Source organism: Panthera pardus, unplaced genomic scaffold, assembly GCF_024362965.1.
Source record: "Panthera pardus isolate Hobbes unplaced genomic scaffold, ASM2436296v1 HiC_scaffold_17, whole genome shotgun sequence".
In the NCBI taxonomy this organism is placed as follows: Eukaryota; Metazoa; Chordata; class Mammalia; order Carnivora; family Felidae; genus Panthera; species Panthera pardus.
In genome coordinates, this window is record NW_026526732.1 from 127589531 (window position 1) to 127661619 (window position 72089).

At 43.0% G+C, this 72089-nt stretch overlaps 1 long non-coding RNA gene and 1 pseudogene across 1 annotated transcript; both read left to right on the forward strand.

Annotated features, from left to right (window-relative positions):
* Positions 1–6988: 6988 nt before the first annotated feature.
* Positions 6989–30230, forward strand: LOC109249431 (uncharacterized). Its single transcript, XR_002072557.2, has 2 exons — positions 6989–7151; positions 29851–30230. It is a non-coding gene; the product is annotated as an uncharacterized LOC109249431 (long non-coding RNA).
* A 32426-nt stretch (positions 30231–62656) lies between these two features.
* On the forward strand, positions 62657–62899 carry LOC109249408 (60S ribosomal protein L39-like; annotated as a pseudogene).
* The last annotated feature ends 9190 nt before the right edge of the window (positions 62900–72089 follow it).

The window sequence follows — 72089 nt, forward strand, 5'->3', positions numbered from 1 at the left end:
CGGCTTGAACCCACAGACTGTGAGATCATGACCCATACCGAAGTCAGATACCCAACTGACTGAGCCAGCCAGGCACCCCACCCCAAAAGCTCATTATAGAAAAAAAAAAATTTTTTTTAAAGAAAGAAGGAGAAAAAGCAAGGAAGCAAAAAAAAAATGTACAAAAAGGTGTAATTTAGCATAAAAAATAAACCTGTCATTCATCCCTTAGCAAAGGTGAGAGGCACGGTTGGATTTTTATAAGTGAAAAAAATACTCTATTTGGAATGTTTCTAATACAAATAATATTTAACGTTTTAAAATGTGTAATTGAAAAGGTGCATTTTCATATACTAGCTCATTTTACTGTAGTATAATCCTGTAAGGTTGATGAACAGTCACTCTTGCCCTTAGATACTTGTGCATTTGTTTGTGTAACCGGAGTGTATCAAGTACCTACCGGGTTCTAGACATGACACTAGGCTTTGATGATAGAAAGACAAATATGAGAAAATCCTGCTCTGTGGAAGTTTGCGTCTGGTAGGAGAGATGGATAAATACAATAAATCATTGTAATGCAGTATGACATTGAGGCTTAGAAAGGTTAATGACTTACCCAAGGGAACTCAAGTCAGGATTTGACTGGTCTGATGATTTCAAATTCCCTGCTCTCTTCTATAAGAGACCTGTTCCCATCTTGGCAGGTAACATCATGAAGATATAGTACTTGAAATTAATTAAACATAAAATCAAACATCTGGAACTTCGAGAGCCAGAAAGAAATGTAGAGATTGCACAGGCTAACCCCCTCATTTCACAGGCCTGGAAAGTGAGCCACAGAGAAGAGAATGGATTTGCTCAAGGTTATACAGTTATCTAATGACTGAATTAAGATTAGAATCAAAGTTTGTTGACTCTCAGCCCTTTGCACTGTTAGGTGCTGCCCTGTGGTAAGAGACAGTGAAGAAAAGCCTTAGTAGAGTCTGTTTCTACTGTTGTGCAGCGTGGGCCATCTCAGTAAAGGCCTAGGGCGATTGTTGAGTCTGTGATAAAATGCCCCATGACTAAGCACTTATTTAAAGAAATATTTCTAAGAGGAACTGCAAGGGGATTTCAGCTGAGTTCCTTAAAAAACAGCCACTATCCTTAAAAGTTGAAGGAAAAAAATAAATACAGGACATTTGGGGAAATTTGCACATATTAGAGACTATTAAGGAATTATTGTTTAAGTATAAGTGGGTTTGCGATTAATGCTGTTTTTGAAAAGTTCTCATGTCTTAGACATATATAGTGAAATATTTGCACTGAAATGATATGATGTCTGCTACTGAAATAATCCAGCTTTCTTTTTGGTGGGGGTTCAGGGGAAATGAAGATTGTAAATGAAATAAGATGCCAGACACCCAAACTAGGAGGTAAGTATGTGAGAGTGTGTTATACTGTTATCTCTATGTTTGTGTATCACCCAGGGGGGCGGGGGGGGGGGGAATCTCTTCATAATGTTGAAATACCTTCTTTTTGGCCATTTCAGAAAGTTATTTCTCCTACCAGATGAGTCAAGTTCAGGGAGAAGTGTAATCAGTAATCGCTGACATTTGCATAGGCTAGCACCTTTAAAATTTACAAACTGTATTCTCACCCACGCAGACCTTTCCTCACTCTCCTGGATTAGTTCAGGTCTGCGTTGAAGGCAAAGAATCGCAATTGTGTTGTCCACAGAACCAGGCCTGAAGCCCTGTCTGAAAATTAAATTTTCTTAGCACTTTTAGATGGTAGTAAAAATCCGAAGGATTTCCAGGAATACTGAAGACAGGCACATGCTGCTCTTCCTCCTGTCTTGCAAGAAGATTTCCCTCTTTCATTTTAGATACGCAGAGGGGATGTGCTTCGATTTACATCAGTTAGCTAACGTTCTTACTACAAAATATAATGCCAGTCCCAAAGCCACATTATCATGGAATCTATAATAGTATTAAGGGCCTCTTTGTGGCTAAGAAGAGTTGGTGTGTTACTGTTTTTATTATAAGATTTATAGAGCTGGTTTATAATACTGTATTCTTAATTGTATGGGTAATATACTTAAAACACATGTGGTAGCTACAGTTCTGGTTCTATTTTTATGTGACTTTGGGTATTTTTTTTCCCCTTCCTTCTATTCATATAAGGTATACCTGCTTCTGGAAACTATCAAAATATCACAAAGACAACACAGTACATGTGGTTAATTAAAGGGATAGACACCCTGGAGGTTATAAGCCAGGTCATTATCATTCAATAAATATTTTATTGGCAATACTTACTGTTTTCTAGGGAGCTGGAAACTATAGCATGGGTGGGATTTCCAAGCACATAGAAATGCAACTAGTTTCCAAATGAGAGTATCTTCACTCCATCAGATGTTTTGGGGAAAGTAGTTTTCTCTCACCTTGTTTAAATTGCAGAAAACACTAAGGATGTGTGGAGCATCCCTTCCCGCCTTCACATCATGTTTGTGCTTTAAGTCAGTGGCTCCCAGCTGGTGGCTGAAAACACCCTCAGGGACACCAAGTTGTTGCAAGGGGTCAGAGATGCTTTCTGTGCGTCAAACACTTTCTGTAGACTGAATGATGAAATGAGTGGCATAGAAATGTACTCCGCCCAAACGTGTGTGTTTGTCATTAACGGATAAACTACAAATGCATTAGAAAGCTTTTCTGAGTTTATACCGTCACTCTCTTCTTATGTATCTCTTAAATCAATGAGTATGAAAAATATAGGTACTATCTTACCTATGGAGGGGACCAAAAAAAAGGAGAACCAGGTCTCTAGGGGAGGTGAGAAGCTTCTTCATACGTTTGGTAAAGCAAATTCTCTCTCTCTTTATTCCAGGAGACACATAATAATTTCTTTGTTTCATTATATATTATCTGACACCAGAGATGAAATGGTGCCAGGGATAATTGGATGCCTTCATGGATTTGTTTTATCATTTGGCTTTTAGAACCGGAAGTTCTAGGCATACCTTACCTTCTCTGCCACTTTTTTTTATACTTAATATATTCACTTTTGTGCTCCAAGCCAAGAGGAGTTTTTCCAATCCATGCACACTGTGAGACCTGAAATACCCAGGGTAGAGATCTCTGCGGGAACTTTTTACAGCAATGGAAACTTACTATTGGGTGCGTCTTGTCAGAAATGCAAATGTTTTGCAGAATGTCTCCGAAGGCTCTTAATACAGAGTAAATTTTCATTCCCTAAGTTTCTCTACTTGCTTTCTATACACTCTGTTTTCAGCAGGGTATTTTTTTTTTTTTAAGGGCCTTTAGCCTTGGATTATTACAGCCAGCAAGCTAGCAGATGGCATCATTGCTGAGTGGGGTTCCAGGGTGAAGGATGATACACTGAGCTCCCAGTTCATAATTGGAGGTGGGATTAGTTGGAAGAGTCGTGTTTATTAACAAATCTTCATTTTATTTATTCTCCAGTGATTGTTTGCCACTGATTAAGCCCTTACTCTGCACCTGACATGTTATGCTAATTTTCACAACCTTATGAGGTGAATACTATTATTCTTCCCTTTGACAGATGAGGAATTTGATGTTGTCAAGGAGGTTAAGTAATTTACCTAAGGTCATGCAGCCGGTAAGTGACAGAATGAGGATTTGAACCTAGGTCTGGCTTCAAACCCCCCACCAGCACAGACTACTCTTCAGAGAGGAGCTGGCCTCCTCACCGGCCCCAGGGTCTAATGACTTAAGCACCTGCTTATTCTTATCTTTAGAAAGCGAGAATTGCTGTAAACCGAACCAAAATAATGACAGCTGTTTCCTTAGACCATCCATCGTTAGTCACTTTTTCCTTTATCTCTCCCCAGCGAGCAGTAGGTTAGTAAGTGGCTTAACTGTTACCAAGATCATCCGCGCATTCAACCCACAGATGGCACTGGGCTAGTTATGACTTAACCTAATTATTCCGGCCTTTCTAACTTTTCACTTCTAGCAATAGTCATCAAAAAAGGGAAGATTCTGAAAGACTTATATTGATCTTACTACCTTAAAGAAAAGGGAAAATCTTATTTAGGTGAATGAGTCCTAGCTTTCCTATAGAAAGGGAGATTATTTATTACTTGTCTAAGTAGAAGTTAATTAAGAGGATATTGCACATGATAGCTATTAAGTCAGTAATGGCATATGGAGGCTGAAAGATCTCACTATTGGACACATATGGTGGCTAAAAATGGGGCATCTTCTTGGTTTGACTTCACCACTAGCCTTTCTTGAGTGCTTTGATCTGGATTCACTCTCACCTCTAAACTCTTTTTTGGACCTCAAGCCATTTTACCATCAGCTGAGGACTTATCTGGTCATCTTTCTCAGTGGCCTCTCTCATTTTGAGATGGAAGGAGATGAAGCGTTTCCAACCACCCGTACTTAAAATCTAAGAGGATCATCTGCCAGCAATAAACTCTTCCCCCTTTCTTATTAGGAGGACAAAAACCAAACGTAGGCAGTCAGATGGGCTCACATTGTATGGTATCTCCCATATGCCTGCATAAATCCTCACCACTCCCTTGGTACAGAAGTTAAAAGGAGCCACTTATATTTGGGAGTTGGGAGAAAGGAGGGTGTCCCAGCAAGGCCAGAAACAGTGGTTTCTGGGGCTGAAGCAGTGAGGTGGCATGCAGAGAGCATGTGCTAATGGTCAGGTAGCAACCCCCCCCCCTCAACTGGCCCCCTGGGGGCTGGGAGACAGGACAGTGAGAAGACTAGAATGCTGCCTCTTAAAGCAGCTAAGACCCCCCACAGAGAGAGAGAGAGGCTGCATTCTTTGTGGCAATAGCTGAAAATATAGTATGAGACTGGGCTCTGAGAACGGGTAGCCTGCCAGTGGCAAAGAGAGAAGCCAGCATCTCCCAAACATAAGACCAAGATGATGAACAGGGCCTTTGCACACCCAGGGCCTGTTACACCTGCCTGTCTGGGATGCTGGCTCTCAGCCCTGCCTTTGGGAAAGAGCTCAGCTTTATAATACTGGTTGCCCTCTTGCCCAAATAATGAAGAAATCCAAGTAAAAAGGTGTGTCTCTGTTTTTCCTTCCGAAGTTGGTTGATTTGGGTTACGGTTGTAGTTTATGCTGTGCCTCTAAATTTTATGTTGAAGAAAAAGCAGTGTTTCACATCACAAATTCAGCAGCTGAGATGTTGCTCTTGCTGTTGTTCTTGACCAGATGAGGTAGGTTAAACTCTTGTCAGCCGAACCTTGATTTGTTAACACTACCCATGTCCCAGGTAGCAAGCCCAGATGGCTTTCAAAATAGACCAGGCACGCATAGCTGACAAGATCCCAGTGGGCAGAAGGTAATGTTACACCACCTGTGATATAACTTCTAGAATGGTCGCTGCTGCCCCTTTGCTCCAGAATGTAGCTCCAGTGCACTGAAAAGTGGAAAGTCCTCAAACAATTTGTGGGAGTAGTGTGTGTGTACTTTCCCTAGAGCTGGTTAAACTTTCACTCAGCTTTGGAGGCTTCTAATAAGCAATTACAGCCTTTTCTATTCCTTTTTTGCTTCAGAGGGACAGCTCGCCAAACAAACTTCCTGGTGGCCGTTCAGAAGGACAAAATTCTTTGCCGAAGCATGTGCCAGAGTTTGACAATGCGCGGCAGCCATCGGAAACTTTTGGCACACACCGGGCCACAAGTGGGTTCCAGGGCTCTTAGGGACAGAGTGCTGCTAATTTGTGTGGCAACTGCTTCAGAATGGTGAGCGGGGATGACACCTGTTTAAGGAGCAGGAGGTCAGGACAGGGGATAGATTGATTCTCCAGGCTGAGAAACGCTGGTAAAGGAAGGGGAAAGCCCCATCTTGGAAGAAATTTCAATTATCTGCTAACCTGTGTGCCTGCTGGCAGGTATCTTGCTCCTCCCCAGAATGACCTGACTCTCCTTTGCCTTCTCTCCTGGAGAGCTGCCTCTTGAAGGGAATGTGCTCTACTATTTAGAGAGGAAACCAGGAAGTGAGGAGGCACAGCCCCGGCTTCCTGGTCAGGCTGCTGACTCACACAGCCCTCCTTCAGGCAATTTCCTTCATTTCTCTGTACCTCAGTTTCTCAGTTCAATGAAAGATGAAAATGGAATTCCCCTAGAGGCATTGGGAACAGCCTAATTAATGTTTATGTTTCTTTGAGATAACTGGGATTAAGAGGTCCTATTACTGTGGAGCATCATTACACGGAAGATTACATCTTAATTGTCAACTCTAGCCCTACACTGGATAACTAGCATTCGGAGTCGTTGGGCCATCTTCCCACTAGGCCTACACTGGATAACTAGCATTCCGAGTCGTTGAGCCATCTTTCCAATAGCCACTTCGTGATGTCCCTCTCCCTCCATGCTTTCCACGTTGATCTCGGGGTGTGCCATTTGCTTGTCTTCTGTTAGTAAAGGGAAGGAGACTTTCATTTCTCCTCCTCATTCCAGAGGCTAGTAGCCCCTAAGTGTTTGCCAATAAGAGCGACTGAGAGAGAGAGAGGGGAGAGAGAGAGAGAGAGAGAGAGAGAGAGAGAGAAAGATGCTGCTAAATGCAGCCTCTTCAAACACAATCCTCCATGTTCTTTTAAGGAATTTCGGCTGTCCCTTTGTACTTACTTGATTTTCTTTTCTCCTTTCAAAGTGTTGACTTCATTGTTTGGCCAGGGTGAATATATCACTTCCTCTTTGGGGGTCTGGGTTTTGTCTCCTGCTGGGTCTGAAATGTCATGTAATTTGTTGGGTTTTGCTAGATTATGTTGGGGGTTTGTTTGTTTTTTGGTGTTCCCAAATTGGCACTGCTTAGAACTCTTGACACTTCTACCCCCTGATTAATGAATGTGATAGAAATTTGCAGCCCCTTGGCATTTACCACAAGATATGCATTTGTCTGTAACTGCTCTCTGGGTTCTGTTGCCTACAAAGGGAGTTCCCCTGCAAGGGTAAAAAACCAACAAAACCCCGCTGTTATCTTTTCTTCCTGCTGTGCGGTCAGGTTGCTCTGTTGCTTTGCTCATTATCTGAACTTTGTTGAAGAGTGGATCGCTATGTGTTTCATCCACAATATGGTGCAAGCCCCAGATCTTTTCCTTTTCAGACTTACCAGCCTTTCCATGACTCCTCGTACATGACTTTTTCCATTCCTGGAAGCAGTGTTTCTCTACTCCAGTAAGTACGTTTTAGTAGATACACTTGGAATTTATTAACTCATTCCACAAGCATTATTTACTTACCGACATGTGCCAGGCACACGGGATGCAGGGCGTGTGCTAGGAATCGTGAGACTGAGTTCCTGTTCTTGGACAGCAGTGTGTGGGCAGGGCAGGGTGGTGGAGGTGCAGGTGGTGATGGGGAGGGTGATAATGACCCACAGGCTCCTAAGTTCCAGTGCACAAAGAAGGATTTCTGAGGGTGCACTAATAATATTTATCATATCCACAGTGTGAGTTTATTTATGATAACAAAAATATTTTCCTGAGCTCTTGCTATGTGCCAAGCACTGTGCTAAGAAACCTCATCCAATCCTCACTCAGCCCTTTGTGCTGAGGTGTATTGTCATCCTTATTTTCCGAACGAGGGAGGAGAGACTGGAGAGGCTAAGTGATGGTTGCAGGGTTGTTAGTAATTTCAAGTTTAGGCAGAGAGGCTGTGCTGTCCAGAGAAAGAAGAGCTTGCCAGGGCCGCTTTTGGACAGGGTCCTGCCTGTTCCTGTGACAGCACTAGACATTAAGTCCTCTCCCCACCTTTCTGTGAAAAAGGATTTGTTTCTTGTGTTCCAGGAGGACATTGGGTGGGCTTGCTGTGTGTTGAAGCACGTCAATGCCTTTACTAGCAGGTTCCTCTTAATATGGTCCTACCTCAGGGTTGTCTTGGCGAACTCTCCATTGGACTTAGCAGAAAAACTTGGGCCATTCTGCCAATACTGTGTGGGGTACATGCTTGGAAAGGATTTTGGGGGTGATAGTGGTGGCTAAGGAGCTCTCCTTTTATCTATTTGTAAAGAAAGAAGGATCTTTCTGTTTTTTAATTTTTTAATTAAAAAAATTTTTGTAATGTTTATTTTTGAGAGAGAGAGACAGAGTGTGCATGAGCATGTGAGCAGGGGAGGGGCAGAGAGAGAGGGAGACAGAGAATCTAAAGCAGGCTCAAGGCTGTGAGTGCAGAGCCTGACCTGGGTTTCGAACTCAGGAACTATGGGATCATGACCTGAGCTGAAGTCGGATGCTCAACCGACTGAGCCACCCAGATGCCCCAGAAGGATCTTTCTAATATATTTAAGGCTGTTAACATTACTTTATAGACTCCACATGAGCATCATGTAGGTTGATGTGCTTATCAAGGTCATCAGCAATGTCCTTGTCACTGTATTCAATGGGCACATCCAGTCCTTATATTTGACTTTGAGCATAATTTGTTCCTGACTGCCATCTTTTGAATGAATCTATTCTCTTGATTTCCTGGTTCTCTTCCTAGCTCTCAGGGCAGTGCTTTGTCTTTCCATGTTGATGATCTCCAAAGATATATACTCTTGCCCCAGGGCACTCTCATTTTCAGAGATGTCACTTCGTCATCAGGGCTTCAATGAGCGGCTTCACGTGAATGGCTCCCAAGCATCTCTCCTCCAGATGAGATGTCTTCTGCGGCTGGAACCCAGCTAGTTTGTGGGACTCACAGTAACCTTGAACCCAAAAGGTCTAACGCTGGATTGGTCCTGTTTAGCCCAAACCCTCTCCTTGCATCCTCTCTTTGTGAAGGCTGCCACGAGCCATGCATCCATTTTGCCCAAGCCGAGGGACTTGGCACCACCCTTGATTCTTCCTTGTCCCGCTCCCACTAAGAGCTCTTCCTTCAACCAGTTCTGTTGATCTCAGTCTACGATTACTTGAATCTTCTACGTTTTCCCATGCTGTCACTACCACCTTAGCGTCCACCATCTTCATTTACTGGCTGTCTGCAGTCACCTCCCTGCTCTTTCCTGCAGGAATTCTTGCTCCCGCCAATCCATTCTCAGCCAGGCAGCTAGAGTGACTTTTCCCAGCTGCAGATCTGATGATGTGACTCCCCTACATAAACCTCTTCAATGGTTGCTGCTGCTCTGAGGATAAAATTTAAATGTTTTAACATGGCTTGTAAGACCCTATATGATCTGGCCCCAGCTTTCGCCACAGTCCCTCACTTCGTGCTCATAATTCTCCAACTGAATGTGCTATGTCTTGCCTATACGGTTTGTAGGACATGCTAATCCATCTGCTTGGACTATTCTCCCTTGTCCTTATATGCTTGTACCTAGTGCTATGGGCTGAATCGTGTTCCCCAAACCCCCAATTTATATGCTGAATTCCTGACCCCCAGGACCTCAGGGTGTGAGCTTATTTGGAGATCAGGTCTTTGCAGAGGTAGTCAAGTTAAAGTGAAGTCATTGGGGTAGAGCCCTGATCCAATATGACCAGTGTCCTTATACAAAGGGGAAATTTGGACACAGAGATGCATAGAGAGAAGATGATGTGAAGACACACAGGGGGAGGGTGGCCATCTATGAGCCAAGGAGAAAGGCCTGGTACAGATCCCTACCTTGCAGCCTCACAACGTCATAGCCTCACAATTCTCCTGACACCCTGAACTCAGACTTATGGCCTTCAGAACTGAGAGATAATAAATTTCCCTTGTTTGAGATACCCAGTCCCTGGTACTTTGTTATGGCAGCCCTAGCAGACTCATATACCTGGATAATTCCTGCTTATCTTTTGATCTAAAGCTTAGGTATCACTTGGCTGTGACCTCCTAGACTGGGCTGAATGACCCTCTTCTGTGCTTCCCTGAATCTCCTGCTCATTGGGACCTCATTCTTTCTATGAAAGCATGTGTCAGTCTGTATGAATTGTTTTTTGTCTGTGCTGCCTAATAGGCTAAGCTCTACAAGGGCAGGGACAGACATACTTTACACATCATTGTAGCTCCAGAGCCTTGCACCTAGTGAGGGTAGAGTCTTGTATTAGGTATGTGTTGCTGCATAACAAATGACCCCACAATGTGATAGCTTCCAACAATAAACATTTATTATGTTATTGTGTTTTGTGGGTCAGGAATTATGAAATAGTTTAGCTGGCTGGTTCTCTTGTGAGGTTGCAGTCTGGATGTTACCCAGTCATCAGAAGGCTTGACTGGGTAGAGGTTCTTCTTCCAAGACGGCTCCCTCCCGTGGCTGTTGACAGGAGGCTTTCGCTACTCACCGCATGTAAACTTCTCCAGATTCCTGTTTGGGTGCCCTCATGACATGGCAGCTGATTTCCCTTAGAGGAGGTGATTCAAGAGAAAGAGCAAGTAAACTGCTATGGCTTGTACATCCTAATCTCAGATGGGCCATTATTTCAGCTATGTTTGCCACCTTGTATTCATTAGAAGTGATTAAATACAGTCACACTTAATGGGAAGGGAATTAGGCTCTATTCTCTGAAGGGAAGAGTATCAAGGAATTTACGGATATATTTTAAAACCACCAGAGGACTTGTTGAATAAATGAAAACATTTTGAATAAATGCACCAATATAAGCCTTTCTCGTTTATTGATCCAACCAGCTATTTACTGGCCTCCTACTGCTGCAGGACTTACCCCGGGTAGAAGTCTGAAAATTCTACTGGGAGAGTGGAAAACATAACAACAGAGGTCACACTGGTGCTTCATCTCTCAAGCATGCATGTGACAAAGACCAAAGGGCCACTCTACCCCATGAGCCCTGTCATTGTGGCTTCAGGACTATCCCAATTCCTGGCCTTGCTTTACCCGCCTCCACTGTTTCTCTCCCACTACTCCTGAGATTTTCATAGTAGCTCTTTTTCATTTTTATTTTCTAATGTGTATTTTGGAACCATTTTCATGGTTATTTATCCCATATCTCCATAGATCATCAGCTCTCGGAAGACAAAGCTGAGGTATATGATCTTTAGTACAGACCCTTGTTCACCTTGGTCACTGAATAAGCATTAGAGGACAGCGTAGGTGTAATCTGTTGCGTGAGTGTGTGCACCTAATAGCTTTGGTTTATACGGCACAGGAAGTTGCTGCTGCTGTCATTGCTTGCAGAGTTGAGGAACCACATGACCCTTCTCCCACCCTCACTTGCATTTCTCAGGCCCCGTGTGAAGTGTCAGAACCCTGACTTCATGTTCTGATAGGTTGCCAACCTCTGACACAGTCTTTTCTTCCTTTTTTTCCTATTAAAATTTGTTTTGATGCAGGGGCACCTGGGTGGCTCAGTCAGTTGGACATTCAACTCTTGATTTCGGCTCAGGTCATGATATCATGGTTTGTGGGATGGAGCCCTGCATCTGGCTCTGCACAGACAGCGTGGAGCCTGCTTGGGATTCTCTCTCTCCCTCTCTCTTGCGCTCTCTCTCTGTCCCTCCCCAGCTCATGCTCTCTCTCTCTCTCAACAATAAATAAATAGGGGCACCTGGATGGCTCAGTCAGTTAAGCAGCCGACTTCAGCTCAGGTCATGATCTCATAGTTTGTGAGTTCAAGCCCCATGTCGGGCTCTGTGCTGACAGCTCAGAGCTTGGAGCCTGCTTCAGATTCTGTGTCTCCCTCTCTCTCTGCTCCTCCCCCACTTGTGCTCCTTCTCTCCCAAAAATAAATAAATATTTTAAGAAAAAAAACATAAACTAAAAACAATTTTTTTTCATGTTACTATTTTTAATCATCCAGATAATTTTATTTTTCTCTGTTTCTGCATGTAATGGCAAACTACCAGTAAAAAATTTTTGGCCAGTTAAAATACTCATAAAGAGGAAGTTTTGAAAAGTCTGTTAGAAGATATATTAATAACAAAAAATGGGAAGAACATTGGTGTAGCTAATACCTAACATTTATTGAATGCTTATTATTTTGCAGTTGCTAATTTTTAAAATGTCAGTGTTTGATCTCACTTACTTCTCAGAATAGCTCTAATATTATCCTCACATAACAGATGAGAAAAATAATGCGTTGAGAGGTAAAGTAACTTGCCAACTCCTGTACAGTTATTAAGTATGCATATGACTGAGGCAGGCACTTTGACACAAAGTCTGTGCTTGACACTTTTTTTTTTTTTTTATAATTTTTTTTTTTTTCAACGTTTTTTATTTTTATTTTTGGGACAGAGAGAGACAGAGCATGAACGGGGGAGGGGCAGAGAGAGAGGGAGACACAGAATCGGAAACAGGCTCCAGGCTCCGAGCCATCAGCCCAGAGCCTGACGCGGGGCTCGAACTCACGGACCGCGAGATCGTGACCTGGCTGAAGTCGGACGCTTAACCGACTGCACCACCCAGGCGCCCCTGTGCTTGACACTTTTATGGTGCCTTTTCTCCCTGAGTCTTTGTTTATGCAAAAATTTTTAATTCAAGCACAGCTGATACACCATGTTACATTAGTTTCAGGTGTACTACATGGTGATTCAACACTTCTATACCATGCTATGCTTACCCCAAATGTAGCTCCCATTTTTTACCATACAACATCACTGCATGCTCACCATGCTGGACCTTTTATTCCCATGACTTATTCAGTCATAACTGGAGGCCTGTATCTCCATCCCACCTCACCTGTTTTGCCCATCCCTCCCACCACTTCTACTTTTTAACACTCCTTTGCAAAGATCACCTCCTTTCCTTCCCCAGCAATTCCAAAGGCTCAGGGAAGACCAATTTGAGGTTTCCGGAAAATCAGAATAGAAGGGCTAGAAAATATCAGTAGAATGCTGTGTGGCCAAACATTTTTAAAAATTTTAACGTTTATTTATGTTTGAGACAGAGAGAGACAGAGCATGAACGGGGGAGGGTCAGAGAGAGAGGGAGACACAGGATCCGAAACAGGCTCCAGGCTCTGAGCAGTCAGCACAGAGCCCGACGCGGGGCTCGAACTCACATACCGTGAGATCGTGACCTGAGCCGAAGTCGGACACTTAACCGACTGAGCCACCCAGGTGCCCCCAAACATTTTTAAATTCTCCTCCATTTTACCCAATGACTTAGAGCTAGCTAGTGGTAAGTAACAAGTAGGACTTAAGGCTAGGCTGGTCTCCTGAGTGCTACCCTGTGCTCTGTCCCTCGCAGTCAACAGGGAGGCATTAGAGCTTACGTCCTGTGGGAAGACGGGGTGCAGAGGGTGGTGCTGCCACCTACTAGATGTTGTAAGCTTCAGTTGATCATCTAGAAAATGTGGATAATAATGGTACTTACTCTCAAGATCGTCATGAGGCCTAAATGAAACAATCCACAGAGTTTGATATATAGGTGCTCAGTATATATATTTTTTAAATGTGTTGAGTGTGTGTTCGATTTTTTAACATTTTTAAATGTTTATTATTTTTGAGAGTGAGAGAGAGAGAGAGCACATGAGCAGGAGACGGACAGAGAGAGAGGGAGACACAGAATCTGAAGCAGGCTCCAGGCTCTGAGCTGTCAGCACAGAGCCTGATGTGGTGCTCGAACTCATGGACCATGAGATCATGACCTGAGCCAAAGCTGGATGGTTAACCAACTGAGCCACCCAGGCACCCCAGGTCCTCAGTAGATATTAACAATTATTATACTGTCCTAGCCCATATTTTATTGGATATAGGGGAGGCTAATAAAAGAGATTCCCTATTAGCATGTCAGTTGAGGATCTGCATTTCCTCATTTTTGTATCTTAAATCGGCAACCCCAAAAGTTCATTTGTTTTATCATACGATATAGTGTTTTGTTTCCTGGAAATAGAAAGCTTGCTAGGAGCAGTTCTGACAGTTAAAGATTAAGGTGTGTGTGAGTGGTGTGTACCATTTACTTGATATTTTGCAGAAAGTTCCTTACTGTCTGCTTTTGGTAATGAGACTGTGTTGGTGGAGGGATTCCATGAAGATTGGAGACTTCTGGCCTAAGACCACTGAAAGCCCAGGGCAGAGATGGAGACAAAGAGAGGTGGATTCTTTTAGATTTTGCCTGACACTGGCAAAAACTTGGGACAGAGACTGGATATTTGTTGCATGAGTCATGGAGAGTGAAAGGTGAAAGAATGGGGCATATTCTCCTTAACTATTTGGATAACTATTTGGATAAAGAAGGAAGGGAGAAGAGAATTTTTTAATGTTTATTTATTTATTTCGGGGGGCAGGGGGAGGGGCAGAGAGGGAGGGAGAGAGAGCATCCCAAGCAGGCTCTGCACTTACAGTGTGGGGGTCAATCTCAAGAACCGTGAGATCATGACCTAAGCCAAAATCAAGAGTTGGATGCTCAACCCACTGAGCCACCTTGTCACCCTGAGAAGGGAATGTTTTTAGGTGGGTTTCAGCATCTGAGGAGGGATCCACAAAATAAGCCAACAATTTCCAAATTTTTTGAAGTTTCTTTGTCACATTGCATTGTTGGATTAATGACTTTGTCTCCGCCAGTATCTTTTTAAAATTGAGGCCGATTAAGAATAATTTTACTTGAGGAGAGAACTAGATTACAATTCCCTAAGATGCTGATTGAAATGCTGAGATTTATAATTTTTTAAATATTTATTTATTTATGCATTAAAGTTTTTTTAAATGTTTTATTTATTCTTGAGAGAGAGAGAGAGCATGAGTGAGGAAGGGGCAGAAAAAGAGGGAGACACAGAATCCGAAGCAGGCTCCAGGCTCCAAGCTGTCAGCAGAGAGCCCAACGTGGGGCTTGAACTCATGAGCTGTGAGATCATGACCTGAGCTGATGTCGGACACTCAACCGACTGAGCCATCCAGGAGCCCCAATGCTCATTTATTGAATGACGCGCAGGGATCCCTGGGCAACTTTCTCTGTGGGTGTTGTTTCCTGTGGGGCTGAGGTGGGCACCTCACTGAGTGGTTTGTGACCTTGCTGTCCTGAGGCCCTTTCTTGCCCTTCATTATCTTCCAAAGCTTTGGTGGCTTTTGCCTCCTGTCCTTTCTAATTCTTCCAAAGGGACAATTTCCCTTGGAAAATAAATTAGTTCTTTTATTTTGCAGGAACGGAGTCCAATTTTCTACCTAAGCCTAGTAGCTAAACACGTAGCTAAAATTTCCTTTGATTCTCTTATCTGCATGCAGATCACTGAAGACAGAAACTTCAGATAAGGTCCCAGGCAACAAATGGATTATTTGTGGCACAGACCAAGTAGAAGGAGGAACTCGGTGGCTTTATTGAACTCCAATTCCACCTTTAGTTTACCGAGGAAACTTAGGGAGGGAGGAAGATGGGTGGGGACAGTGCTTTGTTTTTCTGCTTTTAAACTGCTGAAAGGCTCTTTCTCTCTCACCTTCCCCTTTATCACTTGGCAATGACCTTTCTTTTGCAATCAAGGGTAGCCTTGCCACTCACAACACCTCCCAATGTATGCGGCACATCTCTCTCATCCAATAAGGGCAGTAGAGGCAAGGCTGATGGTCCTCAAAACCCCAATGTGCTTATTAAAGAGGAGTTCTTATTTTGAAAGTTCCTTTGAATAACTTTAGCTGTGCTAGCCTAGCTTTTGCCTTCACTTTGTAATTCTGGGTCTAGATTCCAGAAGTCAGATCTATTTGAATGAAGGCACCGTGGAGCATAATGGATTTTAAGAGAGGAACAGCATGATCTGGTGCCTAGAACTGGGGCTGGAGGACCTTGCACCTGGTGCTCCCTCAGTGTTTGAAGTGACTTGGATATGACGACCTCCCCAAACTCCAACGCATGGGCTCATGACCTGGAGGGTCCAGGTCTCAGCAGTTTGTATGTCGTGTGCTCATTGCACACCCTTAAGATGTTCATTTCTTGACCTTTCTGCCCTGCACTTGTTCATTTTCCTTTTACTTCCTGCCCTACATCGCCGCCGTGGCTCTCCATTTTTCAGACATAGGCAGCCAAGGAAGAAGAGAATGCAGAGCTGAGAGGCAGCAGGGGAAACTGCTCAGAAAACACTAGCCTAAGGGGCTCAGAATTCAGGGTCAGGGTTCTATTTCTTGTCCTTCACAGATGGGTGATACCAAGCACAAGAGGGCTGTTTGCTGTGTGCAGGGCATAGGAAGGGGATCTTTTCCACATGAATAGGTGCAGAAATGTGGACTCCTCAGAAAGAAAACCTTTGTGGAAACTCATCAATATGGAGCACAAAGGACAGATAAAGAGCAATGACATCTTGACACAGGTACGCATGAGTCATGCACATTTTACCAAAGAATGGAGTATTTTTACAAAGGCATTTACAAATGCTCCAGAATCTTTAAGGAAACATTTTGTTAACTTTTCAGTAATTTCTTTTTTGTAAGCGTTGTGTTTGTGTGTTTGTTCCTCCCCCCTCCCCCGGAAGAACTGATGTTTTTCAGGGTGTGTTCATTCACTAGGTATGAACAAAATATTTTATAAGAAAATTTCCTTCAGGGGTGCCTGGGTGGCTCAGTTGGTTAAGTGTCCAACTTCGGCTCAGGTCATGATCTTGCAGTTTGTGAGTTCGAGCCCCTTGTCAGGTTCTATGCTAACAGCTCAGAGCCTGGAGCTTGCTTAGGATTCTGTGTCTCCCCCCCTCTCTCTCTGCCCCTCCCCTGCTCTCTCTCTCAAAAATAAATTAACATAAAAAAATTTTCCTTCAGTGTTGATGTTGAAAGGTTCTGCCTTAGAACCATATAGACCAGAATTAGTGCCATCATTTATACTATGTGATATTTGATAGATTTCTTTCTTTCTTTCTTTTATTTGAGAGAGAGAAGAGATGTAGGGGCAGAGGAACAGAGAGGGAGAGAGAATCCCAACAAGCAGGCTCCACACTCAATGCAGAGCTGGACGTGGGTCTCGATCCCATGACCATGGGATCATGACCTGAGCCAAAATCAAGAGTCGTATGCTCAACCTACTGAGCCATCCAGGTACCGCTCAACATGTTTCTTGACATCTGGGAGACTTGGGTCCCTATTTTAATGGAATGTCTTATCTTTTATATTTAAGTTGGTTTGTATGGCACGTTCCCCAATTTGTGAAATGGAGCGAACAACGTCTTCTTCAAGATTGTCCTTGTGAATCAGTGGGTGAATGAAAGTACGGCGAATGGCACCAACAGATTCTTAGCTGATCTCAGTTCCCTTTCTCTTTGTGTTTATTATACCCAACTGCAGGTGTGCCCCAGTGTACACAATAAAGGGCTATACACACACTGATTTTTATTTAAGGGCTTTAGAATAACTCTCTAAGGAACTACCAGTGAATTAATTACATAGCAGAAAAAAAAAATCAAGTTCAAAACACCAACTTGTTTTGTTCATATTCATTTCATCGACTACATGGCAAGACTTGCAGAGAAACAAATGAAACCAATAGAGCCTCTGCCATCCAAAGCCCTTGGTCTGTTAGATGAACCATATGAGATTGCCATTTCTGTAGGACAAACATCATGGACTGTCAGCCATTTCATATGGTTCAACCTGGTGGTAGGAGACAGGAAGGAGATGTTTCTAGCCGGGATCAAGAAGGCTTAATAGAAGGATGGCTGCCCAACATGGCACATGGCAGAAGGTCCTTAAGTAGCCCCGCTCTGAGTATCAGGTGCCATGTAACAGGGGAAGCCCAGCACTATCAATGTGTTCACAGGCTTCCTCTGGAGCTGCTTGCTGCCACTGATTTCTTGCTCTACACTTTTCTTGCTTCCAGCTCTCAGGATTGCAGCCTAGCCCTTGGGACAGGATACTCAGCTGTGTGGGCATTGACCTTGGTCTTCTGTCCAGCTGGCTCAGGCTCCTCCTCCTTCTGGGTGTCTTGGGAAAACAAGATTCCTGGTTGGACTGGGCCCCAGAACTCTTTCCTCAAGGTCACCCGTTTGGGTATGTGGAGTACCATTTTAGGAGCAGAGGACACTATTGTGTTTGCCGAGGTGGAGCTGGGGGATTGCGAAATGGCCAGTGTCCAGCTGGGTGGCCGCGCAGGGTCCTGTCCTGGGATAGGCCCTGTGGGGGTCCCTCTCTGATCTCTTACTCAGAACAGAGTCCACTCTTAGGGCCCCTCCTGCCTGGTAAGGTGCCCTGCCCTTTGCATTGGGCCTCCTCCATGCTGACTACACTTCCCATTGTCTGTTGTCACATCTTCTTCCTCCTGAAAGGGACTCCCTCCCTTCTAGCCACCACAGCGAGTCTGCCTTTCCCAGAGCCCTGCAGGAAGAGTGCCAGCCTGCTGCCTTGAGTCTCATCAGCCCAGGCCACCTCCAAACAGGGTACTCCTAGAAGTGGAGATAGGGGAGAGGCAGACTGTCATCCCTTCATTCACCCATTGTCAGGTTACTGAGCTCTTCTCTGGGTTGGGTGCTAGGCTGGTTGCCATGGTGAGGAGCTCGCAGTCTGGTAGGGAAGATTGGTCGGTGAGCAAACGTCCGGTACAGGATGCTGAGTGCTAGGAGACAGAAAAACAGATGAGGGGATGTCCATCAGAGAGAAAAGTGAAGCTTCCAGAAGGGGAATCTGGAGGACAGAGAAGGGAATTCATTTGTTGTTTCTTGAAGCACAGATTCGTTGGGCTGCTACGTTGTGCCAGGCAGTATACCAGGCACGACGGGGGGCGGAGGGGTGGTGGTGCAGTGATAAGCAAAACCAGATTATGTCCTGCCTTTGTGGAGTTTAGTGTCTATTGGGGGAGACACATATCGATGAAATAAGCACAATGATAAATGAATACTTACAAACTGTGTGAAGAATGAGAGAGCATGCAGAAAGCTGGTTAACAGGGCACCTGACTGATCTGGGGGCGGGGTGGAGGAGGAGTGGGGCAAGGAGAGTATCATTTGAATTGCGAGTTGAACAATGGGCCTGAGTTAGCCAGGTGAAATTGGCAACTAGGACATTTCGGACAGGAGAATTATGCTGGTGAGGGTTGAGAGATGGAGGGAGAGCCGTCCATCCAGGGAGCTGAGCCAGAGCACAGCTGCAGAGAGGCAGGACGGCCAGGATAAGGATTTGTTTAGGCTTTATCCTAAGAATGATGGGAATCCAAGGTTGGGTTTTAAGCCAGGGGGCAGGGTGGGTGCAGGGCTGGTGACAGGATCAGGTTTGAATTTTGAAAAGGCCTCTCTGGCAGCAGAATAGAGGATTACAGAGAACAAGTGCGAGGCAGGAAATCAGTAGTTATTTATTTATACATAATGGGATCCTATTGTATGTGTTGTTCTGTAACTTGCCTTTTTTTTTTTTTTAAACTTATGTCACACTGATCTATCTCATTCAACTTAACAATGCAGCCAGCCCAATATTTTGTAGTATAGGTGGATAGGCTATATAATGATTCAGAGTTTATTTCTAAATTATTTCTAAGTTTTCATGTTCACAAAATACTGGCAGGAACATCCTTGAACATGGGTGTGGCAGGTGGAATTCTGAGATGGTCCCAAGATTCCCACTCCTGTTGCACTACCCTGTGTAATCCCCTCCCCTACAGTGTGGGCAAGAACCATGGAAAGGATGGGCTATAACTCCTGTGACTGAGTTAATGGACTTGGAATAATCTGGGCGGGACTGTTTTAACCGAGGATCCCTTCCAAGGGGATCTCTGAAGGGAGAGATTTGAAATGTGAGGGGGCTGAAGGATGGCCACATGGCAAGGTTACATGAACCCCCAGGACCTGGGAATGACCTCTAGTGGTTGAGAATGGGTCACCTCTGACAGCTAGTGAGAAAACAGGACCTCCCTCATACAGGCAAGGAAGTGAGTTCTGCTAATACCCTGAGGGAGCCTGGAAGCAGATCTTTCCTGAGTTGAACTTCCAGATGAAAACACACGGGGCGACATCTTGACTTCAGTCAAGTGAGACCTTAGGCTGAGAACCCAACGAAAACGTACCTGACTCCTGCCCTTCAAACTGTGAGATAACAATTTTGTGTTGATTTAACTTGTTTAGTTTGTGTTAACTTGTTATGCTCAATACAAAATCAATACCATGGGGCGCCTGGGTGGCTCATTCTGTTAAGCGTCTGACTTCAGCTGAGGTTATGATCTCACAGTTTGTGGGTTTGAGCCCTGCATCTGGCTTAGCGCTTAGCATGGAGATGCTGGGGATTCTCTGTCTCCCTCTCTCTCTGCCATTCTCCCCTTCACGCTTGCTCTCTTTCTCAAAAACAAACAAACAAACAAACAAACAAAAAAAAACCAAACAAAAAAAAACTTAAAAAAAAAAGGAAACCAATATCATGACTATTTTAATGTATTTTTCAGTATTTCCATAGGACAGAGATAGAGAAACATATTGCCTGGAATTTGAAGGTGTGCCCATTTAAATTTTTAACAATTATTTTCAAGTTGTTTCCAAAAAGTTCACACCAATTTCACATTCCCCCAGTGGAGAATAAAAGTATCTATTTTCCTATGTTCTCACTGATTATTATGTTTGTTTGTTTTTTTTTATGTTTTGTCAACCTGATGGGTAAAAATGGTACCCATTTCTGTTAGAAGGTGCATCTTTTGGATATCTATCAATCTGTCCATCTATCTATCTATATTTGGCTACTCATATCTCTTGCTTTCTACTCTATTAAGTTTGTGTGTTTCTTCTGTGAAAAACAAAGTATGACAAGGTCCTGGTATGTGCAAAGTGCTTGATAAATGTTAAGTGATCACGAGTGATTTATAGGAATTAAACATATAACTATTCTATTAATCCTGTATTACAACTGTTGCATGTTTTTTTTAATGTTTATGTATTTATTTTGAGAGAGAGACAGAGTATGGGTGGGGGAGGGGCAGAGAAAGGGGGAGAGTGAATCCCAAGCCGACTTTGTGCTGTCAGAGAAGAGCCCAATGTGGGGCTTGATCCCATGATCCATGAGATCATGACCTGAACCAAAATTAAGAGTTGGGCACTCAACTGACTGAGCTGCCCAGGCACTCTTCTATTGCGTATGTTTTATTTCAATCTGATTTTTATGAAAAAATGTTCCAGGTTTTAAATGTTGGCAACCAATTAACCAATTCATAGGTAGAGCCAATAATGTGGGTCAAACAAAACCCCTAATGTGCAGCCTCTGTTCTCTCCCAACCCTCTTTCCATTTTGTTATCCTTACACATTTCTTACTCGCTGATACTTATCCCTGTTAAATGAGTGGGGAGTCTTGGGTATTTTCCTATGACTGGAAAGAGTTTATACATAAGAATTATCTTTCTTTAAAGGACTGGAAAAAGTCACTTATAAACCAATCTGAATTTGATGCTCTTTTTTGAGGGCAGAGGGGAAAAATATATTTTTGGCTATTGTTATCAATTTTTAAAAAAAATTTTTAATGTTTATTCATTTTTGAGAGAGAAAGAGAAAGAGACAGAGCATGAGTAGTGGAGGGGCAGAGAGAGAGGGAGACACAGAATCCGAAGCAGGTTCCAGGCTCCAAGCTATCAGTACAGAGCCTGATGCCGAGCTTGAACTCATGAACCATGAGATCATGACCTGAACCAAAGCTGGATGCTTAACTGACTAAGCCACCCAGGTGCCCCTATTGTAACAATTTCTTATCTGGCCATTACCCTGGCCTGGTTTTCTACCTTTTTTGGAGTCAATTTTGACATTTATAATTTCCTAAAAATTATCCTTTTCATCTAGATTTGCATATGTATTGGTATAAACATTTAAATGAGTTTTTTAAACACATTTTGAACTTTTACTGAACGAATAGTTATGACTCTTGTCATTCTTAACATAACTTTTCATAAAATCCTATTTTATGTATTTGTGAAAAGGTTATTATATATGTGACACAAAATTTAGTACACACAGAGGATATGTAGTAAAAAAAAAATACATGTACAGGAACACCCTTGTGCCCAGCTGTCAAGTTCCCTTCCCAGAAACAACTGTAATTTGTTTCTTGTGCAACCTCTACCACAATTGATTTTAGAATATTTTCATCATCTCCAAAAGAAGCCCTTGCATTCTTTTGCTATCACTCCCCATTTTCCCCCAGCCCCCTCCAGCTCTAGGCAACCACCAATCTCCTTTCTGTTTCCTGATTTGCCCATTCTGCACATTTCATATAAAAGGTATTGTAATTATGTGGTCTTTTGTGGCTGGCCTCTTTTACCTTAGCTTAATGTTTTCAAGGTTCATTCATCCATGTTCTAGCACATTTCAGTACTTCATTTTTTTTTTTTAATTGCCAAATAACATTCCACTGTGTTTACCCATTTGTCAATTGATGGATATTTGGTTCTTTCCACTTTTTGGCTATTATGAATCATGCTGCTGTGAACATTCTTGTACAGCTTTTTGTATGAATATGTTTTCATTTCCCTGGGAGTGGAATGGCTGGGTCATGTAGGAGCTCCATGCCTCACATTTTGAGGATCCACAAAACTGTTTTCCACAGTGGCTGAACCATTGTAAATTCCTAGCCCCTCATGTGCAAGGGGGCCCATTTCTTTACCTCTTCCCCAACACTTGTAATTTCCCATTTAAGAAAAAATTATGGCAGTCCTACTGGGAATGAAGTGGGATGTTATTGTGACTTTGATTTACATTTCCCTAATGAATATGATGTTTAGCATTGACCATTTGTCTATCTTCTTTGGAGAAATGTATGTTCAGATACTGGGCCCATTTTTCCATTGGGCTATTTTTCTTTTCATTGTGGCATTCCATTGTTTTCTTAGGAACTGTTTCTCTCCAATTTCTTACCAGTTAAGTTTCACCGTGACGCTATCCCCAATTAGGTAGAACAGCACTGTCCAATCGAAATACAATGCTATATAATGCATATGTGATTTAAAATTTTCTCTTAGCCACATTAAAAACATCAAGAAGAAACAAATGAAATTTATTTTAATAGTAGGTTTTATTTAACAATATATATTATTTAACCCCAAATATCCAGAATAGTACCATTTCTTATGTGTACTCTATACAAAAATTATTTATTCTTTTTTTATTTGTATGAAGACTTTTAAGGGTATATTTTACATTTACATCACATCTCAATTTAGAATAGTAATAAGCTGGGGCTCCTGGGTGGCTCAGTCAGTTAAACATCCAACTCTTGATTTTGGCTCAGGTCATGATTTTGAGGTTCATGAGTTCGAGCCCCGCATCAGTCTCTGCTCTGACAGTGTGGAGCCTGCTTGGGATTCTCCCTCCCTCTCTCTCTGTGCCTCCCCTACGTGTGCTTTCCCTCTCTCTCTCAATAAGTAAATAAATAAACAAACACACAAACAAACATTAAAAAATAGAATAGTAATAAGCGAAGTGCTCAATAGCTTCAGGTAGCTATTGTCCACCATGTTGGACAGTATGTACTCAGATTGTACCATAAGGTTTACAACAGTAAAAACCATTGTTTTGCTTGCTGCTGTTTCTTGTGTTCCGCAGTTGCATCTCTGCTGGTCGTATTTGGGGATGGGAAGTTGATGGAAATGCAAATCTAGTGGTCTCTTTTTACTCTGAGCAGCATAAAGCCAGTTTAGAGATGGTGCCTGGGACTTGAGGGAGCACATAAGATAATAAAGAACTATTGGAGGCAGGAAGGGAGAAACCTTGCACTGGCATAGGTGAATGATTGCTGTAATGAGGAAGGCAGTGATGGAAGAGGAAAGAAGGGGATATATTCCAAAGACACTGAGGAAATAACACAGAAGGGGCTTACTTGGTCAATAGAACTAGGGAGAGGGAAGAGCTGAGAATGACTGAGGACACTAGTTAGGGTGAACAGGGGCTGTGCCACCTAGGAGAATTTCAGAAGAAGACAGGGTTTGGGGAAGATGGTGACCAGTTGGATCCACTGAATCTGGCATGCCAGTGTGACATCAAATGGAGCAGCAGGCTGGACACGGGGCGGAGGGACAGAACCACCCAGGAGGGTTTGGGACTTCTTCACAGAGACGTGATAGGGGCTGCTAGGGAGGGGATGGCCAGTGCTTTGGGAAAATGCAGGGATGCGAGAAAGAAGAAACAGGACAACAATCTGAAAAGGAGCAGCCAAGGAAGAAGCAGGAAAATCAGGGTAGTCTAGAGTTTGAAGAAGAAAGTGGAGGGGTCTGTGTGAAATGCCACCATAGGAAGTAGATAGCAGCAATAATAACAATACTAATGGCATTGGTCACACATTGTTGCTCCTCTGTTGTACCCGTGAAATCTGGAGAATGAGAAAACTCTTGTTTCATGTGTAAGAATGTGATGATTACTAGTACATTTTAGTAACTTGGAAAGACAGTGTGCATTTTGGGTCTTTAAAAAAATTTTTTTTAATATTTATTTTTGAGAGAGAGAGAGCTTGAGCAGGGGAGGGGAAGAGGGAGAGAGGGACAAAGAATTGGATGCAGGCTCTGGGCTGTCAGCAGAGAGCCTGACGCGGGGCTCGAACTCACAAACCATGAGATCATGACCTGAGCTGAGGTCGGATGCTTAACCGACTGAGCCACCTACGTGCTCCCATTTTGGGTCTTAGAAGATAGAATTAATTCCACAGGCTGAGTCCTTGCTCTCTGGGGGAATCCAGGACTTGAACACCACTTACCAATCCAAAAGCCCGTGAGTGATCATAGTAAGTCTGGATTACGTCAGTCCTGCTGGACGGCCTCCAGGGGCATGTGAGAGCCATGGCAGTCCGGGCTGGCCTGCATCTCGAGCCTCACTTCCCTCCATGCTGCCTGGGGCTCTGAGCCTGGCCACACAGGAGGCCACCTCTCCAAGGCCCTTTGGCGTGTGCTGTTTCTTTCAAGGCTTCTCTCCTCTCTCGCCTGATCAAGAAGCCGGGATGCTTATATCATTTTCTGGCTTAAAACCTTTTAATGATTTCCCGTGACACATACAATAAAATGCAAACTCAGAACCATAATCTAGAAATCCATGTGTCATCTGGTCCTTGCTTATCTCTCCCACCTCAGTTCTTTCACGCCATACCTCACCCACTAAATTCTAGCCACACTGGTCTTGCTCCCTTACTCCAATAGCATACCAGGCCATTTCCTCTGCTTGAAAAGCCCTCCCCCCACATCTTATCGTTATGGTCTCAGCTTAAACATTGCTTCCTCAGGCTTCCCTGGTCACGTGGTCACTCTGTCACAGTCCTCTGCCCATTAGTGGTTCCTCCTCCTGGAATGTGAGTTTCTAGTGAGAGGACTTTGCACGTTGGTCCACTGCTCTAAGCCACTGGTCAGAGCAGTGGGGGCCCATGATAAGTGCTCAATATCAGTTGAATGGAGGGAAACACTACAGTCACCTCCTCCAGGCAGACTTCCCTGACTCCTGCTCTACCCAGCCTGGTTTAGGTTCCACTCTGATGTGCTCACATGGAGTCTTAGCTTCTCTTGGGTTCAGTACCTTCTATGTTGGGTTGTAACTGCCTTCCTGCCTGACCACCTTACCTCTCTTTTAAAAAAAAATTTATTTTTAACGTTTATTTATTTTTGAGACAGAGAGAAACAGAGCATGAACGGGGGAGGTTCAGAGAGAGAGGGAGACACAGAATCTGAAACAGGCTCCAGGCTCTGAGCAGTCAGCACAGAGCCCGACACGGGGCTCGAACTCACGGACCGCGAGATCATGACCTGAGCTGAAGTCGGACGCTTAACCGACGGAGCCACCCAGGTGCCCCTGACCACCTTACCTCTCATCGTGGCATTCCCAGTTTGCGGAAGAGCTCCTTGCCCAGAACAGACCTGCAACCAGTGTTTGTTGGATGTTGAGTGAAGGAGGCAGGGGGGAGTGAGAGTGACTCTGAGAGGAGTCCCTTCTCCCTGTGACTCTGGGGAAAACATGCAGTTCTCGCTGAAGCAGGAGGCAGCCATACTTCCAAAGTGAAGGCCCCGCCTGCCCCCTGCCCCCCTGGGGAATGTCATTTCCAAGTGTATCCATTCCAGACAAATACCAGTGAATCTTCCTGGGAGAACCAGGTAGCTGGAGTGTCCCTGGTGGTATAGGCCAGGAGATACGGATTGCCCTGGAGGCTTGTCCTGTAGGGGAGAGGCTAATAACATCCAGACACTGGCCTACTTGATGTTTATCCATCTGCTTTTTGGTGAAACTGTGTGGTGCAAAATGTAACAATACGGTTGCTTAACCATCACTGACTGCAACCTACTGGAAACAAAAGCAGTTTTCACTCAACCTGATTTTGGTGAAGTAATCATGAAAACTTGAAAAAACTTCGATTCAGGGGCACCTGGGTGGCTCAGTCGGTTGAGTGTTCGACTTTGGCTCAGGTCATGATCTTATAGTTTGTGGTTTCGAGCTCGCTGCTGCTGTCAGCCTGTCAGTGCAGAGTCCTCTTCAGATCCTCTGTTCCCTGCCCCGGCCCCCCCTCCCCATCCTCCCCCACTTGTGCTCTCCCCCGCCCCAAATACATAAAAATAAAAAATAAAAAAAATTCAATTTAAGTGTTAAACATTGTTTAAGAATAAATATCACTAAGATTTAGTTTTCTAGATTGCTGTTCTTAAAAATAATAATAATAATAATAATTTAAAAAGCACCCTGGGTGGCTCAGTAGGTTAAGCGTCGACTCTTGATTTTGGCTCAGGTTGTGAGCTCATGGTTTGTGATTTTGAGTCCCACGTCTGGCTCTGTGCTGACAGCGAGGAGCCTGCTTGGGTTCTTTCTCCCTCTCCCTCTGCCCCGCCCCCTCTTGCTCTCTCGCTGTCTCTGTCTCTCAAAATAAATAAAAATAAACTTAAAAAAATTAAAAAATTTAAAAAAGTACCCTTAGTTGCTAACCCCATTGTGTTTTTATAAGTGTGTTGAGATCGAGATGGTAAAATTCATTAAATAACGTGGGGTGGGAGATAGTTGGTTTTTATCCCTAAGGGGGAATCATTAAGCAGGGCCTATGGAAACAGGAAATTAAGAAAAGTAAGTCTGATTAAATAAATGTCCTTTTGCTTCCCTCATTGCCCAGTCCTCACAGGCCCCTTTCTGAACTTCTCTCTCCCTTGTCCTGCCTCACCCCTCCTCCACCAGTGCTTACCTCCAAGGCCTCACAAAAAATTGGATTCCAAGTACACTTCCTTGTTCAAAATTAGTGCCACAGGCATTGCCTTGGGAAGCTGGGATTCAGGTTGCGGATCTCACTGTGACAAAAGCAAGGGGAAAAAAAACAAATCTGTGGTGCACTGGGGACTTGAGAGACAACAATAATGAAATAAGATAGGGCTATTATTGATCTAGTATTGTGTACGCGCGAACAACTGCCCGGAGACAAACACCCTCGAGCTGAGAAGGCCCTCCGCCATGGCACTTGGTGGAAGTGCCCGGAAGGGACAGGGTGTCCCAGAACTTGAGGAGACCAGCTTCGGATCCCCTGAAGACCCGTCCTCGGTTGACCCCTCAGTGCGTTTCCGAAAGTGTAGGCAGCAGAAGTACCTTTATTAAGATTATTATTTTTACATTGCAAAGCACTTCCAACATCCTTCCCTCCCCTCCTTTGTGTTTACTTCCTTGTTTTTGAGAAACTGGTATTAGTGGTTTTTGGACAGATGGGTTGAGACAAAGCTTCTCAGAGGACTTAATTCCCACCCTTGGCAGAGGCTGCTTTTTCCTGGACAGGTGTCTTCAACTTTATCTTTGCTTCTGACTGTTGTCCTAGGTCTTGGCCGAGATGGATGTCCTCCCTGCCTTTTGCCAGTAAATTAGCCAGGCTCCTCAGATGGGTCATCTGGTTGACCTCTAGGGATACCTGTGGAAGATTCTTCCAGAGCACAGCCTGCATCATGCCACTCAAGATCCTAATTTAATCTACATTTCATAATTGCTCTTGTGTCAAAAAGGAGATCCAGTGTTTCCAAATGTTTTCATGCAGCTTCTGATACAGCTAAGGTCTCCATTTCTTTTCTTCCTGAGATACAAGCTGTGCCATTTTAAAAAAAAATTTTTTTTTAACGTTTATTTATCTTTGAGACAGAGAGAGACAGAGCATGAACAGGGGAGGGGCAGAGAGAGAGGGAGACACAGAATCTGAAACGGGCTCCAGGCTCTGAGCTGTCAGCACAGAGCCCGACACGGGGCTCGAACTCACGGATTGTGAGATCATGACCTGAGCTGACGTCGGACACTTAACTGACTGAGCCACCCAGGCGCCCCCCTTTTTAAAAAAAAATTTTTTTTTTAACGTTTATTTATTTTTGAGACAGAGAGAGACAGAGCATGAACAGGGGAGGGGCAGAGAGAGAGGGAGAAACAGAATCTGAAAGCTGTGCCATTTTTGTAAGGCTCTCCATGAAGGTGGCCTGGGACTTCCTATTTCTGTTTCTTGTATGTAGCTTTCCCCCATCTTTCCTCTTCCTGTGGCTCAGCTGTTACCAGGATATCTTGGACAGATTTCACCACTCTGAGCATTGCTAGCTACTTCTCCCAGTAGCCTTCAATTTGCCTTTCCCGAGTGGGTCACCAGTGGAATGCTTGGGTTGGCTTCAGAGCCTCTCCTGTTCTGACCACAACCGTGCTGAGAGTCTGTAAGTTAGGCAGGTAAGATGGGGCCGGCTGTTTCCCTGAACCTGAAATCCTCTGTGGGTTCCCTAAAAAGTGCTGTAGGGGTGATGAAGACAGTGGGTTTCCGTTAGGGAGCACGGATCTTGGTCAGGGATAGAAGAAGTGAACCCAAGGAAAGGGTTGAAGGAAGAAGGCTATTTAAGGAGGTACAAGTGACTTATGTTCTCGTTTAGACACCCCTTTCCTTCATGGACTCACTATAGTAAATAAAATCAGAGAGAGAAGAGGGAAAAGGAACAGGAAGGAAAAATTTACTGTGATTTTCCCCATCCAGTGTGTTCATCTCATGCATCCCTCCAAACCCGCCTCCGGGCCCCACCTCCCCATTTCTGTAACTGTATCACCTTCCCCATGCTGTGTGTCAGCTGGGACCCTGACGCCTTCGCTGCCCCAGAGCCCACCGGAGCAGCTCCCGGAGATTGTCTCTCACCACCTGTCTTCTTTCCTCATTTCCCTGCTTTACCACTCGATTGGCCCCCTTCCCCAGCTTCCAGGGGCTGGCTTGCTGGTCTGCCCCATCCTGGACTCTTTAAATCTGTCGGAACATCCCATATACCGTACCCCTGGTCACATGTTTGGGCTCCATCTCTCCGTTTGGTTCTGAACCCTTGGCACCTTCCTCCAGCTTTGTCTACATGCCTCCCTAGACGTGGTGCTTGCTCCTGTTCACTACCTTTATTTCAGGTTCTGGTCACCAGCATGGTGTCTGGTCTGACCAGAGCCCTTTTTTCCTGGCACAGCATTTTGTAGAGATAGGCAGTTCCTTTGCTTTTATGTCACTTCTCCAAGTGAGAGGAGCCAGATCGAAAGAACAGGTGCGGAATGGGGCACTGCAGGGGCCAACCCCCCTCTCACATTTCTGCTAAAATCCTACAGGGAGACTACCGGAGACTGAGGATCCGAGCCCTATTTGTTACACAAAACATGCTGGATGGTAAGCAGTGAATAGGACATGTGTACACGTTTAGAAAAAACGCTATATACCAAACTGATAAAAGGACTTATTCTATGCTTTTTTTCTATAGTATTTTATAACAACAATGTACTAATAGAATGTGTTTTGTATCCATCATTTTTTTTTTTTTTAATGGAAAAACACAACCCAGCCTACAAGTGCTGAATGGAGCAACCTTTATTAGCATCTTGGACAGCCCTAAGCTGGTTCTTGGTGACTATCAACACCATCATGGGGTTTACACTGAGGACCATACACTGGGCTGTCAGTGAGGGGTTAGCTGAAAACTGTCTGGTGTGCTTCCTTAGGCTGCGTGAGGCTGAGGATAAGAAGACCTCTGGGAAAGATTTTAATATATCACGTGAGCTTGGCCTCCTGGGGAACGTGAGGGGATAAAACAGATGTTGACTCCATTAACTTGTCGGTGAAGCAAACCAAACATCACCACAATGGGAATTGGATTAATGTTAGTGTTTTATTTTTATTGTTTAGGTTAATTTGGTGCGAACTTACTTTGTTCATGTGGACTTTACATATCAGATACTGGATACACATCGCAATAGCAGGACCCTGTAAATACTGTCTTCTGGATTTTCACCACAGCATGATGGATTCCCAGTTTCATAAACTGTATAACTCGTGTGTATAAACTTCCCTAATTACTAATACCTGGCTCTGTTTTAATTCTGCTTCCATATCTTCTTGACTTCTCTGCAGATATAACAGTAAGTTTCATGTCTCATTGCTCAATTAGTTGCTGTTGTTAGCTTAATAAGTGAAAGGCTTTCTGGTGTCATTGACCTGATTTTTAGGATTGCAAAAGGCTGTATACATCATTTGTATTTATTGCCAAATAAACCTTTGTAAGTGTATGCTTTCCTTGGGCCCATAATTCTCTTTTCAAACCTCATTGTTCTTCCCCAGACATAGTGGAACCACATCACAATGTTGGAAGTGGAGATAAAAATAACACTCTCCTTAAGAATCAATCTTGTTGTCATGGGGCCAATATGGTTACTATGTTTATAGAAAACACTTTTGAACCTGTGGAATGTTCAGGTGCTTGTGCTAGTGAGCTGTGTTACAATGGCATTCTCTGTGTCTTCAAATGCTACCTTTACTGACAGAGCTACCTCAACTCCATCAGGAAACCCATCAGACAGCCGGAGAGATTGAACCCTGTTGATGCAAAATGACTTCCTCAGTTGGTGATACATGTGGGCATTTTCCATTCTTGCTAAAAGGAAAAAAAAAAAAAAGACTCTTTCCTTATATGGTTGAGAAAACCTAGCAAAATGTTTCATTAACATCCAGAACTGAGTCATGTCCTCAAGTCATTTATAGAAGACCTATACTTTGGCATGAAGCACAATACACAGTGACAAGCTAGCCAGAGAGAAAAATCATATGTTGCCTGAGTTGGTCTTTACAACTTTTCTAACTTCAGTTTTCTGGATCTTCGGACTCTCAACACTGGTATTGACTATCCCTGGGTGCCCAGAGCTCCTCAAGAGATGATTTTCTCCTTGTAGAGCATCTATGCTTAAAATTCCTCATGATACTGCCCCTTGCCCTCCCCACTGCCATCTCCTGTACAGCGTCTATTCCTTAAGAATCCCACTCTGAGCTTATTGTCCTGTGGAAAACCAGTCTTTCAAGATAAGGGTTGTAGGTCAATAATGACTTTCCCTCAGAGCTATTTTAATTTTACTAGGAGATTCCTGGTAAAAGTACCAGTGCCTTCATCTGAGTAAATAAATCTCTGGTGTTGGGAATTTGAGGTATGTGGAATGACAAGTTGGGTAGATATTTTTGCCTGGGAGAGAGAGGGGTACCACTCCTCCCCGAACCGAGGAACCGAAGAGGTTTTAGAAACCATCTAGTTAAGTCACTGTGTGTCCATTTCCTCCTCTATGAAAATAAACATCAATGATGACTTTATAATGTTTCCTGCTCTACTATTTTCTGATTCTATGAAATAAGTGATTTCCTGGCACCAGCGAGATAGAGGTCACCTACTTAATTTTCCTGGACATATACGGCTCACCAATTCTTAAAACTTGCATTGAATTATTTGTACACCCATGTTCACAGCAATATAGTTCATAGTAGCCAAGAAGTATCCACCGACAGATAAATGCATAAACGAAATGTGGTCCATACACAACAGAATAGGATTCAGCCTTAGAAAGGAAGGAAATTCTAACACCTGCTACAACAATGGATGACCCTTGAGGACGTTACGCTGAGTGAAATAAGCCAGTCACAAAGGACAAATACTGGTTCCATTTAAATGAGGTCCCTAGAGTAGTCAAATCTGGAGAAACAGATAGTAGAATGGTGGTTTCCAGGGGCTGGGGTGGGAGCAACGGGGAGTTATCTAATGGGTACAGGGTTTCAGTTTGGAAAGATGAAAAATGCTGGAAGTTGATGGTGATGGTTGCACAATAATAGGTACTTAATGCCACTGAGCTGTACACTTAAAAATGATTAAAATGATAAATTTAATGTTATGTGTATTGTGCCACAATAAAAATTTGCATTGAACTCTGAATACCCAATGCTTGGTAACTGATCAATACTTGAACACAAGCGCATGGTACCTAATTTGTTGTCATTTTATTTTAACCCTATTGGTTTGTAGCTGCTAACGGTAGTTGAATCATGATACCACAGCTCTTCAGTTCATTTGTAAACAACAGCTTCCCTAGCCATGGTTGATTTAAGAAAGACATGGGTATAAACAGTCATGACTCTAACACATCTTTGTTCTGCAGATCATTGAACAGTAAGGTGTAGCACATTTTGCCAAGTATTATCACTCATCTAAATGTAACAAATGTGACAAAATACAGGATATTCACAGGTAATGTGACACTATCCTCAATTTCTATTTCTTGTGATTATGAAAAAAATTAAAAAAAAATTTAAATGTGTTTTATTTATTTTTGAGACAGAGAGAGAGAGAGAGAGACAGAGTGTAAGCAGGGAAGGGACAGAGAGAGAGAGAGAGAGAGAGAGAGAGGGAGAATCGGAAGCAGGCTCCAAGCTCTGAGCTGTCAGCACAGAGCCTGACATGGGGCTTGAACCCATGAAGCATGAGATCATGACCTGAGCCGAAGTTGGACACTTAACCGACTGAGCCACCTAGGAGCCTTGAAAAAAATTTTTTTATATCTTACAAGTTATATCTTGTAACTGCAAAGCACTAGCTTAGATTTGGAATTTCTTTTCAACTCCTTACCCTCCTCCTCCTCCTTCTCTTCCTGCTTCTTCTTTTCTCTCTGGTTAAAACTTTGTATGAAACATAAAGCAACTTATTAAAGGAAATAATTTGGCTTATTTCTACCTCAATAAGAGCTCTCCATGCATCTGAGTTTTGAGTCTTGAGATCTCTTCTTCTCCAACCTTGGAGCATTCATCAATTTATACTGAGGCTGAATGTTGAACATGGTGTTAAGTCATAGAAAGCTAAAGCTGAAAGGGACACCATCTAATCAAAACCAGCATTTGAATTTAATTTTCCCTTAATCCTCCCACCCCCAAGTATCAGAGTAAAACACATACTTATTATGGGTTTTGTTTCTTTAAAAATTTTAATTTTGGTAAAATATACATAAATGTCCTCCAGGTTCATCCATGTTGTAGCATGTGTTAGAATGTCCTTCCTTTTTAAGGCTGAATCATAGTCCATTGTGTGTATGTACCACATTTTATTTCTCTACTCACCTGTCTGGATAGTTGAGTTGTTTCTCATTGTAGATAATTTTGGAAACTACAGACCTATATAAAGAAAAGAAAAAAAAATAAAATTCTGTCATAATTCCGTTGCCAACAAGCAATCATTGTTAACATTTTGGCACATTTCCTCATAGTGGTGAGCACTGACATTTTTGTTTAACTCTTCCCATTTGTAAGGGATGATATCTTCATGCCTGTATGTTTGAATTTCTGATGATGTTTCTTAGAAATGGAGTCACTGGGTCAGTGGGCTTAAACATTTTTAAAGAGCTTGAAGGATAATGCCAAAATGCTTTCCAGAAGTAACTGTAATTTTAGCATGAGGAAACTGAGGAGCAGAAAGCCTTCCTTTGTGTTTTTGTGGCTCTTTTTACAGCTGGTAAAAAACAAATTTACACATTCAACTAGGTCATTTCACATGTGACTGCTATTGGTACCACACAAATAAAATATTGGATACCTGATTTGATTTCTTTCCCCCGTGATCTATGAGAGATTTGGTACCACGAACATTTCTCTTCATTCAGGGATACAATTACTGCTTCTACGTGCGGGTCTGGTTGGGATCTGGGATCTGGGGCTAGAAAGGATTCAGGGGTTTGTACTGATTTACATGAGGTGATGACAGCCAGAGGGAGGATGTGAGATCTGGGACACCACGTGGGCTGGGTCTAACCTCGCTGTTTCCCTGAGAGTGTAACTGAGATGGAATGTCTCCCACTTGAATGATGGCTATGAGGTCTAGTGCTGCGTGGGGAAAAGGCTGGGCGCTCGGTCCCACCCTCCAGAGCTCTCCATGTGATGTTACAATCAAGCCCTGCCTGGTCCTGATGAATCTTTGTCAACAATGGGCAATACTAGTCTGCCCAGACTAGCCAGTTTCTTTCCAGAGGCAATGTGGTTTTGTCGATGGAGGACCTCATGGGACATTGGAAGTCTAGCCCGCCGTTCACTGACTCGGGGAACTTGCTGGCTTCTCTGAGCTTTGGTTTCCCTATCGGTTTCCTCAGTGAGAATCCATTCAAATGGCTGCACTAAAGGGATTTGGAAACCAGAAAAGGTCTGAATAAATATCCAGTGTTATTGTTAGTCCAGAGGTAATCACGTAAGGCTGCAAAGATGGTGGCGTTTGTCAACTTTGAAAGCAACCGGCTCCCTCAGATTTTATTATCATCGTGACAGTATACTTTAAAAAATATAGCATTTTTAAAAATGTTTATTTTATTTTTGAGAGCGAGCACGAGAGAGATACACAGCATGAGCGGGGGAGGGGCAGAGAGAGAGAAAGACACACACGAAGAAATGGAGACACAGAATCTGAAACAAGCTCCAGGCTCTGAGCAGTCAGCTCAGAGGTGGACGTGGGGCTCGAACTCACAAACTGTGAGATCATGACCTGAACCAAAGTCAGTGCTTAACTGACTGAGCCACCCAGGCACCCTGTAAAAATATGGCATTTTTTAAAAAGTGTATTTATTTATTTTGAGAGAGAGAGAGAGAGTGAGTGAGAGAGCAAGTGCGTGTGAGTGGGGAAGGGGCAGAGAAGGAGGGAGACAGAGGATCTGAAGTGGGCTCAGCACTGACAGCAGAGAGCCTGACTCAGGCTGTGAGACCATGACCTGAGCTGAAGTCGAACGCTTAACCAACTGAGCCACCCAGGCGCCCCCAAATATAGCATTTCTCACTCATACTATTGCTTGATGCATTTTGTCTAGTATCATTTTTCATGCACATGGTTCTGGTACATATGCGATGTCATTTAATCCCAACAGCATCACCGTGAAGCAGGCGCTGCCACCTGTAATACAGAGGAACACCCTGTCCCATGAGGTTTTAGTGATTTGTTCTGGGTCACACAGAAGAGGAGAGGGGGTCTGAAATGCTGGACTCTGGCATTCAAGGCCAGTGTATCTGTACCAACCCGTCTCCCCAACCCCAGAACTGGAAGGTCCTTGGGTGGGAAGATTCCTTGGGTATTTCCTGCTTCACCTTGTGTGAACTTGGGCAAGTTACTGCACATTGAGGACCAGGCAGTCTGGAGCGCAAGGGACACAAAGGTTCTTTCCAGATCTCGATTCTGAGGTTCTCTGACGTAACCTCTTCAGCAGTGTTTACCCTCTAGCTCTTGCTCTTGCCATTACTTTACGTGGCCCTGCACCACCCCCTTACCGGAAGTAATGTGCGGGCAAGAACTGAGTCTGGGATGCCTCCTGCTGCAGCCCCCACCCCTCCCAGTGAAAGCTATTCCCTCCTGTAGGGCCCCACATAATATGCTTCTTGTCTGTCCTTAATTTTGAAGGCAAGATGCTTATTATTTATTAGTCATCCCAAGACAGTCTATTTAGGGCTGTTAATTGCCTATTTGGCAAACACACTTTAGTGATATGTACATATTGTGGTGTTTGACCCTGTAAACAAGACATTATTACTATCCTCCCCAGCTCACACTGGCATATAAAAAAGTGACATTAATACTTTACCTGTTCCCCTCACTGTGGTTAAGCTACCCGGCAATCTGTGTTAGCCGTTTTCAGACTGTTCTCATGAGGAGGAAGAAAAAGGGCTTCTTGCCCTTGGTTGAGTAGAAAATGGCAGGCTGTTGGGAAAAAGGTAAATGGTTAAGGTTTTAGCGCTTCTTCCGTTTTCAGATGTGTGGAACCCCTGTGGGGATCCTTGCCGGGCATAGGCGTGGGAGTAACCAAACTTCGGTGCATTGCCAGCCTGTAATGCTGCCTAACCTTGGTCTCAGCAGGAGACTTCCAGACAGCCTTGTGTGGACTGTGGCCGTGGAAAACCAGCTGCTGACACGATCAACAGTGCTGTGCTCTGTGGGGATGGGTGATGTGAGTCCAGGAAATTATAGGCTGCCTTGTTACCAGCCCTTCTAGAAAGATTATGGGGTGACTTACTGATCTTTAGGTGGGTCAGGGGTTTTGAGGGAAGGTTACATCTAAAGCATGTAGTTAGAGTTAAAAAGACAGACTGGAATCTCAGAGAGAGAGAGAGAGAGAGAGAGAGCGCGCGCGCGAGCATGGAGAAAACTCCAGACAAAAAGAGACCTGGGCTCCCGTCCTAGTTCTGCCACAGCCAGTTGGTGGGGTGGGGTGGGGGGGCTCTGGGGGCGTCTGTCCAGCTGCTGTGTATGCAGCCCCCTCCGATGCACAGAGCAGGGAACCCCAGCTCAGCAAAAAGCGGCTTATTCAGATTTCTCCCACTGACTGGAGTCAGGACCACGTGTTCTGCTGTCCAGGCCAGGACACCTTCTGTTACTCAAAATCACTGGATTTCAGTGGTCCTCTTTTAAATTTTCTTGACTTCCCTGGTGCTTCAGATTTTTTACTTTTTCTATTTTTTAATTTTTTTAATGTTTATTTTTTTAAGAGGGAAAGAGACAGAATGTGAGCAGGGGAGATGCAGAGAGAGGGAGACAGAGAATCGGAAGCAGGTTCCAGGCTCTGAGCTGTCAGCACAGAGCCCGATGTGGGGCCGGAACTCATGGATTGCAAGATCGTGACCTGAGCCAAAGACAGTCTTAACTGACTGAGCCAGCCAGGCGCCCCTAGATTTTCTACTTTTGATGCATTTCGTATTTAACGAAAGGGATAACTAAGGGAGTTTGGGAGGTTTTAGTGTGAATATTCACATAGGCCAAATTGTGTCCCCAGAAATTTGTAAGCTGAAATCTTAACTCCCAGCACCTCAGAATGTGACCTTATTTGGAAACAGGGTCATGGCAGATGTGATTAGTCCAGATGTGGTAGGGTTGGAGCAGAGGGGCCCCTAATTCAGCATTACAGATGTCCTTAGAGAAGAGAAAACAAGCACAGACACAGGCACACAGACACATAGACACATGGACACACAGATAGGGAGGACATCATGTGACAATGAAGGCAGAGGTCAGGGTGATATTTCTACACATGGAAGATTGACAGCAAAATACCAGAAGCTTGGAGGGAGGCCGGTGACAGATTCTCCCTTCCAGTCCTCAGAAGGAAATAACCCTGCTGATGCTTCAGTTTTGGACCTCTGGCCTCCAGAACTGTAAGGAAATAAATTTCTGTTGTTGAACCCCCGAGTCTATGGCATTTTGTTACGGCAGCTGTTGCTGACTGATACACATCATCCCCTTAAGGCTCTTCTCAGGTGAGCCCCTCACTGGCGTCTGCCATCGACCTTTGCCACTTTTGCTCTCACACAAAATACTTAACCTTTTCTCAAGTATTTTTTTAGTTTGAAAAGAACATGGTAACAGGGGAAAAAGTTAAGGAAAAAAGTAAGCACCCCATTTAATCATAAGACTTTTAGGTAGGGTTTTTTTAAAAAAATATTTATTTATTTATTTTGAGAAAGAAAGATAGGAAAGAGGCAGAGAGAGAGGGAGAGAGAGAATCCCAAGCAGGCTCTGTGCTGTCAGTGCAGAGTCTGATTCAGGGCTTGGTCTCATGAACTGTGAGATCATGACCTGAGGTGAAATCAAGAGTCGGATGCTTAACTGACTGAGCCACTCACGCACCTCAAAAAAAGAAAAAAATCTAAAAAAAATGTTTATTTTTGAGAGAGAGAGACAGAGCAGGGGAGAGGCAGAGAGCAGGGGACACAAGATCTGAAGCAGGTTTCATGCTGACAGTGGAGACTGATGTGGGTCTTGAACTCATGAACTGTGAGATCGTGACCTGAGCCGAAGTCAAATGCTTAACTGACTGAGCCATCCAGGTGCCCCTTGAAAAGACACTTTCTAAAGCAATTTATATGACAGTTTTTCTCAGGGACTTTTTTTGACATTCTTTTTAGGATACTAACCTAGGGTCATTTATCCCTCAGTCCAGTCCCAGAGTTTATATTGTTTGTGAGATTTGTGCCAAACTCTACCTAACAGAGAATGCACTCTCTTTCTTTGGCCTAAATATTGCCCCCACTTCCTAACCATGTCAGAAGGGTTACCTGAGCACTGGAGTCCTTTGTTCTGTGGAGCAGTTGCTAAAAAGTCCCACCTCTCCTTGTGGGTCCCTTTGAAGTCTGCTCTCCTGCTTATGTCTTTGGCCAGAGCTGACCACTCAGAAACTGTGTCACAGAGAGTGAAGCTGCCACCCTCTGCAGCCAAGTCCTCACAAGCATGTGACCATCACACACGTAAGGGTTACCCTTAGCTTTGTAGAGCCTGAAACTTAAGTTTATCTACTCCCCCAGAACTGTTCTGGTTGCTTCTGAGAATGAAACCCTCTGAAGAACAGTATGTAAGCCTGCATGGTGCCCACGCCCCTATTGTCACTGCTGCTAGTGACAGTGGAGCCAGAACAAAGGCAGCTGATACCCTGGAGAAAGCCTCATGACCCCTCCTGCCCCACAGAGTCACTGAGTCCTCATCCTCTGCACAGACCACCCTGTGTCTGTTACCAGTGTTCTCCAGACGAGCTCACATACATTTGATCAGGTTAAGCTTTCCTTTAGATTAATTATATAGTTGAGCTCTATGCTGTTTTTCTGTGTCAAAATCAGCCCAGTATTGACAAATTCACATAGTTCAGTGTAATAGGTTTTTCAACTTAAAAAAAAAATTTTTTTTTAATGTTTATTAATTTTGAGAGACAGAGAGAGAGAAGGAGCAGGGAAGGAGCAGAGAGAGAGAGTGGGACAGAGGATCCGAAGCTGGCTCTGTGCTGATAGCAGAGATCCCAATGTGGAGCTTGAACTCATGAAACAAATCGTGAGATCGTGACCTGAGCCGAAGTCGAATGTTCAACCAACTGAGCCACCCAGGCACCCCAGTTTTTCAACTTTTAAATATGACTATAAACAAACAAGGAGTTACAAAAATAGAGGTCTGGTGTATCCATCACTCAGCTTCCCCCAGTGGTGGCATGTAACATAATATGGTTCTTATCAAAACCAGGAAACAGGTGTAGGCACCATACAATCGACTAGTTTATAGGCCATACTTGAATTTTACCAACCTAGTAGCTTTTGGGGACTATTCCCAGTTATTTCCATGGTAACACATTTAACACTCTCTTATGATCTGTTTATTTTATAGATGATAGGGCTTCCATTTTGTTTTTAAGCTTTTGCAAATATCACATTCTCAAGCAAAAAATTCAAACAAGATTAATTGTGTACAGTTGTGTAGGGTGTGAAAGCTTCCTTTGTCACATAGAAGCGCTTATTCTTAGAAATTTGATGTGAATCTCTACCTTTTTTTCCACATACATATGCACATTCACATGTGGTGTATGTGTGTATATGGATGTGTATTTATATATATATATATATTCCAAATTTATGTACAACCATAATATGTAATTTGTTTTAAAATCACATTTTATAAGGGCACCTGGGTGTCTCAGCTGGTTAAGCATCTGATTTCAGCTCAGGTCATGACTTCACTGTTTTTGGGATCGAGCCCCGCGTTGGGCTCTGTGCTGACAGCTAGAACCTGGAGCCTACTTTGTTTGGATTCTGTGTCTCCCTCTTTCTCTCTGCACTTCCCCAGCTTGTATACTCTCTCTCTCTTTCAAAAATAAACTTGAAAAAAATCACATTTTATAAACCATTTTTTCTCATTAATATGTTATAGACATCATTCTGTGGCCATGACATATTTTCATTATCATTTCACTGGGTGAAAGACCGTTTCTCTGCCCTGTTTGGTGATTCACCCCACCCTCAGCTATCTCCTTCAATCCAGGCTCCCTGCTGTAGATGACACTGTCTTCCCTCAACACCCTGCCTCTTTGGCATCCCGTTTTTCCAAAGCAATTCCCTCGTTTTTCACCAAGGGCTGAATTTCCAATGGGACTCCAGGACCCTCCTCAGCCGGCTGGCTCCTCTGTACTCACCCGGCTTACCCTTCCCATCACAGCGAGCTCTGCGGACAGATCAATCTTTGGCCCTTCTCCACCTGCCACACTTACCATTTGTCATTTCTCATTTGCCAGACCCGTGTTCCTCCCAGTATTGTTAACTTAGGGCACATTTATGTAATCCTCATGAACTTCTGTTTCCTCATCTATAAAGGGAGAAGGCTGAATTGCCTCCAAGCCTTTGTGGCCTAGGGCAAGGAAGGGCCCCTTTCCCTGTAAAGGGCTGGGTAGTAAATATTTTAGACTTTGGGGGCCATCTGGTTTTGTCACAGCCAGTTAACTCTGCTGTTGCAGCACAACTGTGGCCATAGAAAACATGTAAACAATAGGTTCGGTTATTTTTCAGTAATGCTTTATTATGGACACTGAAATTTGAATTTCACACTGTTTTTACATGTCACAAAATTTTTTATTGTTATTTTTTAGCCATTTAAAAATATAAAAACCAGGGGGCGCTTGGGTGGCTCAGTGGGTTAAGCGTCCTACTTTGGCTCAGGTTATGATCTCACAGTTTGTGAGTTTGAGCCCCCATCTTGCTCTGCTCTGACAGCAGGGAGCCTGCTTGGGATTCTCTCCCTCTCTCTCTCTCTGCCTCTCCCCTGCTCACAGTCATTCTCTTTCTTTCAAAATAAATAAATAAACTTAAAACATATAAATAAACTTAAAAAAAACATATATAAAAATACCATTCTTGACCCACAGGTAGTACAAAAATAAAGACGGCAGGCTGGATTTGGCCCACAGGCTGGTCTAGTGGAAAGAGACTGAACTTTGGGGTCAGGCAGATAAGAACTGGAGCTTGTGAACTGGACAGGTTATACAACCCTCTTAAACTTCAGACTGTGCAGAGTTGTTGTGAGAATTAGAGATAACTTATGTAAAGTTTCCGACATGCAGAGGGCACTCAATATGTGTTAGTCCATTTGTCTTTCCCTTAAGGATCTTTCCAAGACAGGAATTCACTGACCCAGAGCACAAAGTCCATTTCCGTCACGAAGGCTTTCAGGCTGGCTTCAGCATGTTCTCTGCCTTAATTGCACATGTACACGTGTGTGCATAGAGCCTTTGTGTTTACATATGGGTTCCCTGCCTCTCCATGACAACGGGGTGAAAATTACCTCTCACCATGTCTACCTACGAGAGGTCTTGAATTTTAGATTGTACACGAAATGCCTCCATTAGCAATTCCTTAATCTCTCAGAATTTTATAGTACTTTATGGTATATGTGTGTTTTAAATCAGGAAATCTTAATAAAATAAAAAAGATCAATGTATTTTATATGTTCTATAAAAGAGACATTTAAGTCACTCAAAAAATCCTACGATTTCCAAGTCCCCTGCCACAAAAGTCTGGGGGGTTATTACCCCCAGATGCCAGATGAGGCATCTTTCCAGACTTCAGGACTCACTTCCCTGTCTAGGCAGGTCCCATGCTTGGGCATTTCAACCTGTTGGAGAATTCAAAGGGATTTATGGGGATTATTTCATTGGACACCCAGGACAAGTTTTATTGTTTATAAGAGGACACAGGCTCAGAGAGGTTGAGGTGATGGCCAAGGTCACACAGTGTGGGAGGACTAGGACGCAGGCCCCTGGACTCTGGCTCTGGTGGTCTGATGCATAGCTGACTTCCAATGCTGCTTCCAAATCTTGTATTTGGTCCACTCTGCTCCTTCACCAGGGAGTTGTTGAAGCTGCAGTCTACAGCTTTTTGATGTACTGTGAGAGATCCTAACAACTTTAAGCAATGCAGTTGGTCAATTGGCATTCAATAAATACCTGCCCGCTGGTTCAGACATTCAGGAGCTGGCATTAATTGTTGCCTTTCATTCAGCCCACTATATTACGGAGGCTACACAGAGATGGTTGTGTCTGTCAGGAGTTATTCGGTTTGGGAGTACTTTTTTTATTTTAAGCTTTTATTTAAATTCCAGTTAGTTGACACACAGTGTAATATTAGTTTCAGGTGTGCAGTATTTTTTTTTTAAGTTTATTTATTTAATTTTGAGAGAGAAAAGCTACTAGTGGGAGAGGGGCAGAGAGAGGGAGGGAAAGAGAGAGAATCCCAAGCAGGCTCCATACGGTCAGTGTGGATCCCGATTGCAGTGCTTGAACCCACAAACTGTGAGATCATGACCTGAGCTGAAGTTGGACGCGTAACCAACTGAGCCACCCATGTGCCCCGTGTTAACATTTCCAAAGACCATTGCTTGTCACAAGTGCACACCTATATCCAATTTGGGATTGGTTTTAAGAGCAGGAGCCTCTGGTATTATTATTATTTTTTAAATTATTATTTTTTTAGTGTTTATTTATTTCTGAGACAGAGAGAGACAGAGCATGAGTTGGGGAGGGGCAGAGAGAGAGGAAGACACAGAATCAGAAGTAGGCTCCAGGCTCCGAGCTGTCAGCACAGAACCCAACGCGGGGCTTGAACTCACAAACTGTGAGATCATGATCTGAGCTGAAGTCGGCCGCTCAACCGACAGAGCTACCCAGGCTCCCCCAGGCATTATTAACCCATTCTTAGCCCATTATTATCTCAGGCCTAGATCTCAGTGCCGGCTCCAGTCAGACGTCTGGTTATCTAAACTCTACAGGTCTTGCCTCCTCGTCTGTAAAGTGGAGAAATGAGTTTCTACCTTATAATGATGATGTCAGAATGAGAGTTGCCTGGCTTATAAACAGTGTTGAAAAATAGTGACCGTAAGCAATTAACAAAGAAGCTAGGTTGCATCGTGGTGAAAGGGCTCCAGACCTCAGTGGCTCACCGCCTTGTCTCCACGTATTTATGCCATGTCCATTGTGGAGAGGTTATAGCTTTGCCCCACTCAGGGGCACTTTGCCTTGACACTCAAGCAGACTGAGAAGCTTCTATCTGGAACACCAAGGCAGAGGAAAAAGCTTGGCAAAGCCCAAACTGGCTCTTAGAGCTGGACCTGACATATATTACTTGTCACCTTCCGTTGGCCAAATCAGGTCGCGTGGCCAAGCCTGCCATGATTAGGAAGAGAAACTCTTACTCTCCCCTAGGCAGAGGCAGTGCGTATTTTTGAACGCTCTTACAGTTTACCGCAATACATATGCAAAATAACCTTAGGAGGTGCTAGAAAGTGTGGTACAGAAAAGACATGTAAATGATGAATAAACATTAACATGGAGTCCGCTTTCAGGCTTAATTGCTTCCAGCGTAAACGATTCTTTCAGAATTTTCTGAGAAAGGCTTGTCCTTGTCACTCTCCTGTCGGGTTTATATAAAACTAGAGATTACTGTACATACACTCCCAACAGCTGTCGAATACACAGAGTTCTATGAAAGCCAAGCTTCTGCTTATCTTCTTGGAGGCTTTCAGAGGCAAACACTGATCAAAGCAAATAGCTCCTTTTTGTCAGCCACTCTAGGCTTTTAAGATGAATTTGGAGAAATTAATGGCAATGCACAGAGACTCATTAATTTAAACACACACACACACAACACACTATTGTCAACCCTTTGGATCCTGTATCAGTCAGGGTCCTTTAATTATAAACAACAGAAACCATTCAGGGGGTGGGGGAATCTAGTAATGGCAATTAGGTAGCTCAGAAAATGTCCAATAGAGTTTTGCACTTGGTAACAATGGCTGAATTGCATTGATTACGTTGCTGGACTGTTCCAGTAGAAAACCGACTGCTGCCAACATCGGGTATGAGACACTGTTACTAGAAAATGCTGCTAGGTTGCCCATGAAAGCTAGATGCTTCCTTTCTCTGTACTCTGCCCCCTTGCCACTGTGAATACTGGGTGACTTCCTCCTTTTTTTTAATTTTAATTTTTAATTAACATTTTATTAAATTTTTTTAATGTTTATTTATTTATTTTTGAGAGAGAGAGAGAGAAAGAGCAAGCAGGGGAAGGGCAGAGAGAGAGAGGGAGACAGAATCCCAAGCAGGTTCCATATTGTCAGCGCAGACCCCGAAGAGGGGCTTGAACCCACGAACCATGAGATCATGATGTGAACCGAAACCAAGAGTCAGATGCTTAACTGACTGAGTCACCCAGGGTCCCAATTTAATTTTAATTTTTTAAAAACAATCTTTTCCAAATCAAAATCTCATGCACACACCATCTTCACCAAGGGATCAAATTTTGCATCCCAATAGTGAAAAAGTTTGTTATAGCATGTGATGCATTATGACATACTCCACATCACCTATGAAATATTCTTGTATCAGGATGCACATAGTGTCAGATTGTTTTTATTTCTGTGATGATAGGAGCTATCAGTAATTATCGCCTAGATCCATCAATTCATTGGGGCTTGCAAAATGGTGATTTTCTAATAACTATTTCTTTAAAAATTTTTAGTTGAAATAATTTAATATAGATATGTTCTTTTCTTTATCTATTTTTGGGTTACCCCATTGTTCAGGTCATACTAGAAAGGCAGGATAAATGTTTGATTTTTTTTCCATTTATTTCTTTTTAAGATTATTCTATCATCCTCTAAAGGTGACCAATTAGTTATAAAATATGTATATTATCATGACTTCTCGAATCAAAACATATTTGATTAAAACACACGTGATGTTTCAATCCATTGCAGATATCATTTTTGAAGCTCAAATTGTTCTGTCTTTTGCTAGTGGAAGCCTCTTCAGTTTGGTTCCCATGTCCTTTTGACACGACCCTTGTAGCTTGTGCTCTTTAATACCTCACTGTCTGGCATGGCAGGCTCATTTTGTACATTTTGTGCCTTAGACCAGAATCAGTCATTTTCCAAGAGGTGTTTGTTTCTTTTAGTGAAAAATGGCATTTCAAGACCATGTTGTGGCCACTAATACTGTTTATTGCTATTGGGTCGGCCATTGTTTTCAGGTCTCTACAGTGGAAGGACCTAGGATATATATTCATATTTATGTAATATTATATGTGTTTTTAAGACAAAATAAATGAGAGGGGTGCCTGGCTGGCTTAGTCGGTAGAGCACCTGACTCTTGATCTCAGGGTGAGTTCAAGCTCCATGTTGGGTGTGGAGCTCACTTTAAAAAAAGACAAAATGAAAGAGAAGATAAAGCACCACATGAGTTTATAACTGGTACTTCCAATTCAAATTTATGATTAGGCTTTTTCTTTTCTTTTTTAAAAAAATGTTTTATTTAATTATTTTTGAGAGAGAGAGCATAAGCAGGGGAGGGGCAGAGAGAGAGAGGAAGAGAGAGAATGCCAAGTAGGCTCCATACTGTGACTGCAGAGCCCAATGTGGGGCTAGGTCTCATGACCATGAAATCATGACCTGAGCCAAAATCAAGAATCCATCAGTCAACTGACTGAGCCACCCAGGTGTCTCTCTCCCCATTTAAATAGTTGTGCTATATACTATCTACCTGACCTGAGCATATAATTACCAAATACTGTACTCTCTCCCCATTAAACCTCACTTAATCTTAGTTCTACAAATGTCAGTATATTGAATGTTCTTCACCAATCCTTATGCCAATGTCTCTGGCCATTTTGGTTGTCTGAAGCTTGTTCTCTAGCAGATTCTTCAGAAAGGGCTATGGATATGGCAACAACGTTCCTTCATTTCTTGAATGCTAATAGTTTGTGCTGTTTATACTTTACTTTTACTTTATACTTTAAAGTCAATTTTTTAGGATATAAAACCCTTGGGTCACATTTTCTTTCCTTGAGAATTTTAATACATCATTTTATTTTCTTCTGGCATAAGCTCTTGCTGTCAAAGATGAAAATTTAATTTTCTTATTATAAACATCGCCACCTGTTCATCTTCAGTAATTTTTTCTAGAATATATTTTGGTGTTGGTCATTCTGGGTTGGTATTTTTGGATACTTGGTGTGCTTTTTCAATATGTAGTTTCAATTTTTTTTTTCTTTTTCTTGGATAGTTTTTGAAATAAACGTTTTAGCTTCTATTCTGCTCCCTTGCTTTGGTTTTATTTTTCAGCAGCTCCAATTATCATGTGTTGGATCTTCTTTGCCTATTGTCAATATTTGTTAATTTCTTTCATATTCTCTTTATTTTTCTTCATTTTTTTAATTTAAAACTTTCCCATTAAAACATTTTCTTTTTCTCTTAAGGCATTGTCTATTTCATTTATTCATTCTAATTTTCTCTTCATTTCCAATTTTTGAAATGATGTTTTCTTTGATATAGAATATTTCCAGACTTCTGTCATTTCATTTCTGAGTTTTTCTTATTTTTGATTTCTGTCATTATTCTATGTTTTGTATCCTTAAAAAATTTATTTTAGGGGTGCCTGGGTGGCTTAGTTGGTTGAGTGTCCGACTTCAGCTCAGGTCATGATTTCACAGTTCGTGGCTTCAAGCCCCACATCAGGCTCTGTGATGACAGCTTGAGCTTGGAGCCTGCTTCAGATTCTGTGTCTGCCTCTCTGTCCCTCCCCTGCTTGCACTGTCTCTCTCAGAGATAAATAAACATTTAAAAATTTTTTATTTTAGCTTTTTTTTTTTTTTCAAATACAGGTTTTACACATATCCTTCTGGTAGGTTTTCATCATTTATAGAGATTTTTTTCAGCTTCTTTATCTTTTTTTCTTATAATAACTTCATGTGGGATTTTTGTTTAGATATTTTTGTGTGGTTTATTTAAAAAATCAGTTTTCCTGAACTTTTAGAAGGAGGCACGTTTGATGGTGCTGCTTCTAATTTTTATCATGTATTGTTTTCATGTAATGTTCCTGACTCTGTTCTTCTCCCTCACTTTTAACTGGATTGTCTCTTTCCTTTGTTATCCAACTCAATTTTGATTCCATTTCCAGAAACTTCTCCTCAGTGTGGAAGCCTGTCCTGAAAGGGAGCCCTGCTTTAGTGGTTTCAGGAATTCATAGGAGCTTGACTTCTCCAGATCTGTTAGTCCTTACTGAAAGCCTCTTGTTTTTGTCCACTATTGGATTGGGCAAAGCCCTTCTGGTTTCAGCTGCCGTTCTCAGGTTGTCCCACTGAGTTCTCCTTTACATAACTATTGGCCATTTGGGAATTCTACTCTCAAGTCCAGCAGACACCCTTTTGCTTCAATTTGCTTCCTCCTGCATAGGTGCTGAGACCATGTAAACCAAGTGACAGTTGATGATCTTGTATTTTGGGGTTTGAAGAGAAATGTTGTCATCCAGTTTTGTTGCAAATGTCCATGGCAATTTGGTTTTGCTATTTCATTTGAGAATTTGAGAATTCAGAAGGATTAAACAACTAATGCCCCTACCTGCATCTTCCCAGAAGTCCCTCTATACTATTCCTTTTTGAAACTTTTCCTAACACAACTGAAAAAGAAATGTCATGATGGTATACGTGATTGGTTGAGGTTAAGTCACATGCTTTTGGCCTAGTTGCTGAGGAGGCTGGGAAAGTAGTTTCTGACTTCCACCCTGGGGATGTGGAACTCATAAAATTGCAAATGCCCTAACGTAGGAAGGATATTGAAAATGCATGGACTACGTCCATCATGGATCTATATGCTGAAGCTTGGCTTTGACCCAGTTAAGGCAGGTTGCTGCCTTTGCAATGTCACTTCAAGGGCTTCAAAGTTTCCAACAACTTGAAATATTTATCATAATGACTTTCCAGAAATGAAGAGCATTATAACTACTTTTAGGATAAAGATATTATCCATTAAAGACTCCAAATTTCATTTTAATATTTGGGAGTTTTCTTTCCTTTTTATTTTTTAATTTTTAAATGTTCATTTATTTTTCAGAGAGAGTGACAGAGACAGAGCACAAGCAGGGGAGGGGCAGAGAGAGAGGGAGACACAGAATCTGAAGCAGGCTCCAGGCTTTGAGCTATCAGCACAAAGCCCCACGTGGGGCATGAACCCATGAACCGTGAGACCATGGGACTGAGCCAAAGTTGGATGCTCAACTGACTGAGCCACCAGGTGCCCCAATATTTTGGAGTTTTCATTCAGCGTATCTGATCAGAGGGCTAGGCAATTGGTGGTTTTATCACACAAACCAGTCATTGGAATGACTATTTTTTGGATATATTTATTCATCATAAATGGTCTCTGTATGTACACAGATTTTTTTACTCTAGAACTCAACAGAAGCATCCTATATTTACTGTTGTGTTACTTTGGATATTTCTATAGAGTGAGGAGAAGCCAGAGTCTGCTTCCTCTCTGAGAGTCTTATGTTTTATACTAGTGAGCATCATTTTTTTTTGGTGATAATACTACACAGTTCAATTGATTTTGACCCTTTCCTGGCATATCCCAACTTGTTCACTTTCCCTCCTGGCCTGCCACAGAGATCCTAGCATGCTTTGAAGGGAACTCTTACAGCTTATAAGTCAAGGCATTCAGGAAAACAAAACAAAACAAAACAAAACTTAAAAATTTTTACACATCTGCCCATTAAAGAACACAGTTCCTTAACAAAATATTAGCAAATTGAATTCAACAATACATTAAAAGGGTCATACCATGATCAAGTGGGATTTATTCAGGGATGCAGTGGTGGTTCAATATCTGCAAATCAGTCAATGTGATATATCACATAAACAAAATGAAGGTTAAACATTATATGATCATCTCAATAGATCGAGGGAAAGCATTTGGCAAAATTCAACATCAGTTTATGATAAAAAATCTCAATAAGCAAGTATACAGGGAATGTACCTCAACATAATAAAGACCATGTATGACAAATCCATAGCTAACATCATACTTGATGGTGAAAAGCTGAAAGCTTTCCTTCAAAGATCAGGAACAAGACAAAGATACCCATTCTTTGTACTTTTATTCAACATAGTATTGGAAGTCCTAGCCTGAGCAATTAGTCAAGAAAAAGAAATAAAAGACATCCAAATTAGAAAGGAAGGAATAAAACTACCACTATTTGTAGATGTCATAATATTATATACAAAAAATATACAAAAAAATACAGTAAAAAACTGTTGAAATTAATAAATTCAGTAAAGCAAAGTTACAGGATACAAAATCAATACACCAAAATCTGTTGCATTCCTATACAGTAATAATGAAATATAAGAAAGAGAAATTAAGAAAATAATTCCATTTACAATTGTATCAAAAGGAATAACATACCTAGGAAAAATTAATCAAGGAAGTAAAAGTTCTGTATATTGAAAACTATTAAGATATTAGTGAAAGAAATTGAAGAAGACACAAATAAATGGAAATATATTCTATGGTCACAGATTGGAAGAATTAATATTGTTAAAATGTCCATACAACTCAAAGTAATCTACAGATTCAATGCAATCCTTATAAAAATTCCAGTGGCTTTCTTCACAGAAATAGAACAAACAATCCTAAAATATGTATGGAACCATAAAAGATCCTGAATAGCCAAAGCACTCTTGACACAGAAGAACAAAATTGGAGGCATCATGCTACCTGATTTCAAACTATATTACAAAACTATAGTATTAAAATAGTGTGGTATTGGTATAAAAACAGACACATAGATTAATGGAACAGAATAGAGAGCCCAGAACTAAACTCATACATATATAACCAATTAATTTACAACAGAGGACCCCAAAATATACTGTGGGGAAAGGACAGTTTCTTAAATAGTGTTGGGAAAATTGGACATCCACATGCAAAAGAGTGATATTAACCCCCTATCTTACACCACACATAAAAATGAACCAAAAATGGGTTAAAGACTTGAAAGCAAGACCTGAATCCATGTAACTCCTAGAAGAAAACAGGCAGTAAGCTCTTTGATAGTTCTTGGCAATGATTTTTGAATCTGGCACCAAAAGCAAAAGCAACAAAAGCAGAAATTAACAAGTGGGACTACATCAAACTTCAAGCCTTCTGCACAGTAAAGAAAACCATCAACAAAATGAAAAGGCAACCTACTGAATGAGATAAAACATTTGTGAATCACATATATCATAAAAAGCTAATATTCAAAATATATAAAGAACTCATACAACTCAATGGCAAAAGACCAATCTGATTAGCAAGTGGGTAGAAGATCTGAATAAACATTTTTCCAAACGAGAATACAGATGGCCAATGGCTATATGAAAAGATGCTCAGCATCACTAATTATCAGGGAAATGCTAATCAAAACCACAATTCATATACTTTATACCTGTTAGAATGGTTATTATCAAAAAGGCTAGAAATCATAAGTGCTGTTGAGGATGTGGAGTAAGGGAAGACTTGTGCACTGTTGGTGGGAATGTAAATTGGTGCAGACACTATGAAAAACAGTACGGAGTTTTCTCAAAAAGTTAAGAATAGAACTACCATGTGATCCAAAATTCCACTTTTGGGTATTTATCCAAAGAAAAGGAAAATACTAACTCCAAAAGATGCTCCCCCATTGTCATTGCAGCATTATTTATGGTAGCGATATGGAAACAGCCGAAGAGTCCATTGATGGCTGAATGGATAAAAAAATTGTGATATATAAATTAGATATATACACACATATTGTCTGTATAATATATTATATAATATTACACATATAATATGCATTAATATTATACATATGTTATACATATTATAATATTACAACATTTGATGACATATATACTATATGTATACTGTATATACACCTATATACATATGTATATTATATGTATATGTATAATGTTATTCAGCCATAAAAAAAAGAACAAAATCTTGCCATTTGCAATAACATGGATGGAACTTGAGGGCATTAGGCTAAGTCAAATAACTCAAATAACTCAGAGAAAGACAAGTACCATATAATGTCTCTTATGCGTGGAATCTAGGAAAAAATATGTATATATAAACTAAGCTCATAGATACAGAGAACGGATCAGTGGTTGTCAGAGATGGGAGGTTGGGGGGGGTGGGAGAAATGGGTGAACTGTTTTTGTTTTGTTTTACTTTTAGTTTAAATGGAATAATAAAAAAGATACATACACCCTTCACCCCTGAAATTCTGGTCCTGAGTATGAGCTCTAAAGGAACTCTTACAGATTACAAAAGAAGAGAACATCATTCTTTATTTTTCTTATCAGTAGGAAATGAATGAGTCAATCATGGTATACCCATGTCATAAAATACCAGACAGCAGTTAAAAATGAATAAATGAAAGTTACATACAACAACATGTATAAAACTTAGAAGCATTATTCTGAGTGAAGAAAGCAACCTGCAGAAGAATGTACATAGTAGGACAGATGTAAAACCTACAAAGTAATATTGCTTTGGGTACAGTTGCTTTGGGTACATCGCTAATGGGTACAGTTGGATACAGAAATGGGGATATATTCATGCATGGGGAATGAGAAGCACCAATTTTAGAATAAAGGTTACTCAAGGGTAGGAAAGGAAATGGAATTAGGAAAGGAAACAAAGAGGGAGGACTTTGGATTTATTTTTTAAGCCATGGGTACCATTAAAACAGGAATCTGGAAGACAGAGGCTTAAAAAGAGGCAGAGAGAATCTGGGTTCAGGAAGGGGAGGAAGTATAGGCTAGTTAGCATATCATACATCAGCATCCATTAAGGTGATTGTATAAAAATATGACTTATTGACATGAAGCACTGTTAGGAACATATTAAGTAAAAATTAAAACTATAAAACAGAATTATTTTTTATCCCCTTTTTATAAGACATAATATATATGTGTGTATGGGGTAAAGTGTCTGGAAAAGAATACTCCAAAATGGTAATAGTGCTTACCTCTGGGTAGGAGGATCATAGATGAATTTTATTTACTTCTTTATATTTCTCTGCATATTCTATTGTTTCTAAAACAAATATGAACTTCTTTTTTTATTTAAAAATTTTTTTTAATGTTTTATTTATTTTTGAGAGAGAGAGAGAGAGACAGAGTGTAAGCAGGGGAGGGGAAGAGAGAGAGGGAGATCCAGAATCTGAAGAAGGCTCCAGGCTCTGAGCTGTAGGCACAGAGCCCGATATGGGGCTCAAACTCATGAGCGTAAGATCATGACCTCAGCCAAAGTCGGACACTTAACTGACTGAGCGACCCAGGTGCCCCAGAAATTTTTAGATAACAAATTATGGAAGATTAAAAAAAATTTCCCTCCTACAGAAAACTCTCCCTTATCCACTGCTGTTCCCTTGCCATTCTTCTGTGTGTGTGTGTTGGGGGAGGGGGGGTCTTAAAGCCTGGAATGTAAGATGATTTTCAGTGGTTTAATGCAGATAAAACATGTCTTATTTTCATAAGTATATATTTATTTTAATGTATATAACATAAATAAAAAGAAATTAGTTTCAATCAATGGTGCTGAAAAAGCCGAACATCCACATACCAAAAAAAAAAAAAATAATAATAATAAACACAGACCTTATATCCTGTTCTAAAATGAACTCCAAATGGATCACAGACCTAATGTGAAACATGAAAATTTTAAAACTCCCGGAAAATAGCAGGAGAAAAATATATCAGCACATCAAACCCAAGGTTAAGTTAATACTCAAACTTGGGGTGCCCGGGTGGCTCAGTAAGTTAAGTGTCCGACTCTTGATTTCTGCTAAGGTCGTAATCCCAGGGTCATGGGATAGATCCCCACATTGGGCTCTGCACTCAGGGTGGAGCCTGCTTGAGACTTTTTCTCTCCCTTTTGCCCTTTTCCCCCCAAACAAAAATAAAAATTAAAGTAAAATAAAACTAAAAAAAGGGATTTTTGCAGTGCAGAGGAAGAAGATTATCTTTTCAATAAATGGTGTTGGGCCTGCAGGATATGTATACTGAAAAATGTTGTTTAGATCCCTGCTTCACCATACCCTCTCCCAAAAAACAAAACAAAACAAAACAAAAAACCCCCTAAATGTTGAAGATAAAACAATAAAGCTTCCAGATGATAAACATAAACAACCAAAAACATACATAGTTCTCTTCCATTCTTTTGTTGTAATGGACTGAGTTGCATGGGGATTAAATAAGCACACAGCAGAAGTTGACAAGTTTGCGATGTATGACATCTGTCAGTAAATGGACTCCTCATTTCTGTCCCAGCCAAGGGTTCCTGGTAGAATATGTTATTTATAGCACAGCATACAAGTGCCTGGCAATACAGTGTGGGCAATGAAGCATGACAAATGGAAGGTGTCTCCTAGGGAAGGGAAGCTTCCTTTAACATTGCCTAGTTTCCTGTTTTTGCTGCTATATTTGCTAAGAGTGTCTGAAGCATATCATTTAATGAGGGCCTCGTCTGAAAACTTTTTTACCCAGACAAGCCAGGACTACCACTGACTACTTTTTTTTTTTTTTTTGAGCTGTGGCATCATTTTTATAGTTTATTTATTTATTTTGAGAGAGAGAGAGAGAGAGAGAGAGAGAAAGAGTACAAGCAGGGGAGGGCCAGAGAGAGAGGGAGAGAGAGACAATCTCAAGCAAGCTCTGCACTGAGACCGCAGAGACAGATGTGGGGCTAGAATTCACGAACTGGGAGATCATGACAAGAGTTGGACGCTTAACTGACTGAGCCACCCAGGCGCCCCAACCACTGACTACTTTCTAAGGAGATGTTGGTTAACTACCCTAGAGAATCTGCTGGGTAGAGACCACCGTTGTATCTGAGGACAAAGGGTGCTGAGCAGTGGCCTGAAAAATCCTACCAGGTATTGAGCACTTACTGAGTCAGTTTCATCTCACACACGTGTTTAACATTGAATCCACCCAAGCACACTGTGCAGGAAGTACCATTATTTTTGCTTTATAGAGAATTTTAAAGTTCAGAATGATTAAACTGGCCAAGTTCATGGGTATGTGAACTGTGCAGTTGCACTGGTCCCCAAGCTTAGAAAAGCCCTGTGTTTGGTTTAATGCACTATTACTAACATTTTGAAATTCTTTTTTTTTTTTTTAACATTTATTTATTTATTTGAGAGAGAGAGAGAGAGAGAGAGAGAGAGAGAGAACAAGCAGGGGGGCAGCAGAGAGAGAGGGAGACACAGAATCCGGAACAGACTCCAGGCTCTGAGCTGTCAGCACAGAGCCCAACATGGGGCTCGAACCCATGAACCATGAGATCATGGCCTGAGCCTAAGTCAAACGTTCAACCAATGAGCCACTCAGGCACCCCATCTTGAAATTAATAAATGCTTTTTTTAACAGAAAGCCTTATATTTTCTTTTTGTAGTCGATCCCCCAAATTAGGCAACTTTTCTTGTCCAAATGCATTAATGCTTGGACTCATCAAATGTCCATGTCTGTTTTTATGGAGATTGTGATTGTGACTGCCATCAACTTCCTAGAGCTCAACAGGCTGGTGGGGTAGCTCTACCATGTGATGAGGGGCATTTCCTGGGTCAGGAGGAAGAGTGGCTTGTTGCTGGTGGAAGGGGTGCTGGTTTTATTTACCCCTCTCCTTTCTCTCTGCCTGCTCTTCCCTTTCTCCCCCATTCTGCTAGCCTTCACCATCTTCCCAATGGAGTGCTGGAATTGGAGCCCAAGTCTTCTGATTCCAAAGCCCACGGTCTCCTACTAGCCCTACCTGTGCACAGACGGGTGTGCTTCCCAGTTCCAAATGTTTCAGCAACTCTTTAATAAGCCCAGATCCATACCACTCGCATCAACATTTTGAGCTCTGGTTGGATTGGGTGGCGTTTGGGGGGATGGATCTTCAGCTTCTCTGTCTGGTACATAATTGCCTTCTGAACTCCTGATGTTTATTTCCAGACACCAGCTGGACAGGTGCAGCCAGAATTCTTGCAGGCATCTCAGGCCCTCAGCGATCTCTCACAGCTTACCATTTTTCCCATGCTTGAGATCTTGTTAAAGAAGTCACCTCTGGGCCAAACACTCTAGCTGACCCAGAGGTCTCAGAGTTGTCTCTAGCTCTTCCCCCTTTCTCATTCTCAATGTCACTAAATCCTATATATTTTTGTTTTTTGCCCATAAACAGCCCCATCCCCTTAACTACTGCCTTAGTGTGTTCCTTGGTTATCTCTCCTGGACTTTATGGCCATGCTAACTGGGCTCTCTCTGTCTCTCTTTTTTTAGTTAGTAACACTCTCTTTTATAATCAAATTTACAAAATCTACACATGGTGTGTTGAAAAGGGGGAATCTATATATTTTTATTTTTTTAATGTTTATTTTTGAAAAAGAGAGTAAGCACAAGTGGTAGAGGGGCAGAGAGAGAGGGGGACAGAGGGTCCCCCTTCTAGGCCACCCTCCACATTTGTACAGAGTTATCTAATCATAAAACCATCCCGATCGTTCGTTCACTCTCTTGCTTGGGCTCCCTGTTGGCCACCAGACAAAGCCCAAACACCTTTCACTGTCTGGCCCCATTATGTCTGCACAATTTCATCTTCTTTCATTTCTCTCCTGTACTCCATGCAGCAGCTGCCCTGGGTTCCCTGTTCTCCAATAAAACTACCTTTTGTGTCTCTCTTTACATATGCTGTTTCTGTCTGGAACTACCCAGCTTGCCCTTCCCCATTCTCTTACTGATATATACATTCTGTACATCTTGGGTCATATGTCGTTGGTGCTGGAAAGTCTTCCCAGATGCCCCATCCTCTCCCTTCTGGACCTCTCTCTTCTTATTCACACATTATCACGCTATTTTGGAAGCATTTGGCCATGCGTCTGTCAGTGGTAGGAAGACAGGGATCATATTTATTCATCTTCGTATTCCCAGTGACTGGCACAATGCCAGGCACATAGAAGGGGCTGATGAGATACACTATGTGTGTGTGTATGAACCTTGAGTGATTGTATTATTTTTGAAAATTATTTTGATTTTTGAATTTTAAATAGATAATTGACATGGTATGTGTTCCTTTTGAATTAGAAAAAAGTGCTATCAATAAATGTATTTTAAAAACTATTTTTAAATGGTGTATAATTTAATAAACAATAAAAGATGCAGGTCTGAAGTGTTTAGGTTGATACATTGACAATTAGTATACACTTATGTAACCACCACCCCAACCAAGACAAAACATTTCTGTCACCTCAGAAAGTCTCAGATATGTCCTCTTCCCAGTCAAAGAAAGACCCATTGCCCTTAAAAATGACCCAGTTTTTGATATATATCAACATGGGTTAACTTTGCCTGCTCTAGAATTTCATATAAGTGAAATCATACAGTATGACCTCGTCTGTACCTGCCTTTCCCCCAATATCACAATGTTTTTGAGATTGTTCCACATAGCAATGCTTTGTTCCTTTGGTTGCTCAGAAGTATTCCATTGTAGGCCCACAGTTCATGTATCCATTCTCTAAGTATGAGTTAGTGACCTGGAAAATCTGAGAGGTATTAAGCCATTCTGTGAACTTGGAGGGTGGCACCCCTACAGCAGAAGATTTGGCTCTTAGTAGGGACTCTGAAGGTCTAGCTGTTACTTATGGTAAATGGCACCAGACCAATCCTTTCTTTTTATTGTTTATGTTCTCTCTATTGCCCTTGGTTGACACACCTTTCTGCTCACATTGTGCCTGCTTGTGGCATTTCTGTTGCTGATTTTTAGCTTCTGTGTTGCAGTACCTTACAGATAAATCAACTGTCTTAGAATCATGCTCTAAGGAATGGTCTGACAGGACCATGCCCATTGTGAGGGACTGTGATATTGATTTTGGTTCCCCCAAGGTCTTTTTTACCCCTTCCTTTCTTGGCCATGTTCCAGATGTCTAAATTGCTCCTGGATTGCACCCTCTGGCAGTTGGGGTCTCTGGGCTCCAGATTACCCTCAGCTCTGACCACAGTGGTCCTGTGCCCTCTGTCTGGTTGCATCTCTGTTTACTAGCCCCAGCCTGTATGCCTTCCATGAACCCTATGGTTCCTATGACCCTCTTGGTTAGGATTCATAACACTGACCCCAATCTCCTACCTGAAACTTGTCCCTGAGCCCAACTATGTGTCTCAGACCCTGACCTTACCTATGCCCTCACTGCTCATCATCTTAACACACACTGTCTTGGCATAGACACCTTTCAAAGTGAAACCATATAGGTACCAGGTTATGAACATTGGGAACAGCCAAGGGCACCCTGATTCATCACACCTGCCCACTGCCCTTTGCATAAATACCAAATACTTAAACTCTCACTATAGAACTATGAAGCTGGTGATAGTGTCCCTGTTTCAGGACAGATGTAAGAATGCATACAGAAAGATGAAATAACCACAAAGAACCCCCTCCATACACAAAGGTTATGCTTTCCATAGTAGGTTCCCCGTCTCACATCATTTAATAAGGTGATAAATCATCCTGGTTTGCTCAGGACTCTCCCAGTCTTAACACTGAAATTCCTGCATCCTGGTTGCAGGCAAACCAGGATAGCTGGTTTACCTAAAAGTTAACAACTTTGAAAACATAACCTGTTTTAATCAGAAGAACCTCTTGCATTTAGTTTCCCTGATGATATTGCAATCCCGAAGAGCATTTATGAACCCAAAGGAGATAAACTTTTAGAGATAGCTTTTTACTAGAGCATATCCATCTCTAGTGTTAGCTAACTGCATGTCTGTTTCTTCAGTGGTCCAGGGTTTGGTGTAGGCCAGAGTGAGGACAAGCACACAGGGCTTACCTCCCTAGAGGAGAGCAGGGATTCATGTGCTCACATCTGGAATTAAACACATTGTTGGGTCACTAATGCTTCAGGCATTTTGTTCGTGGACTGTATATTATTATACAATAGTGCACCATGGAAGGGGACTTTTATTCCACCTTCCCATACTCAGGACCTGTCAGCTTGCAGGAACTCTTTATTCTGGAAAATCTCCTAGAAGAAAGCAAAAGCAAGAAGGAATGCTCTCAATGCTTCTTACATGGGAGTATATGCCCTGGATGGTGGAGAATGTGGCATCCTGGGACTCAGGTACAGCAGGGATTTGTAGCATTTTGTTTCATGTTTTTTTACCTTGGGTGAAGGACGTTGTTATGTCACTGAGATTTAGGCTGTTAGTAATAAAATAATTTCTTCTCAGCATATATCTGAGATTCAAGGAAAACTTTAAAAAACAAATCTGAACTGCTGTGATAGGGCAAGCTGCAGAGCAAATGTGGGACTTATACCCAGGTGGGGCTGAGGCTGGGGAAATGGGCTGTGAAGACATGAAAATTAGAATCTCTTTCTAGACAGAAAGGGTTTTGTTCTCAAAAGAGTGTTGGAAACCAACATCTCAGGGGACAACAAGTTCAGCATGGGCTAGGAGGCTTTGGGGGACCTAAATTAGGTCCAGAAGGAAAAGTAGTATATGAATGAAGGTGAATGGGCAGGCGAGTGAAGTATACCTTGGACAGATGTGCACGTGCACACTTTTCTGTTTTCCAAGGCCACGTGCTTTTCACTCTATGAAAAGAGTGTTTTGGACTGTTTCACTCTCTCGTGTTTTGGACTTTGCCCCAACAAAGTATCATAGAAAGCACTAAATATATATGTTTTTAATTGAACCACTGAAATTCTTTATATCTGTTAAGGACTCCAGAGTCCCTCAGCCCTAGACTTGAATTCTAGCTCTGCTACTTAGCAGTTTCGTGTCCCCGAGAGGGTTGTGGAACCCCCAACACCCAGCTTCCTGTTCCTTACAATGGGGTGACACCTGCCTTGTCTCTGTCCAAGCTTGTGGTGAGGGTTAAACATGAGAATATACATGAAAGTGCTTTGAAAGCAGTAGACTTCTATGCAAATGGGTTAGCAAGCTGTCGCACTGAATTATGTTCCCCAATTCGTATGCTGAAGCCCTAGCCCCCAGTGTGACTGTATTTGGACACAGGGCTTTTAAAGAAGTAATTAATGTTAAATAAGGTCGTAAGGGTGGGTCCTAATTCCAAAGGACTGGTGTCCTTGTAAGAAGAGGGAGAGCCACTAGAGATCTCTTTCCCCTTCTGCACAAGTACAGAGGAAAGCCATATAAGCCGAGAGGGAGAAGGCAGCTATCTGCAAGCCAGGAAGAGAAGCCTCATGGGAAACCAACCCGCCTACCTTGGTCTTCCAGAACTGGGAAAAAAATAAGTGTCTGTTGTTTAAAGTCATCCAGTCTGTGGGATTTTGTTATGGCCGCCCTAGCAGACCAGTACAGAAGAAAATCAAAGTTTCAATGATTACAGAATGCTTTTGTATGCATCTTTTTTAAAAAATGTTTATTTTTTATTGAAAGGGTGGCAAAATACTATCAAGCAGTATTTTGAAATTTTTTTTTAAATTTTTTTTAACGTTTATTTATTTTTTGAGACACAGAGAGACAGAGCACGAACGGGGGAGGGTCAGAGAGAGGGAGACACAGAATCTGAAACAGGCTCCAGGCTCTGAGCTGTCAGCACAGAGCCCGACGCGGGGCTCGAACTCACGGACCGCGAGATCGTGACCTGAGCCAAAGTCGGCCGCTTAACCGACTGAGCCACCCAGGCGCCCCTGAAATTTGTTTTAATTAAGTGCTCACATTTTTTTGCATCATGAAATGTTGAGAATAGGTGTGGGTCTTGTCTTCTGCTGCTTTGCATCCTAGAAGCAGGTGGAAATGTCTGACAAGTAGAACTGGAAAAGTGCAGAATGGTATTCTTTGGAAGAAACTCTTGCACTTTTTACCCTAAGTCACTCCATCCCTGCCCCCTATATGTTGTTAGAGCTTCTGGGGACGGTATAATTTTTTTTTTTTTTTTCCCAGCTGTGATAAATGGTGTACAATGCTGGTTTAAGATAAGAGGCTACAGTTTTGTGGAAAGAGTTCTGAGGAACATGGATTCCCTGCTTCTTTCCTGCAACCCTGACTTCTTAGGCCAGTAAGTCACAGACATGATTGCTATACTCCGGTTCCAGTCTGTTCTCAGTGGTTGACATGAATTTATCTGTCTTTCCACCCCTCCTCTTTGCTCCCGACTAAGCCCTTTCCTCCCCCATCCCCACACCGACACCTGGACTCTCCCTTGTAATTTTAACACTTGGAGTCCAGAGGGACCATCTCATGTTGCCTTCATCCAGAAGGGCCTTGGAAAGCTAGAAAGCAAGCATCCTCTTTGTCTTAGCAGTGGTATATACTAGCGACCCAAGTGGTTTAACTTGTATTGACACTTTTGGGGTTACTAATTCAGTGATGGGAAATGAGGACTTTTCTGCTCTTTTCTCTTTCTGTTATGAAATATATTAATCTTGCCCCACCCTCTTTTGAACATCAACCTGTCACCTATCTTTGAGAGTGATGGTTTTCAAGGTCTGAGTGGGAAGGATGAGGGCCAGTATGGCCAGAGGCATTAAGGGTTTGGTGGGTTGGTCTCAATGGAAGGATTATCCTCAGGGTAGACACCACTTTTCCTCTGTGTGCGTGTGTGTGTGTGTGTGTGCGTGTTGGTGGTGGTAGTGGTGGTAAAATATATATACATAGAATTTACCAACTTAATCATTTTAAGTGTACATTTTGGGGGCTTCCAGTACATTCATATTGTGCAATCATCACCACCACTGTCTACAGAATGTTTTCATCTTCCCAGACTGAATCTCTGTCTCCATTAAACACTAGATCCCTCCCCCTCTCCCACTAGTCCTTTGCAACCACCCTCCACTTTCTGTCTTTATGAATTTGAAAATTTCACGGTTCTATGTACTTCATATAAGTAGAAAGAGGACAATTTTTGTCCTTTTGTGTCTAGTTTATTTCTCCGAGCATAATGTCCTTGAAGTACATCCATATTGTAGGCTGTGTCAGAGTTTCTTTCCCTTTTCAGGTTGAATGATGTTCCTTGTATGTATATGTCCCATTTTGTTTATCCATTCATCTGTGGATGGACACTTGGGTTGTGTCTATCTTTTGACTATTGTGAGTAATGTCACTACGAATATTGGTGTGCAAAAAATCTGTGGGAGCGTTTGAGTCTCAGCTTTCAATTCTTTTGGATAGCTGCCGAACAGTGTAATTGCTGAATCATAGGGTAATTTTATGTTTAACCTTTTTAGGTACTACCAAACTTTTCCCCCACAGTAGCTCAGCCATTTTCCATTCTTACCAGTAATGGCAGGCATCTTTGTCACAGGTGTGGGGATTTATTTGGCACCTTCAGATGCTCAGTTAAAGCTATAATTAAATGACAGGTATACATTCTAAGAGTACGATGGCACCTGGGCCATTATGTAACATAGAAAGATGTATTTTCTTCATGTTTTCCCATCCAACCAGATAGGAAGTAAAATAGCTTTGGGTTTGAAAGCTTTAATATGTAAAAATATTTGATCAAAGACAACCAAAGTCCTCATGCTCTACTGAAAGTGAACTTCTGGTAAATGAACTCTGTGGACGCACTGTGCCCTTATGCCCAAACATGATATGCCATTTACATGCCCAGAAACAAACTCTATTTCCTCATTCATTCCATAAGAGTTTGTGGAGCTTATTAGGGAAAATTCTTCCTAAATTGCATTTTTTTTCTCTTTGTGCTTGCAATCAAATAAGCATATCCTTTTTCTTGAACTTAAAACTCTATGAAGCGTGCAGGCATTTGGAGAGTAGCGGGTGGAAGATGCCCAGGAGGTGTTTTCTGGAATGGAACAGATAATTTCTGATAAGGTCCTCCAAACTGTGGTTTATCAGGCTCCACTCCCCCGCCACGCCCCCCCCCCCCCCCCCCCCGCCCCAGTTCTGGGCAGGGTGTAGGGAGGGAGAATTTACTTCCAAGTTATGTTTGAGAGACATTCTGAAGTGTGATGCTCTAGTACTTGCCAGGGACAAGCAGAACACTAGTCTTTGTGGTGACCCTCTGTCTGCTTTGCTCCTGGAAGTCTCTCCTGTAGCACTGACTCTGTGACTACGTTTATGGTTCAATTGAGCAGCGGACTCCCAGCCTGGACTAGAAGTCCTTCAAGAGTAGATTAGCTGGAGCTTGGTGGGTCCTGTCAGGCTGAGCCCGGGGGAGGTTCAGTCCCTAAAAGGGACCCTTCTGTACCCTGACAAGATGGCCTAGAAGCCAGTGGGAGAGGATTGAAGGCCCATGAAGAACAAACACTAATCCTGAGCTTGCTGGGGAGAAGGAAGAGGGGCGACCCTTCCTGACACCTGCCGCCATACCTGGGCGACTGGCTTGTTCTCCTGTGTGTGTTTGTGTGGGTTGGGAGGGGGTACCCTGATGCTCCGGTGCAGCTCTGCTCATCTGTGATCTTGATTCAGGGGGGAATATTATCATCTGATACAGTCTTCCTATCTAACACTTTATCAAGCGCAGCAGTCACAGCCCAACATCAATCTCTTGCTAACACATATATTCATCTTGATGGGGCTCATGGCACCCTGCGATGGTTACCATATGAACAGAGTTCTGTGATGAAGCTGCATTCCCCAGGGAGCATTCCTCCTTGCCCTTCTATGTGCTCCCATGTGGGCTACTGGGGGTCAGCAGTGACCCAGAGGCTCCCTACACACAGACTTTTGGCATGGGCCTCTTGATTCCCTTGCAAATGGAACAAGAAATCCATGCATGGTGAAGTGGGGGCGGGGGGGGGGCAGGGGACGTCCATGGGCTCTAATTAGCTTCTGTGGTATTGAGTCTGTTTTTCTTTTTCTTACAGCATGTTGACTTCACATTTTGATCTTAATGTGTTTCCTTATTGTGAGCCCCATTCCTCCAGTGGGCTGAACGGTTTCTCCACTCTTGGATAAAAGAACCTTCTGACAATGACAGTGTTGTAATGAGGGTGTGCCAGTATGGTCATCTTGAACATCCTTTGGGATGGCATTAAGAAAACACTTGGTTGAGCTGGGTGGGACCAAAGCAGATTTTAAAAAATGTTTTCCTTCTCTTTCTTCTTCTCCGCCATCGTGGTGTGTGCTGTGACTGTTTCTCGCCATGTCTTCTCACAAGGCTTTCAGGATCAAGTGATTCCTGGCCAAGAAACAAAAGCAGAATCATCCCATTCCCCACTGGATTTGATGAAAACTGGTAATAAAATCAGATACAACTCCAAGAGGCGGCATTGGAGAAGGACAAAGCTGGGTCTGTAAGGGATTGTACATGAGATGGCACACGTTTATGCTGCCTGAAAGTCATGTGTTCCATCACCTCCCTACTACCTGACCAGTAGATCTGTTTTATCAGGAAATTGACTTTTCTCTCTTATGATGCTTCTGCACCAGTAGGTTGGTTCAGTAATAAACATGTGAGACCTTTTGATTGAAAATAAATAAAAATGAAAAATGTTTTCCTTGCTTTTTCACACCTTTACTTTTCTACCAACTGATTTTCATGAGCTTTCTGGAATCTGGGTGAGTAAATTAACTGCGTGGAGGGGAGCTTTGCTTGAGGAAGGTTTTGCCTTTCTTTTTCCACACGTTTTATACCTAAGTTTTCACTGCTTTGTGGTCAAGGAGTCAGGTAATGACCCCTGGGGTTCTGAAGACTCTTTTTTTTACAATCTCTCCAAGAACTTATTCTTCTGACTGATGTTCTTTCCTCTACTTCCTTACTTTTCAGAAGGCAGCCCATGTACCAAGAGTGTATATATATTTTTTTCTTGTGATTGGTTAAGAGCAATTGTTGGTATTTAAAATACTCCTTTGACCTTGATGTACTGGCTTGCCATCAAATTTTATTGTGTAAGCTGAAGCAAAACAATCCATGTCTAAAATCTAGCTCTCGGTGATACTTAGCACACTGTGATATTTATATGTCAAATGCCACTTAATGGTAATGTAAATAAGACATTATGTGACTCTTGTGCGGGGGTAGACATTATTCTCAGTGCATTGTACAATACTCTCTGGCCTGGATCAGACTTAGGTACTTTTCTCTTTGCATATCAGTCCTTGAGACCTTGCTATTTTATCATATTCCTGTGGCATAAAGAGAAGAGGAAGACAAATTCTTTGCTCTTAAGAAGCTTGGAGAAGAGGCTTACAAGTGAATAGTTACATGCATTGCAATAGTCATTACTGTACAGATTTGGACCAGATTTGGGGATACTTACTGCCTTCTCTCTCTTTCATGGAGGGAAGGAGCATGTTTAAGAAACAGGGTGAATGAAGGTTGAGCTGAATCTTGACCAGGGTTTCTCATCCTTGGAACTGTTGACATTTTGCACCAGATCATTCTTTGTTGTCCTGTGCATGGTGGGATGTGGAGCAGATACCTGGCCTCTGTACTGGGTGACAATGACAGCAACCCTCTTCTCTTCAGGTTCTATCAATAAAAAATACCCCCAGACATAGCCAGCTGTCCCCTGAGGGAAAAGATTACCCCTGGTTGAGATTCACTGAGATTCTCTGAGTGAAATCAGAGAGGAAAAGGGCTTCCCATGCACAGCCAGGGATGTGGGAGAGAGCCCAGCCCATTCAGGCACCCTCAAGTGGTTGAGAACTGGGTGGAATTCAGTATACCTGGAGGCTAAAAGGTAAATAGGCCCGGTTTTGAGGTCTCCAAGCAGGGAACAAACTAACCACTCAAGTTCAGGGGCAGGCAATGGGGAGCAGCACAGTCAACTAGGGGTGTTATTGGGTAGCCTACAATGGGTGTCATTAACATTATGCACCATCTGGCAGCTTCCTATTGCAACTAATTAGGCTTGCTAAGTACTCTCTAAACCTCTAGAATCCTTATTTTAAAATGCTACACTCTAAAGTTTGGTGCCTTGGGACAAAACCCAGGTATCTTTGTTTATGGTCATGCTGTAGAGGGAGGACTTCATGTGTACTTGCTTGGAGCCAGTGAGGAAGGCTTCAGAAGACCTTTGTCACAGGAAGAAAACCTGCTGTGAAATATTAGAGGCCACCAAGACTACTGTCTGGAGATCAGGTGGAAGGCAACAGAAACTATGAAGCCTTGAAACAAAGACACAGTGCACCCAGGGTGGAGAGGAGGGCTGGCTTAAGAGCCATTAGAAAGTACAACTGGCCAGGCTTACATGGGAGCCTGGGAAGGGGAAGGTGCAGGATGAGCCTGAGTTGTCTGGATTGGATATCTTCCTTTTCTGGGTGCCCAGAAATGGGAGCTAAGAGAAGAGCCAATGCAGGTAGAGGGAGAACACAAAGATGGCTAGAGTCACCAGTTGGGACAGCGGGGCAATGACCTCTCAGACCACTGGAATCTGGGGAGAAAGGACCAGGCTGCAGATACATATTTGTGAGTCACTGTATTGAGGTGGTGGTTGCAGCTGTGGGTGAGATTGCCCAGGGGTGTGTGTAGAGAGTGGAGAGTGTAGGATCGAATCCTGTTTTCCATTCCTTGCAAATCCTGCCAGTGCTCTTTCCCCACAGTCACTTTCCAGGCCTGCAGCCCACCGTGAGTGACTCCCTCCCCCTTCCTTTTGAAGTAAAAAACCACTGGCTAAACAATCACCATACTGGAGATGCTTTGGGTCTGACAAACTCTGCATTTCTGGTAACTTCTCTGTGTTTTGCTCTTGTCTTCCTGACTCCACGGTAAGCTCATTCAGGCTGGGGTTCTATTTTTGCATCTTCTCAACCTGATTCTACACCAGTTCAATCCAGTAACGATCCCCAACTCTGAGGCCTATGGGATCCTTAGTTGAACCATGACTGGAGGACAAAGTCCTGTTCTCCTTGAAGAGCCCTACCCCCCTGTTCCTCCTGCTGGCACCTGGGGCATGGGGCTGACTCACTGAGTCAACATTTTTTGGACCTGCTTGGTGCATCCCAAACCCTGATTCCATGTGCAGCCTGAAGGAAGAAGAACCTTCTTGGCCTTACCTCTGAACCTTCTTGGCCTTACCTCTGAAGATTGGCAGTTTAATATACTAAAAACAAGCTGGATGTTCAAGTGACCTATTGAAACACAAAGCACTGGGTTCATTGTTCACTTGGGGGAAAATATGAAAATTCTGCTATTGCTGTGTGATTGGTGGTCAGCACCAGAACGACCAGTTGGAGGCCTTACTAAGCCAGGCTGCTGGAAGGACAGCTCAGAGGTATTGTAAAATGTGTTCTCTCCTGCTGGGGTTATCTGCCAAGAAGGGTGCAGCTTATCACCACAGATGTTTTCGCCAGGCTGCCTGTGCACTTTAACCCGCTGTTGCAACTGGGGTCATGCACAGGAGCCACGGGGTCTGGGCCCCCAGTGCAGCCAAGCCAGACTGGGGCCTGATGTCAGCTGCGTGCTCTGACCTGCCCACTGGGCACAGGCTGGTGAGGGGGATCAGTGCCTGGCGGGCTGGTTCTGCTCTGTTAAGACAGGGTGTGACAGCCTTGGGGGTGATGTGGTCCAGAGGGAGCCACAGGCTTCTCTGCTCCAGGCTTTCCTCTTCTCTGGAGGGAAGTGTAGCATGATCTGGGGCAGTCACCTGTTCTTTTTTTACATTATATGTTTTTCCTTAGTATTTTTTTTTTCAGGAATAGAATTTGGTGACTCATCACTTACATATAACACCCAGTGCTCATCCCAACAAGTGCCCTCCTTAGTGCCCTTTGCCCATTTAGCCCATCCCCCTTCCCAACACCCCCTCCAGCAACCCTCAGTTTGTTTTCTGTATTTAAGAGTCTCTTATGGTTTGCCTCCCTCTCTGTTTTTATATTATTTTTGCTTCCCTTCTCCTATGTTCATCTGTTTTGTTTCTTAAATTCCACGTATGAGAGTCACACCATTTTTTAACTTCTCCATCCGGGGGTTTTGCTTGCACTCTCTTCAGGTTTTGCTCTGAGTGCTGGACCCTGGGTGGTTTTCCTTCTTCCCCAAGCTGCCAGGTTAACATTGGTGTGAATCAGAAAGTGCGACTAGCCAGCACCCACAAGCACGTAGCACCCAGACATGTTTCAGCTCAACAGAAGCACCAACTGTTCCAGCCTCCTGAAAGTCAGGGCTTTAGTTCAGGGCTGCGGCTGAGGGCTGGATTTGCTCTTACTGGTATGGCTGTGTTTCCATCTTTCCAGATCCAACAGCTCAGGAGTGGAGAGTTATCTTTCTTTCTTTCTTTTTTTAATATATGAAATTTATTGTCAAATTGGTTTCCATACAACACCCCATGCTCATCCCAAAAGATGCCCTCTTCAATACCCATCACCCACCCTCCCCTCCCTCCCACCCCTCATAAACCCTCAGTTTGTTCTCAGTTTTTAAGAGTCTCTTATGCTTTGGCTCTGGAGAGTTATCTTTCTTGCAACTCATAAGGGTTTCAAGCCTTCTTGGGGGTATCAGAGCTGAAAGGATGGATGTGTGTGTACCAGAATCCCCAAATCTGTCTCAGCCTTACTATGCCGATTTTAGGTTTAAAAGCATCAAGAGAAACAGCAGGGTGAGCTCCATTTGGGCAAGAGCACTTTCATTCAGAATAACGCCATTTCAAATCTGTAAGTCCTATGTGCTCTCCTGTTCTTTCCATGTGTGTCTGACAAGTCTGCAGTTGTGAGTTTCTGCAATGTCAATTGCCCATCGCTTTTTCATTTCATGTCATGTCATGTCATGTCATGTCATGTCATTTCATTTCATTATCATTTCATTTTTGTTGGGAGGCACATGGGTGCAGAAAGGTGTGCACAGTCCGGCTTCTCTGTCCTTACCCAGAGATTTGCTAGCACACTTGAGGTGGGCAAAAGTCTCAGGTGCCTCTGTCTATGGGGTAGAGGTGAACTTGAGCTAGGGGGTGGGGGCAGAACAGAGAGATGGGGAGACACAGTCTTAGCTTCAGAGCCACAGGGGCTTCTTGGAGGGGCTAAGCGTTCTACAGACAGTTTGTGTTACAGGTAGCCCCTAACACTTCTTTGTTTGTGCCAGTGATCAAATCTTCTTCATTCCACAACCTCCAGCTTCCTGTTGTACCTGTTGATTGGGTACAAGTGGTAAACACCCTGGAGATGTAGAAGGCAGAGGGAGTGGTGGGGTGCTGAGCAGGGGAAGCTTCTTGCTCAGCTGCTTGGAACTTCCTCCTTCTCCCTCCATTGCTAATGCACCCCCCACCCTTCTTTCTCCTCAGATGGAGACCCTGAAAACCAGCAGCATTTGCTGGTCCTTGGCCAGATAGAAGGGTCCTTCTGCTTAGCACAGGAGGCTGCCTGCTGGCTGCCACCACCTGGGAACTGTGGGAACACATGGCTGCCACATAGGCAGTGAGTCAGCATCCCACCTAAGAGGCTCTGGGAACCCGGCAAGGGTGCTCATCACCTCGGGTTAATATTAACTGTCCAGGCAGGTCCAAGGCAAATCCAGGAAGAGAGGCGTGGCATCCCCGGGGTGGATGGAATGGGTGGAGGAGCCAAGAGTCCTCATAACCTGGGCTCTTCAAATGGCCCAGTTTATCCTTCCCTGAAAGTTTGTTTTCTCTTTCCCCACCACCCCACTATTTGGTGAGATACTGCAGCTGGTTTGGCCCATGTAGGGGAGGGGGCTGAGGGTCCCAGCACCCTTGTGATTTTTTAGAGGTTAAGAAAGGCTTTGGGGTCAGAGCTGGGTTAGAGGTTCAAGGTCCACTGTGGATGGCTGTAAGACTGCAGGAGGGTTGCTCTCTAAGTCTTAGTTTCCTCATCTTGGGGAAAAGACCTCATTGCATGTGCGTTTCATGGGAGATAACGTGAGTAAGTGGCAGCTGTTATCTTCCTTTTTACAATGGCTGTTTCCCTTGACTTTTTCCTCAGGATCCGGCTTTCCTGCCACAACAACCTATAGGGAAGCTTCCCAGACACCTCTGCTGTGAAACCTGGCAATGGGATTTAATGCACCACAAGGAGCAGCCGGTTTCTGCTTCCCTCAGTGGCGTGAGGAGGGTGACTGTGCACACAGAGGTGGGGGAACCACGCAGGGGCTGCACCGACCCAACACAGGGGCTGGGGTGGGGGCCGTAAATTGTTGAGTCACCCCAGAGGGGTTTCCTTAGTGACCCCAAATCCATCCTTGCACCCAAGATGTCTGGATTCTGGAATATCATCGGGCCTCTGACATTTGGAAAGGTGCGTTCAGAGCAGTTGTGAGCGAAAGCTGCAGCCTCAGGGGATTTGGGCTAAAGGGTCATGAAGTCAGGCATTGCACCTCCTGTCCTTGGAGGCTTATCATCCACTGACAGATAACCAGAGTCTTGGCCAGATGACTCACGAGGGTGGCTTAACTTCTTCCGGGATCGTTCGTGGCTAGCTCTTGGGAGATTGGGGGTGGGGGTGGGGTGAAGAGGAAGATTTGTTTGTTTTCTTGGCAAATATTTACTGAGCACCATTATGTGACAGACCCATTCTAAGCCACAGAAGATGCAGAGCCCTGAGTTCCTACTTTTTCATGCAGCTTCATTCCATGAATGGAGGATGAGAAGTAAATAGGTGTTTGAATAAATAAGCAAGAGGCTTCAGTGGGCAGTAAGCTGTGATGATGAAGAACGAGGCAGTGGTTCCCAAACTTGAACAAGCCTCAGACTCACCAGCAGGGCCAGTTAAAATGCAGATGGACCAGTGACACGGGTTCAGTGTCCAGGGAAAGACTGATAATTTGCCTTACGAAGGAGTTCTCGGGGATGCTGTTGCTAGTCCCTGGACCACACTTTGAGAACCACTGACTTCGTATCAGTATGAAGGGATGGGGTGGAGCTGGTTTAGAAACAGGACACTCAGGAAGATGGGGTCAGGGTTCCTTTTAGTTGGCTGGGAGGCAGAAAGCCTGGAGGCTGTATGTTATCTGCAACTCTTTTGTGGGAGGGACAGATGCAAAGAAACGGAAGACTTTGGTCTCCCTCACCTCTCACTTTTCTTTTGTCCCTGTCTAGATTAACATTCGGAATCTCCCTGCCCCGGGGAGCTGGCCGTCCAGTTGGCTTGAAGATGCGACACTGCTCTTTGGTGGAGAGTATTCTCATCAGTCTGTTGGTTCTCATGAGGCAGCAATTTGAAGGCCAGATCACAGTCCAAACATTGCAGAAACATCACTGCCACCAAAGAGAAGGACATTCCTGTTCTAGTTGTAATCAACCCCCTGGATCTTTGGGCCCCTTATTACCAGTCACTCACTGGGTAGATGTGTTTCTTTTTCTTTTTTATGTTTTATTTTATATTTGAGAGAGAGAGAGAGAGAGAGAGAGAGAGAACAAGTAGGGGAGGGGCAGAGAGACAGAGACAGAACCTGAAGCAGGCTTCAGGCTCTGAGCTGTCAGCACAGAGCCCGACGCAGGGCTCGAACCCATGAGCAGTGAGATCATGACCTGAGCTGAAGTCAGATGCTCAACCGACTTTGCTACCCAGGCGCCCTGGGTAGATGTGTTTCTGTAAAAATCTATCTGTGCATGAAATGAAGATAAAAGCCATCAGAGTTTCGTAGATTAGAATTCATCTGAGGGCAGAGGACACAACTTCGTCTTTCTATCCCAGTGTCTAGCCGTGTGCTCGCCTTAATGGTAAACCATAAATGCTTGTTGATTTCAAATATTTGCTCAATCATTTATTCACAACTGGGCACTATCCTGGGTGCTGGAGAGTTCAGGGCAAGGGAGAAAGATCCAGCTTCTGCTCTCATGGAGTTTATGTTCTAACTAGGGGATGCAGGCACATTAGCAGGTAATTCCCATGTCTGGTGTGGTCTTACATTGTATGTTAAGAGTGGGACCAGATGCTGTGAAAACACATAACCTAGGGAGATCAGGATGGCTTCCTGGAAGAAGTGATATATAGCATGAGGTGTGAGGGGGGTGGAGAGGAGTGGTGTGGGGGTGTCATATGCACAGGCCCAGAGGTGAGAGAGAGTGGGGTACAGTCCCTGACTGTCATCTATTTAGGATGACTGGAGCCAAGAATTGTACCTTGATCCTGAAGCTATCAAGTGAGGGACACTGATAAAATGTCTTCGGGGTTTCATGGCTTGGTGGCTATTCACACTGAGTGTAAAGGCTCTGACTTATGCCTAGGTTGGGGACATTCGTTGTGGCTCTGACTGGGTACTGTGTGAAGGTGGCTCTGTCTGCAGGTCCCAGGTCCCAGATTTGTACTCCTTCCCACCTGTGGAGCCAGGAGGTCTGGGCAAACCAGTTTGGATCAAGGAAGAGGCTTGTCGAGCTCTTTCCCATCGAAGGGCATTCTTGGAACCAGAGCGACAACTCTCTTACCATGTGGTGTAGGGAAAGACCGTGTCCAAAATGGTTGTTGAAACACTGAAATATAATTTTAGTGTTGATGGCTTCGGCCCAGAGAGGCACAGATGGTTTCTTGTTGAACTCTGTTTGCCGGCCTGGCACGCAGGCTCTGACTAATGACTCTGTGACCTGGGGCAAGCCAGGTAGCCTCTTGGCACCTCACTTTTTCAGAGTTACAAAATGGAGATAGACTGTGCCTCAAAGAATGGCCTGGGAATGTTGTGTATAGAAACAAGATGGTGTTTTTGAAAACATCGGTCTCATGGAGGAAAAGTTCAAACATCCAGGATGTTGATTGTTAAAAGGCATTTAGTTGGTGTGGCAATGGTCACTGCTTACTCTGAGTGTGTGTGTGTGTGTGTGTGTGTGTGTGTGTGTGTGTGTGTTTGTGTGTGTGTGTGTGCGTGTTTGTGTTTGTGTGTGTGTGTGTGCGTGTTTGTGTCTGTGTGTGTGTGTGTACTTAATGGTTAACTATTCAGCCTAGAATCTGTACTTAGTTTATTTCTAGAAAATACTTTCAGCTTGCTTTTATATAGACTTTATTCTTTTATTTATACAGAGAATAGTGTGCTCACTATAACAAACTTCAGGTTAACAAAACATCTCAAATACAAAGAGAATGGGCTGAACACCACTTTTTAGGTTATTTTTTAATGTGTACTTTGAAGAGCTATACATTTTCAGCTAAAAGGTTTGTGTTTTGTGTGAGAGGTGCATATCATCTCAGAAGCTCTTTGAATCCCTTTACCTTTCTTTCCAAAATGTTTTTTCTCCTCTGTTGAGATTCCCCCCAGCTTCTTTCTCATCATCAGGTAGCACCCCCTTTGAAAGCTCTTGAGTCTTACTTAAACTTGAAGATATACTAATATCTTCTGTCCTGATGGACTTGTTTTCTGGCCAAACTTCCTCCTGCTACAGCTGACCTAGATTTCCTCCCTTCCGCTTTGACTTTTTTGACCCTAAGACGTAGTAAAGATAAGACTGAAGTTACCTGTAGGTGAGACATGCAGAATTTTCTAATTATTTAGGAAGTTCTGTTTCTCTGGCTGACATGCATTTGTTTTGCAGACATCAAGGAAACTCTCCACCTAGAGAGAGGAATCTTTCCATGGGCTTTCTCTCTTTACTCTCTTTGATTTCCTTACTATTTCTCACTGAGGAATGGCATGGAAGGTGGAGAAATGAATGTCTACCATAAAACGC